The 72089-nt window shown below is 32.8% G+C and overlaps 2 protein-coding genes and 2 long non-coding RNA genes across 4 annotated transcripts in view; all 4 read right to left on the bottom strand.

Annotated features, from left to right (window-relative positions):
* Positions 1-28301: 28301 nt before the first annotated feature.
* Positions 28302-30482, bottom strand: LOC145029188 (transcription factor bHLH18-like). The gene is made up of 4 exons (XM_078977792.1): positions 30393-30482; positions 29659-30147; positions 28943-29332; positions 28302-28486 (listed from the first exon to the last, which is right to left on the bottom strand). Exons 1-4 carry the CDS (start codon positions 30393-30395, stop codon positions 28412-28414), a joined length of 957 nt encoding a protein of 318 aa, XP_078833918.1. The 5' UTR covers positions 30396-30482; the 3' UTR covers positions 28302-28411.
* A 9533-nt stretch (positions 30483-40015) lies between these two features.
* On the bottom strand, positions 40016-47048 carry LOC145031960 (uncharacterized). Its single transcript, XR_013677058.1, has 3 exons — positions 46475-47048; positions 42794-45449; positions 40016-42705 (listed from the first exon to the last, which is right to left on the bottom strand). It is a non-coding gene; the product is annotated as an uncharacterized LOC145031960 (long non-coding RNA).
* A 12269-nt stretch (positions 47049-59317) lies between these two features.
* Positions 59318-61498, bottom strand: LOC145029187 (transcription factor bHLH18-like). Its single transcript, XM_078977790.1, has 4 exons — positions 61409-61498; positions 60675-61163; positions 59959-60348; positions 59318-59502 (listed from the first exon to the last, which is right to left on the bottom strand). Exons 1-4 carry the CDS (start codon positions 61409-61411, stop codon positions 59428-59430), a joined length of 957 nt encoding a protein of 318 aa, XP_078833916.1. The 5' UTR covers positions 61412-61498; the 3' UTR covers positions 59318-59427.
* Positions 61499-70988: 9490 nt separating this feature from the next.
* Positions 70989-72089, bottom strand: part of LOC145031959 (uncharacterized) — a 7076-nt gene continuing 5975 nt past the window's right edge. The window contains exon 3 of the long non-coding RNA XR_013677057.1: positions 70989-72089. This exon is cut by the window's right edge and continues 1616 nt beyond it. This is a non-coding gene — a long non-coding RNA (uncharacterized LOC145031959).

The following is a 72089-nucleotide window of genomic DNA, read 5'->3' as shown; positions in this document are numbered from 1 at the left end:
TATATAAAGTGCAGCAAGGTACTAAGCCATCTTCATTAGCAGCTCCGGGGATGTACCTGTCTAATTGTTGACCTGAGATTACAAGTTATTTGAAAAGCGAGTATCAACATTTTTACAAATGCTAGTGAGTTCATAAGTATTAAGTGTCATTTTGTCAAATAACTTTATAAGGTAGTAGGTTAAGTGTTTTCAGTGCATCAGTGTTCTTTCCAGAAAATCCTATATTTCCTTTAATAAAAGCAGCCTTCTACCAAGGTTGGTCAGTGAAATGTGGTAAAATGTAGTCTTCCCTTAATTGTTATTATTATCAAATGCTGAATTCGATTTAAAGAAAGCAAGAGACATCAGGGAAGTAACATATGCCTCAGCAGTGAGGACTGGTGTCTAAAGCTAAAGAATCATAGACTCCAGGAGAGTATCGAGCTAACGACACGCCTGGTTCAGTCTAACAAACGGAGACACAGACTCCATGAGGTACCAATTGGAAGGTACAGCTGGTAAGGTCCAAAACAATGAATATAAACCGAAGATGATGCCAAATGAAAGGTACATCTCGCAAGGTCAAAACAAAGACTACAGACCACAGACAGTATCAATTGAAGGATACGTCTACCACGGTCAAAACCGTGTGACTCTGAAAAGGGACATCAGCATACAGTGTAAATTGCTGACGAAATACCGTTACCTTAAAGCCATGAATTATAAGGCAACCCAGGATACTCGTAACCATACTGACTAGAGTTCTAGATGCCCTACAAGCATCTATATAATGTGACATTTGTCACCCGTTGGCTTGGTAGGCCGGGACTGTAGCTAGCAGTCAGGGTGCGGGGTTGTCAATCCCGTATAGGCCTATACACACAATGTCCTCTCTCCCTACAGGAGACTCTGGTTACCAACTAGACGACGGAGAAGGTCGCGTCCCGAAGATGCATCCCAAATAGAGGATAGTGTGTTTCTAGAGGGGAGTGGATTTCTGATGCAAGTGACGTACTAGAGACTTCCAAACAGTTGGTAGTGTGTTTCTAAAGTAAGTGTAGAATAGAGGTAGAGACTCTTAACTGACTTGACTAGAGAATTTCCTGTATGTCCATACTAATATACATAGTATATAATTAATGAATCAAACGACCTTCGGACGGCCACCCGATCCCACCAGACCACATCTAAACGAAGAAAAGGAAATAGGGCGGATGAGCTTTCCTAAGTCTTTCAATCGTTACTTATATGTATCTATATAAGCACAAATATAAATCTAACTACAGCTGGGTGTGTAAATCAAGTAGAAGTGATCCTTGTGAAGTAGTAGCGTCTATACAAGTGAAGTAAAAGCGGTCGCAAGTGAAGCAGAAGTGTCGAATAAGTATAAGCGTATCACGAAGCAGAGACGACAAGAATTGAAACGAGGACGTTTCAAGTATAAGTGAAGTGGAGTCAATATCAAGTACAAGTGAAGTAGATTTGTATTTCTAAGTAAGAGTGTGGAGAAGCATAAGCGTCCATCAAGTATAAGCGTCTATCAGTATGGGTGGAAGCATTACAGAGTAGGAGTATGAAATAAGTATAAGCGAATCAACATAAATTTCAAGTAAAAATATACGTCAAAAGGGAATCTTTAAGTGAAAGCCTTTATGAATAGGAAATTTCACAAGTTGTATTCTTTTGTAAAATATGTTTGAAAATCTCGGAAAATCCTTCACGAACCAGTTTAGAATGAATTTAGTTAAAGAGGTATAAGTAAGAGTTTTAAAAACAATTGAAAAACGTTATAGCGTCCTACTCGGTAAAAACAGTGTACAGTGGCAAAATCTTGTGCATGCGTGATATCAATCACATGTGATTGATATGATAACTGGCATGTATAACTTGTAATCCCCCCTATAAAAACATTTAAAAGCATTTAAAAAGGTTCATTCAGGGGTATGAACTCACCTGGTGTAAGTAGGTCCGACGAGAGTGTTGTTTGGGCGTTCGGTGCCACCTAAGGACTTGAACACACTCAATGACCTATTTAACATATGATATCATATGTTCACATACAATTAGTATATTTAATACTAATTAAACAAATATACACGCTCAAAGGAGCGGAAAACACTTTGGCTAAGTGTTTGGGTGTCCCGGGTAGCGTTTAAGGGTGCTAAAGGTCTCCTATCAGTTGTGGAACTTTGCTAAACTCAAATATCAAGTGTGTGAATGGGTTTAAAGCATTAACATGGACCAATTTGGAGTTTACGGCCCAACTCAAGGGAGTTTACGGCCGTAAACTCCCAAGGGTATATTCTTGGGTGTTTTATGCTTCTAACTTGTTCATGGGATTTTTCTAAGTACTTTTCATAAAAGGCATGAGTGGATTTGAGGATTCTAAGGGCATTATATTGGAGTTTACGGCCTAGGGACACTCCCATGGGATTTTACGGCCGTAAACTCTCATACCTTGGATTTTGTGAAGTCTTAATCCCTAAATACCTTCCTAGCAATTTATAATGAAGTGTGATGCCATTTTGGGGGATTAAAACTACCATTTGAGTGGGTTTTGGGGAGTTTACGGCCTAGACAATTTCTTGGGCCGTAAACTCCTTTTTATCCCTCCATTTGTTGTGTTTAAGTCCTTAAATCCTTCCTAGCATTTTATAGAAATAGTCTAAGGCCATTTGGGGGACAAAAACCAACATTTTGGGCATGTTTAAGGGTGTTTACGGCCTTGACCCTTGTCTGGCCGTAAACTCCCTTTAATAATTCATTTTGGAGTGTTTCAAGGGTTTAAACTCAAGAGGATAAGTTCCTAAATTATGTATGAAACCCTAGGATGAGTTTGGAGTGCATTTGGGACCATGACTTGGGGAGTTTACGGCCTAAGCATGTTCTTGGGCCGTAAACTCTTCATTGAGTCCTAAATCCATGTATTTTAGTGTTTAAACACTCCTAGGCTAATTCCCCTATTTATTTCCAAGCTATTAGGGACAAGTTTGGGTCATTTTGACCTTGTTTTGGGTGTTTACGGCCTAAGGAGGTGCTTAGGCCGTAAACTCCTTTTCCATTGTTTCTAAGTCCGATTTTTGGGCTATAAAATCAATTCAATATGTTTAGAATAAGCTAGGGTAAGCAGACTTACAATTTGGAAGCGTTTTGTTGCGGATTCGGGGCGAAAACGGGTCTAGAGAGAGAGAGTATAGAGAGAGAGTGTAAAAAGTCTCCAATAGACTCCACTCACCCTTATATAGGGTTTTGAGTCGGGGCTTAGTGGGATTTTACCCGATACTGCCGTTAAATGGGGCTTTTGGTCGCACCCGATTTAGTGGTCGTAATAATAAAACTTGACATTTTCCAAATAAATGGAAATGTGTGTCCTCTGTTTTTATTTCCTTTGATCACGACTTAACGGCATGCTTATTGCAACCAAATGGAATGTTTACTAAATTGACTCCCTCTAAGTAACGGAACTTTTATACAGTGGAATATTCCGTTAATGGTAACGGAGAAATGTGATGGGGCAACCTGGGGTTGTCACATCATCCCCCCGTTAGAGGGAATTTCATCCCGAAATTCAGGTCTAGGCAAGGTAGTAGGTATGAATGGCCAGGTAGGGGTAAGAGAGTACTTCCTATGTGGTTGTCCTCGCATTCCCAAGTGATCTCTGGTCTGTGTTTGTCATTCCAACAAACCTTCACGTACAGGGATGCGGATTCCGTCTAGGGTAACTAGTAGGTTCCAACAGGTGTATTTACAAGGTTAGGGTTCTCGATGAATTCTATCAAGATGAGTGAGGCACGAAGAGTGTTGTCGGGAAATCACATATCGAGTCTAAGAAGTGGATCAATCGAATGTGAACCTTGTGGTATATCCGAAAGTAGTAGTGATCTGAAAAGGGGTTGGACCATATCTCCATGAGGATTCTCGGATGGTCCTAAACTCTTGGAAAGGGGTAGATCTTTTCAGTACTAAGAACATAGTGTACTTCCATGGCAAGATCATCATTGGCGTGATCGCCATTCCAAAGTTCCTAACGTTCTCTCTCGTACTGGTAGTGTAGTGCTTGAGGTTGGTTCTTAGAAATCTCGAGGGGTCTTTGGTTTCATGAAACAACTGCAATCAAAACAGAAAATGCGTAAAAAGAACAAAAAAAATGTAATAAAATTAAAGCTGATTTAGTGTCGTACTCGCCGAGTCTGGGCGAATGCACTTGGCGAGTCCAAGGTAAAATCAGGTTATATATATATATATATATATATATATATATATATATATATATATATATATATATATATATATATATATATATATATATTTTATACTACCTAATAACTTAACAGAAATTAACTTTGTGTAAGATAAATCTCACACAAAGGATCGATTGAATTAGATTTTTAATGCTAATTTTAGAACCGCTCCCCGGCAACGGCGCCAAAAACTTGATGTTCGTAAACTCACTTAGTTTTAATCCTACTTTTAGTTGTAAAATAAACACACAAAGGCAATGTACCTATCAATTGTGGAATAGTTTAGGCAAGTAGGGTATCGAACACAGGGAACGGCAAATTAAAATTAAAAACTAATTCTATCTAAATTAATTAATAAGTAGATGGTTTTCTCTAGTTTTACAAGACTAGAAACTTACTAACTATTACTTAATCTAAAAACTAGAAAAACAAAGAATTAACTAGATTCAATAATGTGAAGGAACTTCTATTTAGTTCAACTCAATTGATCCTATGGTTGATTTCAAGGTAATAGTGCAATGGATTAATTCTTTTGTTGGTTACCGATTCAAGTGATTAGGTTCGTGTTCACTACACTAATCCTTAGCAAATAAACTAACTTAAACAGTGATCAGTTGTCTAATTCAATTTAGTTCACTAGATTAATTATTCGGACTACTTTAGACTTACAATAGTTAATCAATTTGGTTTTAATTAACTTCTTGTTGATGGTCATCACACAAGCTTGGACATAAATTTACTTAATTTTCTTATTAATCCTAGTTTCATGTTCATTAATCCTAGACATATAGCAAAGTAGTCACAAGATATATGAGGTTGATAATCAAACGATGTTCATGCTATTTAATTATCTTCCTATTAACAGAAAATTAATTATCATTCACACACAAGGTTCTTTAGCAAGCTAAAATAACAAATAAATCACCAACATTGAATTAATCCTACAAATAATCAAACCATAGTCTCAATTTTGTATCCCCAAACAGAAGTTTAAGAGTTTTAGCTCATGATTGAAGTAAATAACAGCACAAAAACGAATTCTAATTGTCTCACCATAATGGAAAACAAAAGATTAAGTATAATGATGGAATTTGCCTCAAATCTCCTTCGGGATTGAATTGTAGCTTCTATCTTCGTCTTCTAGGGTTTCTCTAGCCTCTGAATCGCAGCTGATTACTCCAGAATTATCCCAGAAGTTTTTTTCCTCGATCTAACAAGTTATCTATATATTTGCGTATCGACTCATCGAGTCAGGTGGCGACTCGTCGAGTCCGTCTCACAGTATCCGTATGCGATAAGCATCTGGGTTCCCGAGTCATTATCCTCACTTGGACTCGCCGAGTAGTCGATTCTACTCGCCGAGTAGGTGCTCTTTTTGGTGTTTTTCTTCTTTATCTAATTCCCGAGCTCCTAACCGCTTCTCCTACTTCCTTTTGCTTCCGAGCTTCATTTTTGGACTGAAAATACAATTTAAACACTTTTAAGTACCTTTTGTCCATGAAATGCAATAATTTAGCTAATAAATGAATAAGAATCTATACTTAATACAAACTAAATATGCACCTATCAGTACTCTAATCAATAACATCTATGAAGTTTAAAGAATGAATATCACTAGGATAACACATAGCTTCAAAGATATTAAAGTTGATCACCTCACCATCGAACTCCATAGACAAAGTACCATTTGCTACATCTAATTTTGTTTTCACGGTACTCATAAAAGGTCTCCTCAAAAGGATAGAGCTCGATTGTGGGGTGTTTTCATCACACATATCCAAAACATAAAAATCAGCGGGGAATACAAGTTCATTGACTTGCACTAACACGTCCTCCAATACACCTTTTGGGTGTACCAAATACTGGTCGGCAAGTTGAATGATGACTCAAGTATTTGATAAAGGTCCAATTCCCATTGTTTTATAGCTTGAATAGGGTAAGACATTAATTGATGCCCAAGGTCTAGCATGGTACGTGGTACAAAAAGGTTACCTATTTTACAAGGAACCGTGAATACACCCGGATCCTTGCATTTTTTTGTAGCCATTTCTGTAACACGACTGAAACATTTTCCCCAACTTTCACAGTTTGATTTCCTTTAAGATTTTTCTTAGATGTGCAAAGTTCCTTAAGAACCTTAGCATATCAAGGAATATGTGTAATGGCATCTGAAAGAGGGATATTGATTTCAACCTTTCGGAACATTGCCATGATTTCGTCATCTTCCCGTTCTCTCTTTGTGCTTGTTAGCCTTGAAGGAAATGGAGCTGGTGTGACTTTCACTTCAGTCTCTATTGGTTTCTTTGACTTTAAAGTATTTTTCCTTTCCTCTTCCTTGACAGCTTCTTCTACCTCAATCTCTTTCTCTTTCTCTTCTTCATATGACATCGTTAGATCTTCATAGTTTTCCCACCTCTTAAGGTAATGAAACATGCATTGTGTTTTGGGTTCTTCTCGGTTTGAGATGGTAGCTTGCCTTGTGATTCCATTTTACTCATGGACTGAGCAAGTTGTGACACCTGTTGCTTTAAGCTTTTAATGCTAGCCTTGGTTTCTTGTTGGAAGCTTTGAGTGCTAGTGGCAAGGCTTTTGACAATATATTCTAAAGACATGCTTGATGAACCCATTTGTGGAGGTGGTTGTTGTGGTGGTCTAGGCTGGAAATTTTGAGGCTGAAAGGATGGTCTTTGTTGATGTTGAGGAAATGGTGGTCTTTGTTGATAACCTCCATGTTGATTTCCTCCCCAACCTTGATTATTATTTCACCTCTGATCACCCTGTGGCTGCTTATATCCTCTCTTATTTGACCCAGAATACCCTCCCAAAGCATTTGCTTCTTCATAATACTCATCTTGAAGTTGAGGGCACATGTCAGTTGGGTGCCCCACTTGATTACAAATACCGCAAGGGCGGGGTGTGGGCTGCACACCCTTGTCTTTTGCCAACATCATTACCACTTTTGTAAGGCTGGACAATTGAGCTTCAATTTGAGGAATTTGTACTTCTTTTACACCTCGGGGTGCATCCATCATCATGGCTTGAGTGCTTAGAATCTTCAACCATGTTCTTGATTAAGTTGTGGATTTCGGTTGGAGTCTTGTCGAGTAAAGACCCGCCACTTGAAGTGTAGAGAAGCTGTCTTTCCATTGGAGTCATTCCTTCAATGAAATATTGGAGAAGTTGGTATTTAGTGATTCTGTGCTTCATACAACGGGTGCAAAGTTTATTGAATCTCCCCCAATATGTGTGAAAAGCCTCTCTCTTATGTTGCTTGATTCCAACGATTTCCCTCCGTAGAGCTGAAACTTTCATCTTGGGAAAGTATTTATCCAAAAATAATCGTGCAAGATCTACCTAAGTACTAACCGTCCCCAGTGGGAGGTCATAAAGCCAATCTTTTGCTGCATCTTTCACCGTATAGGGGAATACCCTAAGTTTGATTTGATCCTCCATGACATTGTGTGGTTTCATGCCCACACACACAATATGGAACTCAGTGAGGAACTTGTGAGGATCTTCATTTTCTAGGACTTTAAAGGTTAGAAGTAAGTGGATGAACATGGATTTCAGTTCTAGGTGGTGGGTTTGGATATAGATTCCCTCCATGGTTATCTCCCATTGTGTGAGTAGTTGTTGAAGTTTGTGTGGGTGTAGTGTTTGGGATATTATAAGTAGGTGAAGATGCTGGAGTGGTATTTTTGGGTGAGGATGGTTGAGATCAGAGTGATAGGCTTTCTGTTTCGGATGCGGACACACTTGAGAGAGGTATGTCCTCCAAAATGTTGATTAATGGAGGGTTAGAAGATGAAGAAGTCTCAGAGCCTGGTTGTTTCTTACGAAGCTTGGCTTGCTTCCTTAGCTTATTTGCAGTTTTCTTTATCTCCGAATCAATTGGTAGTGGTGTACCTGTACGAAAAGATCTAGGAATAAACAATTAGTAACACCATGTCCCCGACAATGGCACCAATTTGTTAGGCTTGTCAAACCCAACAAATAAAGGGGTATGATATACTCCAAAAGAATCCCACTATATTACACTAAAAGGTAGTACAAGACAAGTAGGGTCAATCCACAGAGATACGGGACAATCGGTTTAATACCACTTTGTGCAAGGTACTTGTTCACAAAAGATTAAAGGGGGGGGGGGGGGGGGTTGAATGCGATGATTAAACAAACAAATTAAAAACACAAGTAATCAGCTAAATAAGTGAATTAAATTCAGATTTTTTAAGGACTCTAACTTCATGTATCACAACTTAGCTATGTGATTCAAAGATAACACAATATTTGTTCATTTCTATCTAAGTTGGTACTTGAAAGTGTTAATAATCTCTAACACTTCCCATTCACCACATTAATTAACCAAAACAACCTCTTTGATTAACCCTAACCTTACTAATTACCTAATCTAAACAAGCTCTTAGAATTAGATTAAAAGATTGCATGAAGCTTTATGTGAATGTTCCCAACAACACCCAATACTCCTCACAAGCTTGGGAGTGTAAGAGTGTATGAATAAAATTTACACTAAATTCATTCAATAAAGATCAATTTAATGCTTGTTACTTGTCCAATATCACAAAACAGTTACAGATTTTGTAAAAGAGATAACTTGAATGGCCTAACCTTAATTCAAATGGAAAATAAGAATCACAACTAGAATAAAAAATTCTATTAAAGCAAAATCAAATTCACTAGATAGAAATTACGAAGAAAGATCAAATCATATGATTGAAGTCACTACCAAGAAGTCACAACATGAAATTGGAGAAACTAGGGTTCTAGCCACACATGATTAGAACAAGATCACAAGTTTAAAAGATGGAAACAATGTGCAATTACAACTTACAAATACTAGAAATAATGTTTCCAAATGATTACTGATGAAACCCTTGCAAAAACCATCGAAATCCCCTCACAAAATGTGCTCTGATATGATGTGTGTTCCCCCAATGACCCAAATCCCGAGATATGAAAAATAGGAAAAAAAAACTGCCAAAAGGCAGTTTTTGGGACGAACACGGCCCGTGTCAAAATAGAGCAAATCAACACGGGTCATGTTGAATGGAAAATGGTCTTCAATCCTCAATTCCAACTCCAAAGTTTGATGCTCAAAACTGCTCAGCAAGGCTAACACGGCCCGTGTCAAATTAGGCTAAGCTGACATGAGTCGTGTTACGTGAAGTCAACAGCTCCCATTCTGGTCAACACGGCCCGTGCCCATCCTGCACTGTAAATCCAAAACGAGTCGTGTATTCCTCTATCATCGGGTCCAAACTCGATTTTTTCAACTTTTCCGTTCTTCTCACCAATGCTTCCCGACACCTCTTAAAGCATGTTCCAACCTCCGGTTTACCTGAAAAAGACATTAAAGTTTGGAAATCAGGTTGTTCTAGACACTAACATGGATATGATGAAATGCAAGACAAATGAAGAACAATTATGCTAAACAGATGCATAAAAAGGGACTAAAAGATGTGAAAAAAGGTGCACAAAATGCACCTAACAGCCGCAAAGAAAACTCATGCATTCCTGAGCACATAAATCTGATGAAAACTTGCTATGTATCCTCGTGTTGGCCAAGTCCTGAACCTAAGCCTCACATACTCGATCCGTAAATCCCTATGAACTATTCTTCCAACACCATAAACTCGAATATATCGATGATCCTGCAAGCAAAATGCTTAGTTCTCCCCACTTAGGATTCGAACTATCACTACTGGCATTGCAAATAAACCATATCTTAAACTGTGTCAACCAGGTACATACCATCCCTGACTCTTGGAATGTATAACACAACGCAAGAGGATATTCTAGATAAAGACCAAGAAACTCAAGGAGATTTCGATTCTTAGATAGATACTTCAGAAACATCCAATCATAACCACCTCTAACATCAAGAATCCCATGTAGATATAGAAGAAATAATTCTGACAGTTCATTCATAACACTGATTCTCTATATAGCAACAATTGGATTACCACTTACCTTGTCCACAAATCCCCAACCATCAATTCACTTGAGGATCATTCATATATACAAGGGGCATCACTCTCTTAATCGGGATACATCGAGACAACAAAATTTGTCGCTCCCGATTCACTTCCCCGATCACCTGAAACCATCTTCTAGCACCTGACCTGCCTGAATGAAAAGAAATTAGACCCTTGATCTCATCTCAAGGCAACCATACCATAAGAATACTCTTGTGTATTCCGACACTGCCATATTGCCGCCCAAAAACCGCAACTATCTAGCCCCATGCTGGGTCTACATCCCAACTCTGTAAATCACATGTTTGCTCTCACTTTCCTCTAAACATGGAAATATCGAAGAAAAAATCCACTGTAGTCGATTGTGACATTTGAATCCATCTACCAATCACTCAACCTCCTGATGTGATCATCGAGTCGTTCATAACGATCGCTTCATTCTTAAGTCTCACGACTCAACTGGCACTACCTTGAGTAAGGCCCTTGAGACCTCAAAATCAACTTTTTTACCTACGTCTGCACCATTTAAGCCGAACCTGACATGACCACTAAGGTCCAAACAATCATCAAACCCATCCTCAGCCTGAACAATCATAACAAAAAGATCAAAAGATACAGAAACACAACTATTAATCATGGTATCAACCATACTATCTACCATCAACCATCTCCTTAGAATCGTCGTGACTTCCATCAATTCGATTACAGATCTTACGCTTCCAGTAGTACGGGCCTAATACTACCTTCCACACCTATCCATACTTTCCTCAAGAATCACCATGAATCCTCTACGTAATAAATCATGTTGATACTCCCAAAACCAGCTAAACAGCATACTACCTACTCCAAAGTACTCCTTAGGCTCTCTTAGGGTCCCCATGCCACTCATGAAACTTCCACCAACCCTGTAGATGCTCATGCATGCTAATCATACATAATGCTAGATTCCATAGACAATTGAATACATGATTCTACGCTAAGCCCACAACCATACAAGGAACATGAAATAAGGCTAGATAAAACATTCCCAGACTATAAATCTTAGTTATGTACAACTATTATGTACACACTAAGCAACTACAATAATGATGTCAATTCCATATAACATACAAGAAATTCTCCTAGGTTGTTAGGCATCAAACATCAGGCAATTCTATCATGCAATCCCCGAAGATCCCTAAACTACTACTAGCATGTTGTTCTATCATAATCATCATAACAATATGGACATCTTGAGGTATACTTTCTTGCTCCGGATGATCATACACATCTCATCCTTCCTTGGTTACTTTTGAAAATAATTTGAAAACCTTTACAAATCCTTAGTTTGAGTTTGGATTTACATGAATGCTTATCAAATTCTCTTAAACCAGGACTCTAATACAAACTTGTAACATCCGAAAAATCAAGGAAAAACTTTCATTCTTAAAACCATTTTAATGAATTCATAAATATTTCAAAACTTTGTTCCAAAAGCCATAATCGTTAATTATAGTATCCCAAAATCATTTATCAATAAAATATCCAAGGATGATGTGCACAATCGCGTCTTCTCCTTGCCCGATCATCTGATGTACCTGAAACCATGAAATCAAATTGTAAGGCAAAGCTTAGTGAGTTCCCTCGAAGTACCACACATAACCATACATATAACATCATGCATACATGAGCCTTAGCTTGACTGGACCACCTCACAGGCCTACAACCCATCTGGACCGCTCTTCGAGCCTTTAGCCTCATTGGACTGCCTCATTAGGCCTACAACCTATCCGGATTGCTCTCGGGCCTTTGGCTTGACTGGACCGCCTCACAGGGATTACAGTCTATCCGGACCGCCCCAGGTATCTTGGCCTTCAACACAAAGCAGGACCGCCTCAACCGAAAAATAACAATAACGTGTCAACATATACAATAACACTCATTAGAAAGCAAATACATGTAATCATATAGATCTACCAATCTATCACAAATCGTGTAACATACGGGTAATGATACACATCTACCAATCTATCATAGATCGTGTAACATACGACTAATGATACACATCTACCAATCTATCACATATCCAGTAAACACATGAAAATATATACAAATCTACCAGTTTATCATCTAACCAACATAATATCATCCAATATACCAGGATACATAATCTAGTGGGCCGGTATTGATACCTTCGATCCATAAATACAACGAGGAAAACTCACTTGTATCACAAAGCAGACTAAAACCTTGCTCAATGTCGCGTCGACCACAACTAACAGATGTCACTGCTAAGGATGGGTGTTAAACACCTCCTATCAATCCACACAAGGAAAACCATAAGTCTACCTTCTAAAAATAGAAATTTGACCAAAAGTCAACAAAAAATGTTGACTTTAGGCAACCACCATGTCGTGGCCCTCATTGGCTACGCCGTGGCCCTCATACAACTAGACATACGACAAATTCCTCATTGTCACATAGTGGTGATCTATGGCCATGTTGTGGGCACTGGGTTTCTAGCAGCTTAAAGGATTAAGCCACTTTCCTCAATTCCAAGAGCTCCAAAGCTTAGATCTGGTCTATTCTATGGTCTAAATGGATAAAGTTTCCAACTTTATCCATTAAGACTCCCAAGCAGATCAAGATCTTCAACCCTAAGTCCAAATAAATCCAAATACCACAATGTCTTTACCGTTAATCCCTTAATATGAAAAGTCCTTAATCCAATTACTGTAGAAGGGTTTTCTAATACCAGATCCATCATAAAGATGGAAGATTTATAGACATGTATGTCCAATACATGTCTATAATCGATTTTAGGTCAAAATGAGCTCTAAAGATCAAAACTCAAGAAAATGATGAGAACTTCCACCAAGGATTAGATATACAACATATGATGCTCTTGGGACTCATGAAAGTCATAAAGTTGCCAAGCCAACTTTATGAGTTCCTTCCTTTCAAACTTGATCAGACATGAAGGACATAGGACAATATTCAAGATCTAGCCACTTTAAGCCATAAAGCAAGGAACTTGGACACTTATATTGGTCTAGAGATGTCGAAAATAGATCTTCATTTCAACCAAGAAGCACCACAGTCCTTTCCAATGCCTCTTCGTTCTTCACAAGCGACCAAGCTCACCAAAATGGAATCACAACTCTCAAGGAGGAATTAGGGTTAGGGATTTTGAAACTTGAGGGTGATGGAGGTTGATAAGGAACCCTAAAAATGACTTATAGGGGTTTAAATATGAAGAAAACCCTAAAAGAATCATGGGCTTGGGCTAGGACAACTGCCATACCGTGGCAACCTTTGGTCACGCCGTGGCGATCCAATAACATACGCGATCCATTAAACAATTTCCATGTCATGGCCCTTCTTAGCGACGTCGTGCTACATGATTTCATCCAAAGCTTCATCTTTGGTCCCTGATAAAAGTAATCTTAACTAGTCTGGAACATGGGTGTTATAGTAGCTATTGTTTATTTGTCACCATGTAATGCTTTATCAATTAAATATACAAACTATCAATGGTTATTCAGTAATAGGTGAACGAGTTCACCAAATGGGTACTATTCCCTTGAATGACAATCTTACCCTGGTGATTGTACTTGAATTTACAGTTATGCTAAATGCAAAAAACAACTACAATGAATGTAGGATGGTATAATGAACAATAAATAAGTTTGTATGTGTTTGTATAATTGGAACAAATGAATGATATATGTACAAAAATAAATGAATTTCATAGTGCAATGCTATAACTGGATTGAATTTGGTTATCTAAAAAAAGAGTATTATGTATTCCATAGAAGTACCTCCCATCGTTAATTGAAACATATAGATAGCCAACAAAATTCTATATTTTACGGTTAATAGTTATTGGGAAATAATTCTTATTTTATGTGAACAAATTACAAAATGATGATATAGAAGAAAGTAAAAATAAAAAAATTCTATTACACCGGTTCATCGTCCACCGGACGTGTATAACAATAGTTGGAACTATTATGATAATTTATGACATCGTGGATTCGATCCTTATTTGTCTTAACTATCTAGTATCTTTGTAACACCTATCTTGTATACATTAGAATGTTATGGTTTATAAAACATTTTTTGTTAATGGGGTCCATTTATAAAATATGGTCCCGAAATATGCTCCTTTCATTTACAAATACATTTGTAAAAATATTCCTTCGGGTATTACAACCGATACAATAAACCATAGTAAAGCTACAAGGATACTTACTTCATGGAAGTTATGCCAAATTTTTATCCACTGGCTCTTTGCTATCTGTCTCCACTCAACTCTCTAGGTTGTATCCTGATACCTGTAATACATGGTATTTCAAACAAAATACGTAAGAAAAAATTGTCTCGTACGCTACATGGATTTAGACACAAAATCATTATCAAAATCATTTGATAAAACCAAACATGCATTTATAAACATCAGGCAAAACATGTCCTCACTCAATATAATTCTTCTGGGCCTTCCTGATTCTCAACTATCTGTTGAATCTAATGTCAATAAGGACCACCTCAAATTGGGTTAGTCACATAAGTGACAACACTTGTCTCATAAAGTGACAATAATATACACCCCTAATTGGGTTGGTCACATGAAGTGACAAGAAAATACTAATATTGTAAGTACAATTCCTTAATATTTTTGAATAACCCATATAACAATTTGTAGCTATCTAACGATTACTCATAAAAGAGTTCATTTATCCAAAATCATTTATCTTTCAAAACCATTTACTTACTCTTTTAGAAAAATAGTTCCTTTATTTTCTAGATAAAACGTATTTCTTTTGAAACTAGAAACTTTCACAAATTATTTTCAAACATTTCATAGAAAACATTGCTAATATGCCATGTATCCCAAATGGGAAAATCCACATGTACCCACCTGGTCAGTTAGTGAAGACTAACTTCTAGCCTCACATTATCTCTTAGCTTAAACACTGGTCCAACCTATCTAGACAAATACCAAGTTCCACGAAACTTGTATCAAGACACTTCGGAACTTATTTATTTATATATATTATAGTGATCTTTTCCTGATCACTAAGACAACTGGGTAACCATTTGTTACCAAATTACTAAGCTCATCAAAACCATTACCAAATGGCTTAACTCTGTAAGTCAATAGTCCAATCTTACGGTAAAAAATCTTGTAAATTAGGGTTTACCACCATCGTTACCCAATCGAGAGTTCCACCACATAAACTCTTTATTAGTTTTACCAATCAGTTCATAATAAAACCATATTACGAACTTTAAATACTATATCGGGTTATCAGCCCTTTATGACTTAATACTTACATAAATAAAATTACATATTAACAAATTGAGAGAATACATTAGCCCAAACGACAATCGTGCCCTTGCTAAAAGGCCTCACGACCTCTTTCTTAAAGTTGTAATCATTGCTCCTCGAATTAAAAGCTTGTCTTTGACGTCGGTATCCAGATAATCAAAGCTCGTACCAATTTTCTAACATTTTGAGAGCACAATCTCTTCAAAACCTTCGAATTTCACCCCTTTCATGCATATTGTTCTTGGGGAAGCTTTAGTATCAGATGGGGTCAAATAATACAACTTAAGCATTTTTTTTTGCAAAGTTGGTTAGGATGCATTGCATCCTTCTAAAAGGTGCACCGTGTTTTCGCAAGAAATTGTTTCATTTTCGAATGGGGTAACTTCTTTATACGAACTAGGATTTTGACAAACTTTACATCCATGGAACCCGTCTCGGAGTGTACTACAACTTTATTTTAACAAAAATTTTCTATAAACTTATTAATTGTCTCTTATAATACAATAGGTACAAGGATATACATATTACATTTTCAAAAACTTTGACATTTCACTACTTGAGTTTACCATTGAATGTATTTAGACCAAATATATTCTATAACAAATAGTTTGAGATATTTGGATCGTTACAACTTTAAGATCATTTTTATTCACACAAAAAACTATGATCGTAGCTATTTTATATATATATATATATATATATATATATATATATATATATATATATATATATATATATATATATATATATATATAAAAGGTGTGATACTATTATAGGTAAAAAGTAAAATACATGCTATTATAGATAAAAACTAAAGTATTTTGCTATTATGGATAAAAATGTAAGTATACTCTTTTATCGGAAAGAATAATACAATATGTTGCTATTATGGATAACAATGAGGTATGTTGCTTTTATATATACAAAATAAAGTATATTGCGATTATTAGATAAAGTTAAAGACGAAGTATGTTGCATTATAGATAGAAAATATAAATATATTGTATGCAGTGGTAAAATGAATATAATACGTTTGTTTATTTTATGTATAAAACTAAAGTGTTTCTATTATTGGATGAAAAATAAAGTGTTTTTCTATTATGGAATAATAAAAATATAGTGCATTTGTGTGATGACATAAAAATATAAAGTATGTTGCTATTATGGATATAAAATGATATTATGTTTTTGTCGCGGATAAAAAAATGTAAGTACATTCCTTATATTGGTAAAATAAAGTAAAGAATAATGTTATTAGAGATTAAAAATATTGTATGTTGCTATAATGGATAACGAATGTTAATATATAGTTTGTTTTACTAATTGTATAATGTTTGTTTACTAATTATATATGTTTGTCTTAACATTCTTTTCGGTACCGGAGCTATAAACCTAAATGGAAATGGAACCGAAATAACAGAAGATATGCAAGACCAAATTGCAAAGGAAAATGAAATGGAATGAAAGGGTGAGAAGAGATGCAAGTGCAAACAACTTATGAGACGAATGGGTAACCCTTCGGACAATCCACCAAATTCATGCTAGTTTTTTTATGATTGTTGTTTTAAATATTTGTTAAACTTATTTTAATTATATATGTGGTTTAGACATTTGTTAAAACTTATATTGTATTAGACGATTTTTAAATTGCAATTGACCGATGTATTACCGGCGGAAAATATTGCCCTAAAAATTGTCACTAAATGATTGCAAAAGTAACATCCGTTAGTAAAATATCCGTCAAAAACAACCAAAAGTAGCGTTCTTCTTCGGTCAGTAAAAGTATTTGTTGTTATCTTTTTGGAAATAGTCAAAACATTAAGGCATTAGAAAAAGCATATGATGGTATGCCATCGAAAATACGTCGACGACTACTAACGGAATTTTATGTCGGTAAATTGTCAAACAATCCATCGGAAATCTGTTAGAAATATTTACTTAAGCTATATTTTTCGGTGGAATTTTTTCTATCGGGATTATATTGGTAACAAACTTCTACGACGGAATTGATGGTTGAAAATCCATCTTTTTTTTTAGTAGTGTTAGGTGTAGTTTCTTTTTGACTTAATGCACTTAATATATAAAATACTTAATAAATTCAGATATATATAGTTTATTTTTTACGTAATATTAACAACATATCTTTATAGGTTAAATTGAGAAAGAGGTGTCCTTAACATTAAGTGATATATATATATATATATATATATATATATATATATATATATATATATATATATATATATATATATATATATACCCTAAACTACCCCTTTCACAAATCACATGCATGTCCTTAATTAAAAGTAGTTAATCCTTTTTACAATTATGTTATTTTGTTAATCTACCCTTCGTTATCTGTATTTTCTTGTAATCTTGTTCTATAATTTATTTAACTAAATTCTTATACATTTTGTTTTGAATAAATGCTATTTTGTTAATGTTTTGTCTGATTCTAAAAATTGAAGCTTTTCAAAAGAAATTAAAAATATATATTTTTAAATATATATTAACGTTGGTCAATATGAATGTTTTGTTTGATAAAAAACGGATATGTTTTATTTCGATATAAACCCAAAATTCGAAGTACAAAATCAAATTAAAACCAAAAAGATTTATTTTCTGAATTTATTTTTAATATTTTCTGTCAATTTAAATAGTCTATCCTGCTATTTATTTATTTATTATAATTTATAACAATTAATTAATAAATGATATAGTCATTTAATCATGTTCAGGGAGTGCATTCAGTTCAGAAGAAAACATTATTTATACTAACAACATTATATTAATTCAGTTATCATTACAATTCAGCATGTATAAATTTAGAACTTAACCAGAAAAAAAAAAAAAAAAAAACAGAACCGTAACCAGTTAGACTTATATTTAATTAAAAAACGACATCATTTTTAGAAAAACGCATCATTTAAGCATCAGTTAATGTTATAAGTTGTAGAATGATGACAAGTGTAATTTCACGGTATTTAGATTCAAATTCAGCGACCAACACCAATAGGGATAAGTTTTGTTTTAGTTTATCTTTAGAAGATCGTGGTACAAGAAGTACGTACTTTAGCTAAATTTAAGAAAACAGGAAATGAAAAGGTCTAAGGAGAGAGTGAAGAACCTTTCTTTTCAGCCTCAACAACTTACCCCATTGCCATGCAGGGATTCATATATATGCATACATGAACATCATGACCTGATCCCTACAAATTGGACATGGGTGGCAAGTCATCCTTGGCTGACATGAAAGACCCTTTACTTCGCCTTACACCAGCCTTCCATTACTTCTTTCAATACATAATACATTCTACATGTTCTTTGTTTACACACACAATAGCTATATATATAGTATAGTAGACTAGACCTTTGACAGCGAGCCGAATATATTTTCCATGGTTGAATTGGATGGATTCGCATGAGTCGATCTATATCATGGATTGCAACATGTCGAGAATCTCAATTGTGGATAATTGGTTCTCTATTGTATCTCAGCTTCACAAGTTGTTCATAGAATCAGATTCTCCAAGCATTTGACTTGTGTAGATGCCAAGATTATTTTAGAATCCTGAGTAAATTGTTATCGAGAAATAAGAATAAATATGTTCTCTATACTACAATTTGGATATCGATTAAACCACATGAACCAAGAACAATGGAAATGGCAAGTATCTATCAATGATCAAAGAATAAGAATGTTACGACTTTGATCAAATTATTCAATATCTAGCATGCTATATATAATTAAGAATCCCGACGAACTGATTGTTCGGGTTGAATCAATCAATCACTAGTGAATATATTCACTAATCTCCTGATAAGACGCGAATATAATTTTTGCGCAAGAAAACAAATATAAGCATGATCATCATGCATGGATTGTCTGCGGTCTATAAATAGTGATGATCTGAACACCAATTAAGAATATAGAATTGCATGAAAATAGGTAGGAATGCGGAGGGAAGGTTTACGATGAAGAAAAGAGTCTGTTTTAGTAGCCAGGGTGTCTTGCCGCTGGCTTTATATACAACATATTAGCATATCAAGCAAGCAGCAAGCGTCCTTGTCTAATATGGCTAGTCTTATTTCCCATCGTAGGACTTCATCAATCCTTGGTGTTTTAACGAAATGGTTGGAACACCAATAACTTTTTATAATATATGGTGATTATAAAATTACAAAATGCTTTATAGGTGGAGATACCAGGAGTAGCCGAGATATACTAGGTGTCCGAGTGATCTATCTCCTACACTTCAGCCAACCGACTACAAGTGATCAATCTCCTTACTGTAAGTTCACTTTTAATCCTTTATGTGTTGTTCTCAGTATATTAGCTTAGTGCCACTCGGATATATATATATATATATATATATATATATATATATATATATATATATATATATATATATTCAGGTTAATTTGAGAGCATTCTAATTTTGTAATACAAAATAAATGAAAAAATAAAAAAAAAAATTTAAATATTATTTTCGGAACTAGAATTAACTAAAAAAATATAAAAAAAACCCGTTTATTTTTTTTAAAAAATACGTGAAATATTCTAATACAATATTACACTAACATATTTTAAAAAATAAATTTAAAATGCAAAATAAATGGAAAAATCTAAAAATTCTTTTTTTTTTTTAAATATTATTTTTGGATTTGAATTAACTAAAAAAATAAAAAAAATCTTTTTTTTTTTTTTTGAAAAATACGTGAAATACTCTAATAGAATATTACACTGTACATATATTCTAAAAAATAATTTTAAAATGCAAAATAAATGGAAAAATTCAAAAATTCTTTTTTTAAATATTATTTTCGAAACTTGAATTAACTGAAAAAAATTAAAAAAAAAAATAATAAATAAAAAAAATATGTCTCACGGTCTAACAAAATTAGGTAGTCTCACATGAACCTAACCATATATATATATATATATATATATATATATATATATATATATATATATATATATATATATATATATATATATATAGGATCAGGATTAAATGTGAACTCCAAATATTGTGTTAATGTGTGACCAAATAATAATAATTGTATTAAAAAAAAATTAATGGTTATGATTTTTGGGAGCATTGTATATATATATATATATATATATATATATATATATATATATATATATATATATAGTTGAGATCGGATGAGAAGTCATAGTTTCCTGAGAACCTAAGAACTAAAGGTGGAAAGTTGAATCAAAATCAAATCGTTAAGGGCATGATCGTCATCATACCAATCCCACTTAATTTTTTGTATTATTGGAAATATTAATAAAAAGCTCTCAAATTAACATTATAAAACAAAATTTTGGAATTTATTAAAAAAAATAATTTTTGTTTTTTTAAACTGCAGATTTTTTTAACTTTTTTGAAAAGCATAAAGTTTTAAAAAGTTTGAATTTTTTTTTTCAAAAAACTGCAATTTTTCCAAAAAAAACTGCAATTTATTTGAAAAAAAAAATGCACTTTTTTTGAAAAAAAAAAACTGCATTTAAAAAAAAATGAATTATTTTTTTATAAAATGATAATTTAAAAAAATGTAATTTTTTCTAAAAAAACTGCAATTTTTTTTAATAAAGCTGCATTTTTAAAAAAATATATAAATTTTTAAAAATCAGTAAATTTATATTAAAAAAACTAGAATATTTAAAAAATTACCCTATTGTTTTAACAAAAAAATCAACATTTTATGTGCATTTATTTCATATATATATATATATATATTTTTGAAATGAATATATGCATATTTCTTATATTATAATATTAAGTAAATCATAAAAAATCTCATTTTTATTAATCAATCTGTAAACATAATAGTACAAGTATTTTATTCGATATAAAATAAAATATAAAAAATAAAAAATGCTACGAAGATTCACAATGTTATCTTTTCATCATATCAAGATTTTCATATATATATATATATATATATATTTTCAATTTATCACTTTTCAGCTGTTCAATATCTACCACAAATTCTTCAAAATCCACAATAAAATTAAAAAAATCTGATTAATGCAAGAACATTCACAAAAATACACATGCATGTATCATATAAGATTTACATGTGATTCATATGTGAATTACATGTGATTTATATGTGAATGACATTTAATGCATATGCGAGTTACATGTTATTTACATGTGAATCACATGTAATTCTTATGCGATTTACTTTTAATCTACATGTGAATCACATGTAATTCATATGCAAATCACTTGTGATTCATATGTAACTCATATGCGATTCACTTGTGATTTAGATGTCAATTACATGTGAATTACATGTGATTCATATGTGAATCACTTGTGATTTACATGTGAATCACTTGTGATTTATATGTGATTAACTTTTGATTTATATGTGAATCACTTGTGACTCACATATGAATCACTTGTGATTCACATGTGAATCACTTGTGATTTACATGTTATTTACATGTGAGTCACATGAAATTCATATGTGATTCACTTATGATTTATATGTGATCCATATGTGAATTACATGTGATTTTTTTTATAACGATATGAGATTTGCTGAATTCCAAAACACAAATTCAAAAATAGAATACTAAAGAAGTAGATGGTGATTATTAGTGCACTTCATAATTAGTTTATGTCCAAAAAATAATATAAATATTAGAATGTTTGTAAAGATTCTTCATTTTTTTAAATAAAAAGATTATAATAATAATATTCACGTACCTTGGTTGTTGTGCTTCTATTTACATTATCATTTATCAAACTCATCATCTACTCTAGGGTTTAATTGCAACAATCAATTTTACAAGTTCTGTATAATCATTTGCATTATCATTTTCAGGTGAATCGGTTATTAAGTTAGCACTTGAGATATTTTCAAGTTCTGTACGATCAATTGCATCAATTATAGGGCGCACTGGACTTGAGATGATCATTGAATCAACACCAAACTTGTTTGATGGTGTTTTACCAGTGATGGATACTGTTATTTCTGAAGTAGCATCCTAAAAAAATTAAATGACATCAAGATCACATACTAAGATAACAGACAAGTGATGATATCGTCACATCAACAAGATGAAATTTAAATACTTGCTTCTCCTATACATATCACACTACCGAAACAAGAAAAAAAGGAATCTATAGATTTCCAGTTACAATTGGTCAATTAGATCTAGCAAAAAGAGAAACTAAACAAGTCTGAGATATGAAAAAGAAAATAGGCTTAAAAAGTTACTCAATTTCCATTCAATGCTAGGTAACATTCAGAACAAGTTCACCAATTTAACCAATCGCATAGAACATATACGACATAACAACCAATTAACTAGAAATTCAAGAAATGTCAACCAATTCTGAGATCTGAATCAAAACTATAAGTTAATCAGTAAAAGAAGTACAGTACGAGCTAGGGTTTGAAAAGAAGGTCGTTCAGATCTAGAAATGCACATGAAAAGCAATCAAGTTGAAACCCGAGGTTGCCACTCCTGCAAAGCAACTAAACAGTTGTTATCACTTATGAACCAACGATTCATCAATGTGATTGAGGAGTTGAGGGATATAAACGTGAATGAGGAAATGAGGTCTATAAACGTTACCTTGCAATGAATTTGCATCAAAAAATCTTCAACACCTAAACATGAGATGAAATTGAGATCTCAATCCGAGATGCTTTCGAAATTTCGATGGAGTCATGTCGGAGAATCCAGTGACGCCATGGATAAGTCGACATATCAAGCTTTTGATGACGATTTATGTGGCGGAGGTTAGTTTTGAAGAGAGTGAACCTGTAATCGTCTTCTTCCTACGACACATATGATTAACCAAAGTGATGCTCCTCCATGTTCAACGATTGGTGTCACACCCCCAAACCGGAACGGCGGAAACGTTCGGGGGCGGATGACTTCATGTGGTAACGTAACAAATGAATACATAGTAAAGAAAGCATTACAACCATCATATATATAATTGAAAGTTTACATTGTAAAAAGGGTACATGTTCAAAAACAATTACAATATGATGCCAAAAATATGAATTTTAACTAGCGTCGTAGCGTCCCTTCTTCAAGAAGTTGTTTGGTATCTGCAATTACTGAGTCCCTAGGACATACAAGTAGTTTTGAAAGAGTATATCAGCATTTAAGCTGGCGAGTTTCATAAGTATTAAATGATAATGTTTGTATGAACTAAAATGAAATGGTTTGTTTTTGTTTATTGGTTCCTAGAAAATCCCATATTTTCTACTGGTATAAACGTAGCCTTAAATCAAGACCAATGTTTGTTTTTAGAAAAATTGATATATTCCCGTATGTGGGTAGTGGTTTAGAAGTTCCAAAATTGTATCACAATTAGGTTTTTCCTGCCTAAAGTAGTTAATTTATGTACGTATAAAATTTCCAATACGTCTGAAAAACCCCGTAAATCAATGTGTTTTTAATACTCCATGTGAGTTTTTTTAACCATGCTATTGACTAGAAATGCCTATACACAACGTTCTTCAGGCGTTGGAATGTTCTGACGTTTGTCACCCCAAATGGTGTACTATAGCTAACAGTCAAGGCGCGGGGTTGTCAATCCCGTATAGATCTATACACAAACACCATGCTCCCCCTCCAAGGGATTCTGGTATATAATACAGGACTTGAAATGTGTACTCGAGCGTACGTGAAGTTTAATGTCTCACAAAACTTAGTATAAAACAGATTTACGTATGAAAATGTTTGTTTGTTCTTGTATATGAAAGTAACTTCTTGAAATAGTATTTCTAGTATGTAAGAGTTCGTAATGTTCTCGTAAAACTATACCTATTATAGTTTTATAAAATTGTGTTTCGTTTGTATAGTAATCCCTAGTGAAATGCTCACTTGTTATGATAAGTATAATTTTTTGTAGTGCCAAAGATAGACATATATACATATAGTATAAGCAGAGTGTTTGATTTACATAAACACATAAATCATTTCTTATTTTAAATGATAAGATGTTATCGTGGTATATTTTGCATACGCAAGTTTCCCTATAATAGTTATAAATCACATATGATTCCATTGATAACAAGTGTATAATGAAACTTTATATAACACACGGTAATAATCGTGTGTTTACTTGTATTCCCCCCCTTAAAGCATATAAAAGTATTTATAAAACATTTAAAAGTGTGGATTATAGGGGTATGAACTCACTTGAAAGATCGAAGAAGGTGAGATGAAAACCGAGTAGAATTTCGACCCGAGAAAACGGATTTTCTCGGGATTCTCAGGAATCTCGGGAGCACAAACGACTTTCGGGACTTGAGCAAGGAAACCGGGGCTTCGGGATAGTAAGTGCACTGAAAACGAGGCAAAAACGCAAGAAAGATGAGAGGAATTAGGCTTTTTCTTCGGAACCCTCGCATCCTTTTTATAGGGGGTGGGAACCGCCTCGGTACGTTGGGCGTACTCGTGCGTTATGTGTGACCGCTTCCTTGACTACCTCGGACGTTCGGATAGGACGGGGCATAGTCTCGCATAGGGGCGATGTGGACGATCCGAGGCCTAGGCCTCGAGTACGCTGGGCATAACTCGGATCGTCCTGTGACTCACTCTTCGGATAATACCGAAATTAATTATAAAAATTATATTTTTATTATTTAATAAACTTAAAAAATTCATATCTTCTTCATACGAACTCCGTTTTCGACGTTATTTATATCCACGCATAGGTGGGACTATACTCTACAACTTTCGTTTAGATTCCGTCAGCAAATTTTGAAATTATTTTTATTATTTATTTTTAAAAGATCGCGGTAAGAAAATTTCGTTTAGAAATTCATAACTTCACTATCTGACGTCTGTTTTTGCCAGACTTTTTACCGTTGAAAAACCATTGTCGAGACCTTCGATTCTCATTTAGGTCATTCCGGCCAAAAATCGCTCGATCTCCGTTTCGAGTTTTTAGCTGTCTATTGCTAAGCCGAACTTGAAAAATTCATAACTTCCTTATACGAAGTCAAATATGGGTGTTCTTTTTACGTACGATCACGGTTTAATGACATCTAACATAGTAGGTAATTTAATTAGAGATTTTTAGATATTTTATTTTCGAAGTTAATTTCATTATAACAAAAGTGGTTACAATACTTGACTTTTTAGGTCGTTGCATAGAGTTGAAATATCGGGTTGTCACAATTGGAGTCATGACGGATGAAGACATCGTCTCCGACAACTAAAGACCACGACGATGAAGAAGAATATGAGTGAAGGGGCCGTCTTTGGAGGTGATGTGACGATAAGAGGTTGGATATGAGAGAGAGAGAGAGAGGTAAAAGTAATTCATCTCTAAAATGCCTCTGAATCATTTAGTTATCATGCTCCCGTGTTGTTTTTTACCATGTATTTACAAAAATACCACAAATAATCATAACCATTTATTACTTTGATCTAACGACCCTGGTTTGGTTCTCGGGTTCTCGGGAAACTTTGAGTTCTCAAGTGATCTTCGTCTTTCTCTCTCTCTCTCTTTCTTTCTCTCTCTCTGTGTGTGTGTGTGTGTGTGTGTGTGTGTGTGTGTGTGTATATATATATATATATATATATATATATATATATATATATATATATATATATATATATATGTTTAGGTCGAGATTCCGCACCATCCGTTTGATTCATACAAGATTCATATTATTATTCTTCTTATTTTCTTCTATTTTGATCTGACATCATCCGTTTGATTGAGATTCTGTACCATCAGACGGATCTGATTGATATACAAGCGGATTTGGAACTTACGGAGCCCAACTTGACTGTACAACATCCCCTGATGGCTTTTCCGCACCGATTGTTATTGCATTACTCTGATGTTAAAAAAACACATTTTTCTCTGATTGGTTTTAAGCAAATGGCTTTACGGATTTGATATTTTAAAAATGAAAATTTTACTACTATTTTTGGGACGTTACACACGAATACACAAAATGTTCTAACCATAACAACCAAACCAATCTCCATTATAGAAATTCATGATTAAGTGACCTCAAAAGTAAATCTATCTTCCTCACTAACTTACCTCTCCCATGAGTACAACAATGGAAAAAGAAAAATCTCTCGTTACGTCCAGACTTCATCATGGCTTATGTGCATAAGCACTTGATAGAGCATCAAAGGGACCCACTACGAACTCTATCATTGATAAGTTAACTTATACGAAACGATTCTCATAAAATAGACATGGATCCACTATGAAGAAACTCAATAACGAACTACTGATATACAACCATGACTTTTCAAACAACTCAACATCCTAGTAATTTCCAAACCAAACTTATCGCCTACTTGGTCTACTTACATAAGTTATATCCATGATGGCTCACGATACATCGAGACACTATCCATTCACTAGAATGGAAAGGTGACGGTTGTATACTGCTCTTGCCATCATCAAACTACATGCAAGAACACTCACGACCAGCACCTTAGTGGACTTATAAATACGCAATAACGTGCACGAACCTAGTCAACATCCTTCCCAACACTTGTCAAACACAAGACGAGCCATATAACTCTATAACACACAAACCCTCCTAGGCGCGTCGTGGCTAAGCTAATCTCCATTTCGACACAATTAATTCTTCATGTCTTGCTTATCGCTTCAACGTGCTATTGGATTACTAAAACCACCAAACAAGGAATGGAAAAAGGCAATCGAAACTCGGATGTTATAGAATACCCCTGTATATTCAATATCTCTTTGAGAAAAAGAAGGTTCGAATATATATATATATATATATATATATATATATATATATATATATATATATATATATATATATATATAATTGATTGTACTTTGGTTATATATAATGGTTAAACTAGATGGAATAATTATGATTCGATAAATTAAAGTGATCATTCTTGGATATAGAATTGATTTAGACATATTGGCAAGTCTGCCATTTAATTATTAGATTTAAACAGTTCACCAACCGACAAACAATTTCACACACAAATTAATAATGCAAACAAAAACAAGAGCACATAATATAGTTCACACAATCAGGAGATGTAAAATATGTCGATAAAGCAATGCACAAAAACTCTAATAAATCTGGCTTAGTCTGACTTTGTTTGGTATACCTATCAGGTCAAACGGCGAATCAGATTCCCTAATTCAACATGAATTGGATTCAAATATGTGTTAATACTCATTCTTTCCGTTGCCCAGTTTGTGGGAGACAAAGATTAAGACATGAGTATGTATTTTTGTTTGTGTTCGGTTATGAAGGAACTATGGTCAAAGGTAAAGTTATGCTAAATATTGTAGCCGGTCAAACCGGTGTATCAACCCTCATACATATTGCCACAATTACTTCTGACTCTAGCCTCTTGCTAGCTATGTTGTAATTATAGTGAAATATCTTTTTGCTTCTTGCTGTTGATATAAAAACATCAAATTTATGGTATGGGAATTCGATCAAATCCCTATAGAAATATCATTTTTGTTAGATTTGGTGGATTCTTTAAACACTAGTTAATAAATGATGGTTAGATGCTCTCATGGTCACTATTGCATGGATGGTTTGGATGTATTTGGGGTAATGTTATATTCAATGTAGATCGGACATAGAAAGGCGTCATTATATATTCAATGAGATTGCCATTATATTCTATTCTTGGATTTCAAGTAGATCTAAATTGTTGTTCAATATACGTTTTATTATTAAAAAGAAAACAAGTTCGGAAAGCCAATGTCCCAAAATCTTGCTGAATGTAAACTAATCTATCAAACCCATTTAAAAATTATACAACATTATATGTAACAAATAATTAATACAAGATAAAAGGAGGGTACATCAAAGGAGGGTCAGATGTAGCGTAAATTTTTAGCTTAATTAAGTACATGTCAATGAAAATTACAAAGAGCTGATTGTAGGCATTTCACAAAATACCTCCTGGTTATGACCATCTGATCACTCATCTGCAAAAGACACCAAGAAAATCATAACCCAAAATTTTAACCATAGGTTATATAAATTAAGAAACTAACCGAGAATATGTTCATCTAAACTATTATTTCCAATATATAGGTGTTCCATAAGATAGCAAATTAAAGAAAGCAATAAAACGACACAAAGAATTAACATTGTTCAGTGGATGTGACCTAAGTCCACCAATAAGAACTAAATAACTATTCTTATACCAGATTGTTTCAAAACGATTACAACTGAATCCTTAATTACCGATAATTATAACCATAAATCTAACAACCATATATAGGCCGAATCCATAGGGTTACTCCAAACACTTATCCCTTTGAGAATCGCCATTAATTAAGGTTTTCTTCACTTTGTTATTGTTTTGTTTACTAAAATTCGAGTCACATAATTAACAATATATACGTTTCATAGTAATTAACCATATACTAATCACATACCTGAGCAGTGATTGTAACTAGATTGGTAGTGTTGGAGAAGGGAAGAATGCCGCAACAAATGTTGGTAATATGAAGTCTCTCCATCTCCGTTAAAGTTTTTAAAACTATCGACGAACTTTTCCCACAGTAGATTCTTAAAAGTATGTTTCGTCCAGAAATTCTTGCTTTGATCTCAGGGTCATTATTAGTGCCGCTGCTAGGGAAGTCTTCCATTTCATGGGAAGAAGCTCCATGGTCTCCATGATTAACATAAAGCTTGGATCTCGTTATGGAAACATTTGATTCATGGATGTTATCTTTTCCACTAATTGTTCCTTCTAGTTCCTTCACACGGGTTTGAAGTTGTATTATGTACTTACTTGCATCTTCCAACACAGTAGCCTTCTCCATCTAAGATAATGGGTAATTAGCAACAATACATACAAAATGAGATGGTCATCCTGGATAATATTAGCTGAAATATAAACCTACTTTTAATTTTACATTGTGTCAAGATTAGTGAATCTGTATACATGATATATGATCCCTAAGTTGCATTCATAAATAACAAATTGGTTTGGAGTTTGCTGATAATAAGGTAATAAGTCATTTATCTTTCCGAGGTAGCTAGCTGAGTTTATTGTGGCTATAAATTAGGGTATATATATGTAACTTTGTTCAATCTAAATTTCTTTCCATATTGAAACTAAAGCGTGCAATAGTATGTAACTTTGTACCTTTTTAACTCCAGGAAGGAGAGCAGACAAGGACATGAAGCGTTGAGCCAACTTCTCTCTTCTCTTTCTCTCTGACAAGACATGTTCTTGAGCTTGTCTATGGTTTCTTCTTGTCGTCTGAACCCTTCTGGTTAGCTCAATAGATCCAAGAAATTCATTGAGACTTGTTTCCTCTTTAGGCGTCATTACGTCAGGGTAATTGAATTTGGATCCTCCATATGGTTTAATATCTTCTGGTGATGTAGGGTTTCCAAAAGATATAGTGAAAGTGCTGGATAAGGAAGCGTAGTTTGGGGGAAAAGGGTTACTTTCAGCTGCCTTATGATCTTCTTTTTGGTCTAGATCTCCATTAATGGAGGCTAGTGGAATAGACTGGTTTACTGAGATCAAATTGGGATGATCTTTGAAGCTTTCTGATGAAAATGAATCAGTATAATAAGAACATGTTTGTTGATGCTGTTTCATGATGTGACAAGGCTCTTCCATTTCCTATCATGCAACGTAGAAACATTTCAGAAAAAATAAAAATAAAAATAGTTTTGATATAACGGGTTATCGCGAGTTGAAGGGTAGATTAATGAATTTGTCATATTAACAAAGACAATCATATCTATCTAGGTAATTCTTCCACAAGTTGTATTGTAAAGATCAGACATGTTTGAACATATTCGCATAAGAAAATTGAAGTGAATCGAAGAATTGCGGAAGAAAAAAGGATGGATCTAAGCTGATACCATGTTATCGTTAGGTCAGAATTGAAAGAGAATTGGCTGAATCTTTGTTTTCATTGACTAAGAATAAGAAAGGGGAAAGCGTCAGTGCTAAGCTAGGCTGTTGAGTTACAAAATGACAATAATGCCCTTCTATGATAAATTACGAAAGTAGCCTTTGGCATTGGTAAAGGTAATCAAGAAATCACATCTACATCAATTAAGAACTCACTGTTGAAGTTAATTGATAGTTTAAGCTCAAATACTCTCGATGTTATTGCTAGCTTCCCGCTAGCGTTTTCCTAATGTTATTGTTGCTGTTAAAATAATAATAATAATAATAATAATAATAATAATAATAATAATAATAATAAATTAAAAAGAAAAAAAAAGCTCTTGAACCAACAAAAAAAAATATTGAATTTAATATATATTTATGGGATTGTTTTTAGTGTTTGGAAAATATCACATTGTGGGTACCCAGGATATTTATTGATTACGAGGAAAGTACTTTTATTTCGACTAACGACATGCATGGTTATAGTACGTAGTTTCTGCCTTCGCGATCCAATCAATTCTTGTTGATGATCTCTCCGAAACTTTTGCATATGATCACGTGGTACGTGAAAAACTTTATCTTTTCTTTTTATTCCTTTTGTAGATATATTATTATTTATTTCATTTTATTGGTTACTCAACAAAATCTTTATCGTTATTAATGAAGTTTACCAATTAGCTTGATTGTTTTTAGTTGTTGTAACATTGATTTTAAGGATCTTTATAGATTTTTGTAGATTTTAAGGGGATATGAATGTCATTTTGTCTTTTTTAGAACAGATTCTAAAGCTTCTTTTTTACGTCAAGTACTACCAAAATAATAGAACAGGAATAATTAATAACTGAAATGTTTATCATTAATGATGAAAAAAGAATAATAATGATGAAATCAAATTGTAGATTGACTGGATGCAGTTAATTGTGTATGTATATATATATATATATATATATATATATATATATATATATATATATATATATATATATATATATATATATATATATATATATATATATATATATATATATATATATATATATGGGAAAAGTGAATATACCCTTAAGGATATATAAGCTTAGGTACTCAAACTTACTATACTATATCGTTTTGTATCATATATATACATTGTAATTGTCCAATATTCTTATAATTCAACTTCTAACTTGATTTACCTCCAAAATTTTTATCAATTTCACATTTATATTCCTCTTACATAATTTTCATTTTTAACTATAATATATAGCCTATTAGGTGTTCGGCAAAAAGACGTGATAAAATTTTGAAACTAATTCAAGTCAATAGTTGAAGTTTAAGAACATTATAATGAATATATTAAACAAAATGGCGTATTATAATGAGTTTGGGTACCTAAGCTTATATACCCTTAAGGGTATATTCACTTTTCCATATATATATATATATATATATATATATATATATATATATTGTGTAATGGAAACATTAACCACGATATTATATCACATTTATAAAATCACAGTTTCATGTTTTTATTTAGTTGCTATAAAAAAAAACCACATTAGAAGTTTATTATCTCAATAAGTTGTTCTCATATCCATATGTGGCTTGTTCACTAGAAGCATATATATTTTGTCTCGCAACAAATAATTCCATCGATTTTTGCTCCTCCATAGGTGTGTATATATTATTAATTCACAGGCGATAGACTTAGCTGTCTAGAATTGGTTCTATGGTACGTATTTAAACCCTGAGGTGTGTTGGACTCATTAGTAAATAAAAAACAAATTGGTATCTAATACATCTACATTATAATGCAAGAGAAATATATTAACATAGCTAGAAAGGGTTTTTGAAGGCTATATATTGTACCAGTTATTTCTAAATCAAGAACTAGCAACTCTTACCAGGTCAGGCTGCCATACGGTGGATGGAATATCCATTATAACTGTCTTTGTCTTATCTTGATAGCTTTATATTACACACGGCAATGATATGAAGTTTCTGCAACAAATAGACACTAGCTCGTTAGATAGATCGATGTACAAAGTTCTAAGCAAATAAGCATTTTTATGATTATTTGTGCCTTTTACAATAATGATTTCTGTGTTCATCCAACTTAACAAAGTTAATTATTATCCATTGAGAAATCTGTTTGGTTTACTTAGATCCAAGGTTGTAGAACTCGTTACTCGGTACTTATTCGGCCGACTACTGAGTAACGAGTACTCATGAGTACTTGGGGAGTACTCGGATTCGGTAGTTCACATAGAAATATTTTTAGGGAACTTATATATGTTAAAATAATAAATTAAAATCTTAAACTGATTGAAATATATAATAAAATTAAGTACATGTGAATACATAAAAATTGAAACACACATAATGATCTAACTTCGTGAATAATTACTAAAAATTCAAGATATATATAATAATAATGACATTTATATATTAAACAATAAATCGTTAAATATATTATACATATTAATCACCGAGTTGATCAGGTTTTACAACTCTGCTCAGTTCAGTAAGATACCGATCGGGATGTACTCGGAATTCTGTAACTCGCATCGGTAAGGGACCGAGTAGCGAGTACTCTGAGAAGTAATCGGCAAACTCGGCGAGTTTTATAACACTATTTAGACCAGTAATTAACATGCACGCTTCCTTAAAAGAATGTGCTATATATATGAGATAAAAATGTTCATGACTTGTGAGTAAATGTGAGTAAATGCTTTAGCAACTTAATAATAAAAACATTGTGATCAGGCACAACTCAATGAAAATATGAAAACAATATCTATGCTATTTACTAAAGTAAAGTTTCACAATTCAAAAGTCAGGATTATAACATGCCAACACATTTTTTGGAAAATATATATTTCAATATATAAGCATGTTCCAAAATTAATCATATATATATGCAAAAATCTTTTATATCTTATGTCAACAGTGGTCTCACTGAATGCATGACAAGCTGCTGAAGGATATTGGTGGGCTTATGAAGGTATTAACAATCTTAGTGACCATACTATCAACAATAAAATGTCCAAATATTTCCTGTTTATGCTGCGCTGCAGAATATTTTTTGGAAACATCATTAATTAATTATGCTTTCTCTATTGGATCAGAAGTATGAATCGTATTTTGATTTCAGATAAACAAACCTAGATTTCACAGATCAGTCTTCAACTGGTTAAAAATTAGAAGAATTGGTGTCTTTAATTTTCAAAAATGTAGCCACCAGAAAAGGGAATGTATCAATTACATGTATCTCGAGCTAGCTACATGGTAGCCTTTTATCTAAAACGTTCTTCTTGCTGTTCAAAAAAAAAAAAAAAAAAACCTAGATTTCAAATACTTCACTTCCAACTTGAATTGTAAACTAACTTCAAATGTTCTAATACTTTTTTTACAGTTTAGATAAATAAGAAAAAACTCAGATCCAGTTTAGGACACCATATATTGGTTTGATGTCCGATGTTATATTTTGGATTATACAAACACACACACACATAGGTAGATATTCAAAAGTACACTAATTTACTAGAAATGAAGTTATTCGCTTACAGGTTCAAAGCAAACTTAGTTATACTTATGAAAACGAAATTGCATGCTCAATCAGTGTTCTTGTTAAAATGGAAAATAAATCAAAATGTCTCAATAACTTCTGATATCGGCAAATATGCAAAATAACTAAAATTCTATAATTAGATCATCTTTTCTAATCCAAAAAAATTCCTAGATTTAGATCCAAATAACTCAAACTAATTAGTCGCAAAAGAGTTCCAGACTTTATGTTTTGACAAACGATATTGAAGAGACAAGTTTTACAAAACTGAAAATATTATTCTCTCACAATTTAAACACTTTGCAAGATTAAAAATGATGTCTTTCTGCAAACACAAAAACCAAAATAAGGAATGATTATATAAGAAACTATATATGTAGAAGCCTCATCGATTTCTGAACTCGATCAGTGACGTGGGATCTAATCCCAATTTGATATAAGTTCCATGAAACTAGCTAGTGAGGAACTTGTTCAAAATACATACCTGTACGTTTACTTTGACCTATTCAAAGAACCAATTATGCTCCTCGCATAGATCGTTAGCAGAAGTCTCGAAGTTTCATAAATGTATTGTGTTCATTATTGAAACAACCAAGTGATTTGATAGGTTTTTACAAATAAGCAAGAATTCCAGAAAGAAATTTGAGGGAAAAGGAGATTCGACTACGTACCTTAGCAAAAGCTTTAATTATCGATATTTTCTTTTGCTCCCGAATAGCAAATATTTGCGATTTTAGTCTCATGTATTTATTTATAGCTAACACAAGGGTCTTCAGTCAATTAGTCTTCAGTCTTCACGAAGAACCAAGAGCGCTGCAGGGTTTTCATGATATTATATGGTAATTAATGATTTAAAATACTATATATTCAGGTCGGATGTATGAGAAATATCATGTTAGCTTAACTTAAATTACACTATTAGGAAAGGTGGACGGTTAGAGCATTTTAGGTTTTTTTTTATAACTTATTATTTTATTACTATTTTTTATTTTTATTATTATTTTTTTAATAAGCACTTACTTTCACAACTTATACATATAATCTTTTCTATTTTAACAATATTTTAATCTAGCCTTTTCGTTATAACTTATAATTATAAATTAGTTTTAAATGTTTTTTATTTCTTTACTATTTAATTATTTTTATTAAATATTAATAACATCCTATTCATAAAATATAATTTTTATGACGATAATATAATATTTTTAATATTTTTATTTTATATTTTAACTATAACATAATTACTGTTTGTGTTTTACTTACATAAATAATGAACCGATATTTATATATTCTTATTCAATAATTATTTTTGTTAAAAAATAAACTAATTAAATAAAAAAATTATAAAACATTTTAGAAAGATAAGAATAAACTAGTTAAATTCATCAAAAAAGCTATTTAACAAGCTTAACCATTGGAGTAATATTTTCTATAGAGGTCAAAATTAATGGAATTGTGATGAGACACTTATTTATAATGTAATCACTAGAGATGCTCTTACTTTAGAAATTATAATGGTGATTTTAGTATCATCACGTGATATTTTATATAATTGGAAATGACATATAAGCTAAGGACTTATTGTATGTAGTTAACTAATATTGTTCAAAATACTAAAAAAAAAAATACATCAACCATCATTGTCATAATCATCTTCTCCTTCTTCTTCTTCTTCTTCTCCTCCTCCTTCTTCTTCCATCATTTCGACAAATTGTTGAGAGGTATTTGTTTGTGTGTTATAGTTGAATAGAAATGTAAGAAGTGGTGGTGGTTGAAAATTCTAAATACATGCCGCCAATGATCCATTATATTGTTGTAAATGTTCTTGCATTTGTTGTGCATCAAATTGGGATTGAGATTGGGGTTGAAATTGAGATGATTTGGAAGTGGAAGGCCGTTCATTTGGAATTAAACTGAAATTGGAGGTTGGTCTCCTACTCACCCCGCGAGCATGTCCACATCTCGTCCTAAGGGCACGTTCTAAACATTCTTCCTTGTTTACTTCTCTGTCTTCCCCAACCTCGTTTTGCATTTTCTCATATTCCTTTTGAATTTTCTCATAAAATAAAGTAAACAATTAACATACATTAATTAAACAAACAACTAAACTTAAACATTAAAATAATAATATTTCTTAAATAAGAAACTGTAATTAATAATAATATATTTAAACAACACATTCATTTCGTTTATCATTTACCCAGTCTTTTTCTGCTCGACTTGTACACCAACCTGAACCTTCTTTGTAGCGCATTTGTCTCCAACCCTCAATATGATGCGAGTTGATTCCCATTTTTTCCTATAATAAGTGAAAAAACAATAAATATATTCATACAAATGTTAATAAAAATTTTAAATAATACTAGTGTATTTTATTACCTTTAAATGACATCGTTGAGCATAAGGTCTACATCCGTGAGCACTTGTGTGCGGAAGTTTTGACCTAGTAACTTTATTTTGGATTGACGTGCGTTTGTATTCCTCGGTAAAAAACAATAAATCAATCATATCATTCCAAGCTTCGGCGGTCCAATCAGGTGGTGAATATCTTCTTGCCCTTTCCAAATTATGATACCCACCAACTCTATCAAAATGTTTTTTTATCTGATACTTGGACTCTCGATAAGCTCTTTGCATATCTGCTTGGATACCCACTTGAAGGGGTTCCCATAAGTTTGTTCCCTGATATCTATTAATATCAAAAAAAAAAAAGTCTGCAAAAAGAAAAATATATTTGATTAGTAAAAAATATTTAATAAGCGTACAATTCCATACATATAAAATATATTGTATATTTACCTCTAGTTCGGGATATAAATCATCTTTGTAATTAGTAGGAACACGACGCCAAGTATGATAATGCAACGATACCTGTAATCTCACTAGTTTTGAGATCAGTCTAACAAACATTTGCCTTTTGTCCCCTATAAATCGATACGTCCACTCGGAGATATCAATTGTCAAATCCAAAGGCCTATACTTGTTTTTTTTCATACTCATCGTACAAATTTAAGTTTCTCCATTTGCCACGCACATTCACATTCACAGTCTTCGCTTGTGCTATATTTATATATGTAATTGGAAATTTAGAAATTTAAAACCTTAATATTTCTAATACTTAAAAATTTCATATAACTTACAAGATTGGCAACCCGATGGTACACCACGTGCAACCCTGTGTGGAGGTCTATTCCCACCGTCTCCTCTGTGTCCCCTCGTGACTTCTGCCATCTATTTAACAAATATTATAAACATTCAAAATATATAATAAAGCTACAAATAAGCAACATTTCAAAATTTAACAAACATTCAGGATATATAATAACAATACCATACCGTCAATCAGATTCATCACTAGAATAATATACATGTACAACATCATCATCACTATCCTAGTTTTCATTATTTATTTCTTCATCTGAAGAGTATGTATCATCAGCGTCACCGTCATTGAAATTGTTTACTACAAACCAATGCAATGGTTTTTTTGGCCTATTTACAAAGTTCAGCGATTTTCTTAGCCAACATTGTTCGATATTGTGATGAGAACATAGAAAATTGCCTTTTTGGAAGGTCGGGATCATCATTTCTATCAGCACTGTTGAATTTAGTTTGCATACCCTCATGATATATAGACTAGAATATCAAAGCTTCGTTTGCAACATAACCCTCTGCTATTGAACCTTCTGGTTTGACTTTGTTTCTGACATAATTTTTATGTTTTTTCATATATCTTTCAAAAGGATACATACATCTCATGTATACAGGCCCTCCAAGAATGGCTTCATTAGGTAAATGAAGAATAAGATGAATCATTATGTCGAAAAATGTTGGAGGATATATCAACTCAAGATTGCATAAGATCTTCACCAATTTTGTTCTGGCATTTCTCATGTCGTTAACATCTAATGACCGCTCACAATTTTTTTTACAGAACGTACACAGGTCAATGATTGTTCTTGAAACATTTGCTGGGAGACATGCTCGAACCCCTATATGTAGCAATCATTGCATGAGGATGTAATGATCGTGAGACTTCAACCCAACCAAATTTGATTCAGTATCATTAACCTTCTTCTTAAAGTTCGATCCAAAACCATCAGGTAGTCTCACTCCTTTAATGAATTAACAGAAACGTTGTCGATCAATTGGTTTGAAAGAGTAAGAAGCATTTAGGAGTATTCCTTTCTTCTAGTTTTCTTCCTTGTTGTGTTTCTTCATCTTCTTAACTTTTTCTTTTGACCATTGATCTCGTCTAATGCTGTAACACCTGTAGATCCGGGCTAGTCAATTTAGAGACGATAAGCATCAAAAATGACTTTTTGATAGAAGATTATTTAGAATCATTACTCTTACCTAAGTTTTAGTATATGTTACAAGGATTCCGTACATATAAAGAACGCCGAAATCTGAGTTATAACGAAGAAGTTATGACATGTCGAAGTTTCGCGACAGAACCGACACGACACAGCGCGATGTAAATAGTGAATTTAGTTAGAGAGATATTTAGCCTGAGTGATCTAAACGAATGTTGTAGAGTTCGTTAAACCGAGAAAGTGCATAAAAAGAACACCCAAATCTGACATTGTATGAGGAAGTTATGATTTTTCGAAGTTTCGGCTTAATAGTGTACAACTCGAAGTTTGAATATCAGATCGAGCGATATTTAGCCGAAACAATCTAAACGAGAATTGAAGATCTCGTTGATAGTAGTCCAACGGTGAAAAGACAGACAAAAACGGATGACAAATGAAGAAGTTATGAGTTTATAACGGAGTTTTCCTGTTCCGGCCTACTAAAAATAATATAGTAAAAATAATGTCAAAATTAGCCAACGGAATCTAAATGAGAGTTGTAGAGCATAGTCTCACCTACGCGTGGATATAAAGAACGTCGAAAACGGAGCTCACATGTGAAAGTTATGAATTTATGAAGTTTGGGGCTTGAACCCCAAGGTTGTGTTAGAGCTCACGAGGTAAGCATATGTAGCTCACGAGGCGAGCATTAGTTGCTCACGAGGTGACCAAATGATGGACGTCTTGCGGGGCAAGTGGCCATGATGAACGCAATGACGTATCGAGCTCACGAGGTGAGCATATGTAGCTCACGAGGTGAACATATGTGGCTCACGAGGTGAACCCAAAAAATTCACCCTATAAATAAAATTCAAGGGGCAGTCGAGTTTAGTTGCTCATCTCTTACTCTCCTACTCCCGATACACTCTCTAAGCCCTATTTTAACTCCTGAAGCCCCGATATCATCCCGAGACCTGAAGCGAGTCCCGAAGCCTGAAGATCCCGAGAATTGAAATTCCCGAGCCGAAGCTCTGCCTGCGAGAATCCGGTTTTTGTGAAGATCTTCCAGATCTACCGAAGAATACTACTTTTACAAGTCGTAGTGCTGTCCGAGAATCGTCTAATCAAGTGAGTGTATAGTCACTTTCATCTTACACATAGATATGAAGTATTTTATAAAATACGTGTTATGTGTATATATTGTTGTTTATATGTGTGAGTGTATAGTTACTTTCTTCTAACACATAAATATGTAGTATTTGCTATTAAATACGTGCTATGTGTTATGTATTGTTTGTTTATTTGAGATGGGTGTGGAATAGATGTTTTATACATGTTTTAATGATTTAAACCGTATATGTATTTTATATCTACAAATATGTTGGATAGAACATGGGTAGATGAAATACCTGGTGACTATGAGACGTAGTGCCTATTGTGTAAACCCTGGTGACTATGTGACGTAGTGCCTGTTGTATAAACCCTGGTAACTATGAGACGTAGTGCCTATTGTGTAAACCCTGGTGATGATGCGATTTCGTGCCTATTCAGTAAGCCTTGGTGATGATGCGACTTCGTGCCTATTCAAATCATATGATTGAAGTCACTACCAAGAAGTCACAACATGAAATTGGAGAAACTAGGGTTCTAGCCACAACTGGCTAGAACAAGATCACAAGTTTAAAAGATGGAAACAATGTGCAATTACAACTTACAAATACTAGAAATAATGTTTCCAAATGATTACTGATGAAACCCTTGCAAAAACCATCGAAATCCCCTCACAAAATGCGCTTTGATATGATGTGTGTTCCCCCAATGACCCAAATCCTGAGATATGAAAAATAGGAAAAAAAACTGCCAAAAGGCAGTTTTTGGGACGAACACGGCCCGTGTCAAAATAGAGCAAATCAACACGGGTCATGTTGAATGGAAAATGGTCTTCAATCCTCAATTCCAACTCCAAAGTTTGATGCTCATAACTGCTCAGCAAGGCCAACACGGCCCGTGTCAAATTAGGCTAAGCTGACATGAGTCGTGTTCCGTGAAGTCAACAGCTCCCATTCTGGTCAACACGGCCCGTGCCCATCCTGCACTGTAAATCCAAAACGGGTCGTGTATTCCTCTATCATCGGGTCCAAACTCGATTTTTTCAACTTTTCCGTTCTTCTCACCAATGCTTCCCGACACCTCTTAAAGCATGTTCCAACCTCCGGTTTACCTGAAAAAGACATTAAAGTGTGCAAATCATGTTGTTCTAGACACTAACATGGATATGATGAAATGCAAGACAAATGAAGAACAATTATGCTAAACAGATGCATAAAAAAGGGACTAAAAGATGTGAAAAAAGGTGCATAAAATGCACCTAACAGCCGCAAAGAAAACTCATGCATTCCTGAGCACATAAATCTGATGAAAACTTGCTATGTATCCTCGTGTCGGCCAAGTCCTGAACCTAAGCCTCGCATACTCGATCCGTAAATCCCTATGAACTATTCTTCCAACACCATAAACTCGAATATATCGATGATCCTGCAAGCAAAATGCCTAGTTCTCCCCACTTAGGATTCGAACTATCACTACTGGCATTGCAAATAAACCATATCTTAAACTGTGTCAACCAGGTACATACCATCCCTGACTCTTGGAATGTATAACACAACGCAAGAGGATATTCTAGATAAAGACCAAGAAACTCAAGGAGATTTCGATTCTTAGATAGATACTTCAGAAACTTCCAATCATAACCACCTCTAACATCAAGAATCCCATGTAGATATAGAAGAAATAATTCTGACAGTTCATTCATAACACTGATTCTCTACATAGCGACAATTGGATTACCACTTACTTTGTCCACAAATCCCCAACCATCAATTCACCGCGAGGATCATTCATATATACAAGGGGCATCACTCTCTTAGTCGGGATACATCGAGACAACAAAATTTGTCGCTCCCGATTCACTTCCCCGATCACTTGAAACCATCTTCTAGCACCTGACCTGCCTGAATCCAAAGAAATTATACCCTTGATCTCATCTCAAGGCAACCATACCATAAGAATACTCTTGTGTATTCCGACACTGCCATACTGCCGCCCAAAAACCGCAACTATCTAGCCCCATGATGGGTCTACATCCCAACTCTGTAAATCACATGTTTGCTCTCACTTTCCTCCAAATGTGGAAAGATTGAAGAACAAATCCACTGTAGTCGATTGTGACATTTGAATCCATCTACCAATCACTCAACCTCCTGATGCGATCATCGAGTCGTTCATAACGATCGCTTCATTCTTAAGTCTCACGACTCAACTGGCACTACCTTGAGTAAGGCCCTTGAGACCTCAAAATCAACTTTTTTACCTACGTCTGCACCATTCAAGCCGAACCTGACATGACCACTAAGGTCCAAACAATCACCAAACCCATCCTCAGCCTGAACAATCATAACAAAAAGATCAACAGATACGGAAACACAACTATTAATCATGGTATCAACCATACTATCTACCATCAACCATCTCCTTAGAATCGTCGTGACTTCCATCAATTCGATTACAGATCTTACGCTTCCAGTAGTACGGGCCTAATACTACCTTCCACACCTATCCATACTTTCCTCAAGAATCACCATGAATCCTCTACGTAACAAATCATGTTGATACTCCCAAAACCAGCTAAACAGCATACTACCTACTCCAAAGTACTCTTTAGGCTCTCTTAGGGTCCCCACGCCACTCATGAAACTTCCACCAACCCTGTAGATGCTCATGCATGCTAATCATACATAATGCTAGATTCCATAGACAATTGAATACATGATTCTACGCTAAGCCCACAACCAGACAAGGAACATGAAATAAGGCTAGATAAAACATTCCCAGACTATAAATCTTAGTTATGTACAACTATTATGTACACACTAAGCAACTACAATAATGATGTCAATTCCATATAACATACAAGAAATTCTCTTAGGTTGTTAGGCATCAAACATCAGGCAATTCTATCATGCAATCCCCGAAGATCCCTAAACTAATACTAGCATGTTGTTCTATCATAATCATCATAACACTATGGACATCTTGAGGTATACTTTCTTGCTCCGGATGATCATACACATCTCATCCTTCCTTGGTTACTTTTGAAAATAATTTGAAAACCTTTACAAATCCTTAGTTTGAGTTTGGATTTACATGAATGCTTATCAAATTCTCTCAAACCAGGGCTCTAATACAAACTTGTAACATCCGAAAAATCAAGGAAAAACTTTCATTCTTAAAACCATTTTAATGAATTCATAAATATTTCAAAACTTTGTTCCAAAAGCCATAATCGTTAATTATAGTATCCCAAAATCATTTATCAATAAAATATCCAAGGATGATGTGCACAATCGCGTCTTCTCCTTGCCCGATCATCTGATGTACCTGAAACCATGAAATCAAATTGTAAGGCAAAGCTTAGTGAGTTCCCTCGAAGTACCACACATAACCATACATATAACATCATGCATACATGAGCCTTTAGCTTGACTGGACCACCTCATAGACAGGCCTACAACCCATCTGGACCGCTCTTCGAGCCTTTAGCCTCATTGGACTGCCTCATTAGGCCTACAACCTATCCGGATTGCTCTCGGGCCTTTGGCTTGACTGGACCGCCTCACAGGGATTACAGTCTATCCGGACCGCCCCAGTTATCTTGGCCTTCAACACAAAGCAGGACCGCCTCAACCGAAAAATAACAATAACGTGTCAACATATACAATAACACTCATTAGAAAGCAAATACATGTAATCATATAGATCTACCAATCTATCACAAATCGTGTAACATACGGGTAATGATACACATCTATCAATCTATCATAGATCGTGTAACATACGGCTAATGATACACATCTACCAATCTATCACATATCCAGTAAACACATGAAAATATATACAAATCTACCAGTCTATCATCTAACCAACATAACATCATCCAATATACCAGGATACATAATCTAGTGGGCCGGTATTGGTACCTTCGATCCATAAATACAACGAGGAAAACTCACTTGTATCACAAAGCAGACTAAAACCTTGCTCAATGTCGCGTCGACCACAACTAACAGATGTCACTGCTAAGGATGGGTGTTAAACACCTCCTATCAATGCACACAAGGAAAACCATAAGTCTACCTTCTAAAAATAGAAATTTGACCAAAAGTCAACAAAAAATGTTGACTTTAGGCAACCACCATGTCGTGGCCCTCATTGGCTACGTCGTGGCCCTCATACAACTAGACATACGAGAAATTCCTCATTGTCACACAGTGGTGATCTATGGCCATGTCGTGGGCACTAGGTTTCTAGCAGCTTAAAGGATTAAGCCGCTTTCCTCAATTCCAAGAGCTCCAAAGCTTAGATATGGTCTATTCTATGGTCTAAATGGATAAAGTTTCCAACTTTATCCATTAAGACTCCCAAGCAGATCAAGATCTTTAACCCTAAGTCCAAATAAATCCAAATACCACAATGTCTTTACCGTTAATCCCTTAATATGAAAAGTCCTTAATCCAATTACTTTAGAAGGGTTTTGTAATACCAGATCCATCATAAAGATGGAAGATTTATAGACATGTATGTCCAATACATGTCTATAATCGATTTTAGGTCAAAATGAGCTCTAAAGATCAAAACTCAAGAAAATGATGAGAACTTTCACCAAGGAGTAGATATACAACATATGATGCTCTTGGGACTCATGAAAGTCATAAAGTTGCCAAGCCAACTTTATGAGTTCCTTCCTTTCAAACTTGATCAGACATGAAGGACATAGCACAATATTCAAGATCTAGCCACTTTAAGCCATAAAGCAAGGAACTTGGACACTTATATTGGTCTAGAGATGTCGAAAATAGATCTTCATTTCAACCAAGAAGCACCACAGTCCTTTCCAATGCCTCTTCGTTCTTCACAAGCAACCAAGCTCACCAAAATGGAATCACAACTCTCAAGGAGGAATTAGGGTTAGGGATTTTGAAACTTGAGGGTGATGGAGGTTGATAAGGAACCCTAAAAATGACTTATAGGGGTTTAAATATGAAGAAAACCCTAAAAGAATCATGGGCTTGGGCTAGGACAACTGCCATACCGTGGAAACCTTTGGTCACGCCGTGGCGATCCAATAACATACGCGATCCATTAAACAATTTCCATGTCATGGCCCTTCTTAGCCACGTCGTGCTACATGATTTCATCCAAAGCTTCATCTTTGGTCCCTGATAAAAGTAATCTTAACTAGTCTGGAACATGGGTGTTATAGTAGCTATTGTTTATTTGTCACCATGTAATGCTTTATCAATTAAATATACAAACTATTAATGGTTATTTAGTAATAGGTGAACGAGTTCACCAAATGGGTACTATTCCCTTGAATGACAATCTTACCCTGGTGATTGTACTTGAATTTACAGTTATGCTAAATGCAAAAAACAACTACAATGAATGTAGGATGGTATAATGAACAATAAATAAGTTTGTATGTGTTTGTATAATTGGAACAAATGAATGATATATGTACAAAAATAAATGAATTTCATAGTGCAATGCTATAACTGGATTGAATTTGGTTATCTAAAAAAAGAGTATTACGTATTCCATAGAAGTAGCTCCCATCGTTAATTGAAACATATAGATAGCCAACAAAATTCTATATTTTACGGTTAATAGTTATTGGGAAATAATTCTTATTTTATGTGAACAAATTACAAAATGATGATATAGAAGAAAGTAAAAATAAAAAAATTCTATTACACCGGTTCATCGTCCACCGGACGTGTATAACAATAGTTGGAACTATTATGATAATTTATGACATCGTGGATTCGATCCTTATTTGTCTTAACTATCTAGTATCTTTGTAACACCTATCTTGTATACATTAGAATGCTATGGTTTATAAAACATTTTTTGTTAATGGGGTCCATTTATAAAATATGGTCCCGAAATATTCTCCTTGCATTTACAAATACATTTGTAAAAATATTCCTTCGGGTATTACAACCGATACAATAAACCACAGTAAAGCTACAAGGATACTTACTTCATGGAAGTTATGCCAAATTTTTATCCACTGGCTCTTTGCTATCTGTCTCCACTCAACTCTCTAGGTTGTATCCTGATACCTGTAATACATGGTATTTCAAACAAAATACGTAAGACAAAATTGTCTCGTACGCTACATGGATTTAGACACAAAATCATTTGATAAAACCAAACATGCATTTATAAACATCAGGCAAAACATGTCCTCACTCAATACAATTCTTTCGGGCCTTCCTGATTCTCAACTATATGTTGAATCTAATGTCAATAAGGACCACCTCAAATTGGGTTAGTCACATAAGTGACAACACTTGTCTCATAAAGTGACAATAATATACACCCCTAATTGGGTTGGTCACATGAAGTAACAAGAAAATACTAATATTGTAAGTACAATTCCTTAATATTTTTGAATAACCCATATAACAATTTGTAGCTATCTAACGATTACTCATAAAAGAGTTCATTTATCCAAAATCATTTATCTTTCAAAACCATTTACTTACTCTTTTAGAAAAATAGTTCCTTTATTTTCTAGATAAAACTTATTTCTTTTGAAACTAGAAACTTTCACAAATTATTTTCAAACATTTCATAGAAAACATTGCTAATATGCCATGTATCCCAAATGGGAAAATCCACATGTACCCACCTGGTCAGTTAGTGAAGACTAACTTCTAGCCTCACATTATCTCTTAGCTTAAACACTGGTCCAACCTATCTAGACAAATACCAAGTTCCACGAAACTTGTATCAAGACACTTAGGAACTTATTTATTTATATATATTATAGTGATCTTTTCCTGATCACTAAGACAACTGGGTAACCATTTGTTACCAAATTACTAAGCTCATCAAAACCATTACCAAATGGCTTAACTCTGTAAGTCAATAGTCCAATCTTACGGTAAAAAATCTTGTAAATTAGGGTTTACAACCATTGTTACCCAATCGAGAGTTCCACCACATAAACTCTTTATTAGTTTTACCAATTAGTTCATAATAAAACCATATTACGAACTTTAAATACTATATCGGGTTATCAGCCCTTTATGACTTAATACTTACATAAATAAAATTACATATTAACAAATTGAGAGAATACCTTAGCCCAAACGACAATCGTGCCCTTGCTAAAAGGCCTCACGACCTCTTTCTCAAAGTTGTAATCATTGCTCCTCGAATTAAAAGCTTGTCTTTGACGTCGGTATCCAGATAATCAAAGCTCGTACCAATTTTCTAACCTTTTGAGAGCACAATCTCTTCAAAACCTTCGACTTTCACCCCTTTCATGCATATTGTTCTTGGGGAAGCTTTAGTATCAGATGGGGTTAAATAATACGACTTAAGCATTTTTTTTTGCAAAGTTGGTTAGGATGCATTGCATCCTTCTAAAAGGTGCACCGTGTTTTCGCAATAAATTATTTCATTTTCGAATGGGGTAACTTCTTTATACGAACTAGGATTTTGACAAACTTTACATCCATGGAACACGTCTCGGAGTGTACTACAACTTTATTTTAACAAAAATTTTCTATAAGCTTATTAATTGTCTCTTATAATACAATAGGTACAAGGATATACATATTACATTTTCAAAAACTTTGACATTTCACTACTTGAGTTTACCATTGAATGTATTTAGACCAAATATATTCTATAACAAATAGTTTGAGATATTTGGATCGTTACAACTTTAAGATTATTTTTATACACACAAAAAACTATGATCGTAGCTATTATATATATATATATATATATATATATATATATATATATATATATATATATATATATATAAGGTGTGATACTATTATAGGTAAAAAGTAAAATACATGCTATTATAGATAAAAACTAAAGTATTTTGCTATTAAGGATAAAAATGTAAGTATACTTTTTTATTGGAAAGAATAATACAATATGTTGCTATTATGGATAACAATGAGGTATGTTGCTTTTATATATACAAAATAAAGTATATTGCGATTATTAGATAAAGTTAAAGACGAAGTATGTTGCATTATAGATAGAAAATATAAATATATTGTATGTAGTGGTAAAATGAATATAATACGTTTGTTTATTTTATGTATAAAACTAAAGTGTTTCTATTATTGGATGAAAAATAAAGTGTTTTTCTATTATGGAATAATAAAAATATAGTGCATTTGTGTGACAACATATGTTGCTATTATGGATATAAAATGATATTATGTTTTTGTCGCGGATAAAAAATGTAAGTACATTCCTTATATTGGTAAAATAAAGTAAAGAATAATGTTATTAGAGATTAAAAATATTGTATGTTGCTATAATGGATAACGAATGTTAATATATAGTTTGTTTTACTAATTGTATAATGTTTGTTTACTAATTATATATGTTTGTCTTAACATTCTTTTCGGTACCGGAGCTGTAAACCTAAATGGAAATGGAACCGAAATAACAGAAGATATGCAAGACCAAATTGCAAAGGAAAATGAAATGGAATGAAAGGGTGAGAAGAGATGCAAGTGTAAACAACTTATGAGACGAATGGGTAACCCTTCGGACAATCCACCAAATTCATGCTAGTTTTTTTATGATTGTTGTTTTAAATATTTGTTAAACTTATTTTAATTATATATGTGGTTTAGACATTTGTTAAAACTTATATTGTATTAGACGATTTTTAAATTGCAATTGACCGATGTATTACCGGCGGAAAATATTGCCCTAAAAATTGTCACTAAATGATTGCAAAAGTAACATCCGTTAGTAAAATATCCGTCAAAAACAACCAAAAGTAGCGTTCTTCTTCGGTCAGTAAAAGTATTTGTTGTTATCTTTTTGGAAATAGTCAAAACATTAAGGCATTAGAAAAAGCATATGATGGTATGCCATCGAAAATACGTCGATGACTACTAACGGAATTTTATGTCGGTAAATTGTCAAACAATCCATCGGAAATCTGTTAGAAATGTTTACTTAAGCTATATTTTTCGGTGGAATTTTTTCTATCGGGATTATATTGGTAACAAACTTCTACTACGGAATTGATGGTTGAAAATCCATCTTTTTTTTTTTAGTAGTGTTAGGTGTAGTTTCTTTTTGACTTAATGCACTTAATATATAAAATACTTAATAAATTCAGATATATATAGTTTATTTTTTACGTAATATTAACAACATATCTTTATAGGTTAAATTGAGAAAGAGGTGTCCTTAACATTAAGTGATATATATATATATATATATATATATATATATATATATATATATATATATATATATATATATATATATATATATATATATATATATATATATATATATCCTAAACTACCCCTTTCACAAATCACATGCATGTCCTTAATTAAAAGTAGTTAATCCTTTTTACAATTATGTTATTTTGTTAATCTACCCTTCGTTATCTGTATTTTCTTGTAATCTTGTTCTATAATTTATTTAACTAAATTCTTATACATTTTGTTTTGAATAAATGCTATTTTGTTAATGTTTTGTCTGATTCTAAAAATTGAAGCTTTTCAAAAGAAATTAAAAATATATATTTTTAAATATATATTAACGTTGGTCAATATGAATGTTTTGTTTGATAAAAAACGGATATGTTTTATTTCGATATAAACCCAAAATTCGAAGTACAAAATCAAATTAAAACCAAAAAGATTTATTTTCTGAATTTATTTTTAATATGTTCTGTCAATTTAAATAGTCTATCCTGCTATTTATTTATTTATTATAATTTATAACAATTAATTAATAAATGATATAGTCATTTAATCATATTCAGGGAGTGCATTCAGTTCAGAAGAAAACATTATTTATACTAACAACATTTTATTAATTCAGTTATCATTACAATTCAGCATGTATAAATTTAGAACTTAACCAGAAAAAAAAAAAAAAAAAGAACCGTAACCAGTTAGACTTATATTTAATTAAAAAACGACATCATTTTTAGAAAAACGCATCATTTAAGCATCAGTTAATGTTATAAGTTGTAGAATGATGACAAGTGTAATTTCACGGTATTTAGATTCAAATTCAGCGACCAACACCAATAGGGATAAGTTTTGTTTTAGTTTATCTTTAGAAGATCGTGGTACAAGAAGTACGTACTTTAGCTAAATTTAAGAAAACAGGAAATGAAAAGGTCTAAGGAGAGAGTGAAGAACCTTTCTTTTCAGCCTCAACAACTTACCCCATTGCCATGCAGGGATTCATATATATGCATACATGAACATCATGACCTGATCCCTACAAATTGGACATGGGTGGCAAGTCATCCTTGGCTGAGATGAAAGACCCTTTACTTCGCCTTACACCAGACTTCCATTACTTCTTTCAATACATAATACATTCTACATGTTCTTTGTTTACACACACAATAGCTATATATATAGTATAGTATACTAGACCTTTGACAGCGAGCCGAATATATTTTCCATGGTTGAATTGCATGGATTCGCATGAGTCGATCTATATCATGGATTGCAACATGTCGAGAATCTCAATTGTGGATAATTGGTTCTCTATTGTATCTCAGCTTCACAAGTTGTTCATAGAATCAGATTCTCCAAGCATTTGACTTGTGTAGATGCCAAGATTATTTTAGAATCCTGAGTAAATTGTTATCGAGAAATAAGAATAAATATGTTCTCTATACTACAATCTGGATATCGATTAAACCACATGAACCAAGAACAATGGAAATGGCAAGTATCTATCAATGATCAAAGAATAAGAATGTTACGACTTTGATCAAATTATTCAATATCTAGCATGCTATATATAATTAAGAATCCCGACGAACTGATTGTTAAGGTTGAATCAATCAATCACTAGTGAATATATTCACTAATCTCCTGATAAGACGCGAATATAATTTTTGCGCAAGAAAACAATTGTAAAGAATTTTTGCGCAAGAAAACAAATATAAGCATGATCATCATGCATGGATTGTCTGCGGTCTATAAATAGTGATGATCTGAACACCAATTAAGAATATAGAATTGCATGAAAATAGGTAGGAATGCGGAGGGAAGGTTTACGATGAAGAAAAGAGTCTGTTTTAGTAGCCAGGGTGTCTTGCCGCTGGCTTTATATACAACATATTAGCATATCAAGCAAGCAGCAAGCGTCCTTGTCTAATATGGCTAGTCTTATTTCCCATCGTAGGACTTCATCAATCCTTGGTGTTTTAACGAAATGGTTGGAACACCAATAACTTTTTATAATATATGGTGATTATAAAATTACAAAATGCTTTATAGGTGGAGATACCAGGAGTAGCCGAGATATACTAGGTGTCCGAGTGATCTATCTCCTACACTTCAGCCAACCGACTACAAGTGATCAATCTCCTTACTGTAAGTTCACTTTTAATCCTTTATGTGTTGTTCTCAGTATATTAGCTTAGTGCCACTCGGATATATATATATATATATATATATATATATATATATATATATATATATATATATATATATATATATATATATATATATGTTCAGGTTAATTTGAGAGCATTCTAATTTTGTGAGACCGTGATACTGAATTTAAAAATAATTTTAAAATACAAAATAAATGAAAAAATCAAAAAAAAAAAATTTTAAATATTATTTTCGGAACTAGAATTAACTAAAAAAAATATAAAAAAACCCGTTTTTTTTTAAAAAATACGTGAAATATTCTAATAGAATATTACACTAACATATTTTAAAAAATAAATTTAAAATGCAAAATAAATGGAAAAATCTAAAAATTCTTTTTTTTTTTTTTTAATATTATTTTTGGATTTGAATTAACTAAAAAAAATAACAAAAAATCTTTTTTTTTTTTGAAAAATACGTGAAATACTCTAATAGAATATTACACTGTACATATATTCTAAAAAATAATTTTAAAATGCAAAATAAATGGAAAAATTCAAAAATTCTTTTTTTAAATATTATTTTCGAAACTTGAATTAACTAAAAAAAATAAAAAAATAAATAAAAAATAAATAAAAAAAATATGTCTCACGGTCTAACAAAATTAGGTAGTCTCACATGAACCTAACCATATATATATATATATATATATATATATATATATATATATATATATATATATATATATATATATATATAGGATCAGGATTAAATGTGAACTCCAAATATTGTGTTAATGTGTGACCAAATAATAATAATTGTATTAAAAAAAATTAATGGTTATGATTTTTGGGTGCATTGTATATATATATATATATATATATATATATATATATATATATATATATATATATATATATATATATATATATATATATATATATATATATAGTTGAGATCGGATGAGAAGTCATAGTTTTCTGAAAACTTAAGAACTGAAGGTGGAACGTTGAATCAAAATCAAATCGTTAAGGGCATGATCGTCATCATACCAATCCCACTTAATTTTTTGTATTATTGGAAATATTAATAAAAAGCTCTCAAATTAACATTATAAAACAAAAATTTGGAATTTATTAAAAAAAATAATTTTTGTTTTTTTAAACTGCAGATTTTTTTAACTTTTTTGAAAAGCATAAAGTTTTAAAAAGTTTGAATTTTTTTTTTCAAAAAACTGCAATTTTTCCAAAAAAACTGTAATTTATTTGAAAAAAAAATGCACTTTTTTTGAAAAAAAAACTGTATTTAAAAAAAATGAATTATTTTTTTATAAAATGATAATTTAAAAAAATGTAATTTTTTCTAAAAAAACTGCAATTTTTTTTAATAAGGCTGCATTTTTAAAAAAATATATAAATTTTTAAAAATCAATAAATTTATATTAAAAAAACTAGAATATTTAAAAAATTACCCTATTGTTTTAACAAAAAAATCAACATTTTATGTGCATTTATTTCATTTTTTTTTTTGAAATGAATATATGCATATTTCTTATATTATAATATTAAGTAAATCATAAAAAATCTCATTTTTATTAATCAATCTGTAAACATAATAGTACAAGTATTTTATTCGATACAAAACAAAATATAAAAAATAAAAAATGTTACGAAGATTCACAATGTTATCATTTCATCATATCAAGATTTTCATATATATATATATATATATATATATATATATATATATATATATATATATATATATATATATATATATATATTCAATTTATCACTTTTCAGATGTTCAATATCTACCACAAATTCTTCAAAATCCACAACAAAATTAAAAAAATCTGATTAATGCAAGAACATTCACAAAAATACACATGCATGTATCATATAAGATTTACATATGATTCATATGTGAATTACATGTGATTTACATGTGAATGACATTTAATGCATATGCGAGTTACATGTTATTTACATGTGAATCACATGTAATTCTTATGTGATTTACTTTTAATCTACATGTGAATCACATGTAATTCATATGCAAATCACTTGTGATTCATATATAACTCATATGCGATTCACTTGTGATTTAGATGTCAATTACATGTGAATTACATGTGATTCATATGTGAATCACTTGTGATTTACATGTGAATCACTTGTGATTTATATGGGATTAACTTTTGATTTATATGTGAATCACTTGTGACTCACATATGAATCACTTGTGATTCACATGTGAATCACTTGTGATTTACATGTTATTTACATGTGAGTCACATGAAATTCATATGTGATTCACTTATGATTTATATGTGATCCATATGTGAATTACAAGTGATTTTTTTTATAACGATATGAGATTTGCTGAATTCCAAAACACAAATTCAAAAATAGAATACTAAAGAAGTAGATGGTGATTATTAGTGCACTTCATAATTAGTTTATGTCCAAAAAATAATATAAATATTAGAATGTTTGTAAAGATTCTTCATTTTTTTAAATAAAAAGATTATAATAATAATATTCACGTACCTTGGTTGTTGTGCTTCTATTTACATTATCATTTATCAAACTCATCATCTACTCTAGGGTTTAATTGCAACAATCAATTATACAAGTTCTGTATAATCATTTGCATTATCATTTTCAGGTGAATCGGTTATTAAGTTAGCACTTGAGATATTTTCAAGTTCTGTACGATCAATTGCATCAATTATAGGGCGCACTGGACTTGAGATGATCATTGAATCAACACCAAACTTGTTTGATGGTGTTTTACTAGTGATGGATACTGTTATTTCTGAAGTAGCATCCTAAAAAAAATTAAATGACATCAAGATCACATACTAAGATAACAGACAAGTGATGATATCGTCACATCAACAAGATGAAATTTAAATACTTGCTTCTCCTATACATATCACACTACCGAAACAAGAAAAAAAGGAATCTATAGATTTCCAGTTACAATTGGTCAATTAGATCTAGCAAAAAGAGAAACTAAACAAGTCTGAGATATGAAAAAGAAAATAGGCTTAAAAAGTTACTCAATTTCCATTCAATGCTAGGTAACATTCAGAACAAGTTCACCAATTTAACCAATCGCATAGAACATATACGACATAACAACCAATTAACTAGAAATTCAAGAAATGTCAACCAATTCTGAGATCTGAATCAAAACTATAAGTTAATCAGTAAAAGAAGTACAGTACGAGCTAGGGTTTGAAAAGAAGGTCGTTCAGATCTAGAAATGCACATGAAAAGCACTCAAGTTGAAACCCGAGGTTGCCACTCCTGCAAAGCAACTAAACAGTTGTTATCACTTATGAACCAACGATTCATCAATGTGATTGAGGAGTTGAGGGATATAAACGTGAATGAGGAAATGAGGTCTATAAACGTTACCTTGCAATGAATTTGCATCAAAAAATCTTCAACACCTAAACATGAGATGAAATTGAGATCTCAATCCGAGATGCTTTCGAAATTTCGATGGAGTCATGTCGGAGAATCCAGTGACGCCATGGATAAGTCGACATATCAAGCTTTTGATGACGATTTATGTGGCGGAGGTTAGTTTTGAAGAGAGTGAACCTGTAATCGTCTTCTTCCTACGACACATATGATTAACCAAAGTGATGCTCCTCCATGTTCAACGATTGGTGTCACACCCCCAAACCGGAACGGCGGAAACGTTCGGGGGCGGATGACTTCATGTGGTAACGTAACAAATGAATACATAGTAAAGAAAGCATTACAACCATCATATATATAATTGAAAGTTTACATTGTAAAAAGGGTACATGTTCAAAAACAATTACAATATGATGCCAAAAATATGAATTTTAACTAGCGTCGTAGCGTCCCTTCTTCAAGAAGTTGTTTGGTATCTGCAATTACTGAGTCCCTAGGACATACAAGTAGTTTTGAAAGAGTATATCAGCATTTAAGCTGGCGAGTTTCATAAGTATTAAATGATAATGTTTGTATGAACTAAAATGAAATGGTTTGTTTTTGTTTATTGGTTCCTAGAAAATCCCATATTTTCTACTGGTATAAACGTAGCCTTAAATCAAGACCAATGTTTGTTTTTAGAAAAATTGATATATTCCCGTATGTGGGTAGTGGTTTAGAAGTTCCAAAATTGTATCACAATTAGGTTTTTCCTGCCTAAAGTAGTTAATTTATGTACGTATAAAATTTCCAATACGTCTGAAAAACCCCGTAAATCAATGTGTTTTTAATACTCCATGTGAGTTTTTTTAACCATGCTATTGACTAGAAATGCCTATACACAACGTTCTTCAGGCGTTGGAATGTTCTGACGTTTGTCACCCCAAATGGTGTACTATAGCTAACAGTCAAGGCGCGGGGTTGTCAATCCCGTATAGATCTATACACAAACACCATGCTCCCCCTCCAAGGGATTCTGGTATATAATACAGGACTTGAAATGTGTACTCGAGCGTACGTGAAGTTTAATGTCTCACAAAACTTAGTATAAAACAGATTTACGTATGAAAATGTTTGTTTGTTCTTGTATATGAAAGTAACTTCTTGAAATAGTATTTCTAGTATGTAAGAGTTCGTAATGTTCTCGTAAAACTATACCTATTATAGTTTTATAAAATTGTGTTTCGTTTGTATAGTAATCCTTAGTGAAATGCTCACTTGTTATGATAAGTATAATTTTTTGTAGTGCCAAAGATAGACATATATACATATAGTATAAGCAGAGTGTTTGATTTACATAAACACATAAATCATTTCTTATTTTAAATGATAAGATGTTATCGTGGTATATTTTGCATACGCAAGTTTCCCTATAATAGTTATAAATCACATATGATTCCATTGATAACAAGTGTATAATGAAACTTTATATAACACACGGTAATAATCGTGTGTTTACTTGTATTCCCCCCCTTAAAGCATATAAAAGTATTTATAAAACATTTAAAAGTGTGGATTATAGGGGTATGAACTCACTTGAAAGATCGAAGAAGGCGAGATGAAAACCGAGTAGAATTTCGACTCGAGAAAACGGATTTTCTCGGGATTCTCAGGAATCTCGGGAGCACAAACGACTTTCGGGACTTGAGCAAGGAAACTGGGGCTTCGGGATAGTAAGTGCACGGAAAACGAGGCAAAAACGCAAGAAAGATGAGAGGAATTAGGCTTTTTCTTCGGAACCCTCGCATCCCTTTTATAGGGGGTGGGAACCGCCTCGGTACGTTGGGCGTACTCGTGCGTTATGTGTGACCGCTTCCTTGACTACCTCGGACGTTCGGATAGGACGGGGCATAGTCTCGCATAGGGGCGATGTGGACGATCCGAGGCCTAGGCCTCGAGTACGCTGGGCATAACTCGGATTGTCCTGTGACTCACTCTTCGGATAATACCGAAATTAATTATAAAAATTATATTTTTATTTTAATAAACTTCAAAAATTCATATCTTCTTCATACGAACTCCGTTTTCGACGTTCTTTATATCCACGCATAGGTGGGACTATACTCTACAACTTTCGTTTAGATTCCGTCGGCAAATTTTGAAATTATTTTTATTATTTATTTTTAAAAGATCGCGGTAAGAAAATTTCGTTTAGAAATTCATAACTTCACTATCTGACGTCTGTTTTTGCCAGACTTTTTACCGTTGAAAAACCATTGTCGAGACCTTCGATTCTCATTTAGGTCATTCCGGCCAAAAATCGCTCGATCTCCGTTTCGAGTTTTTAGCTGTCTATTGCTAAGCCGAACTTGAAAAATTCATAACTTCCTTATACGAAGTCAAATATGGGTGTTCTTTTTACGTACGATCACGGTTTAATGACATCTAACATAGTAGGTAATTTAATTAGAGATTTTTAGATATTTTATTTTCGAAGTTAATTTCATTATAACAAAAATGGTTACAATACTTGACTTTTTAGGTCGTTACATAGAGTTGAAATATCGGGTTGTCACAATTGGAGTCATGACGGATGAAGACATCGTCTCCGACAACTAAAGACCACGACGATGAAGAAGAATATGAGTGAAGGGGCCGTCTTTGGAGGTGATGTGACGATAAGAGGTTGGATATGAGAGAGAGAGAGAGGTAAAAGTAATTCATCTCTAAAATGCCTCTGAATCATTTAGTTATCATGCCCCCGTGTTGTTTTTTACCATGTATTTACAAAAATACCACAAATAATCATAACCATTTATTACTTTGATCTAACGACCTTGGTTTGGTTCTCGGGTTCTCGGGAAACTTTGAGTTCTCAAGTGATCTTCGTCTTTCTCTCTCTCTCTCTTTCTTTCTCTCTCTCTCTCTCTGTGTGTGTGTATATATATATATATATACATATATATATACATATATATATATATATATATATATATATGTTTAGGTCGAGATTCCGCACCATCCGTTTGATTCATACAAGATTCATATTATTATTCTTCTTATTTTCTTCTATTTTGATCTGACATCATCCGTTTGATTGAGATTCTGTACCATCAGACGGATCTGATTGATATACAAGCAGATTTAGAACTTACGGAGCCCGACTTGACTGTACAACATCCCCTGATGGCTTTTCTGCACCGATTGTTATTGCATTACTCTGATGTTAAAAAAACACATTTTTCTCTGATTGGTTTTAAGCAAATGGCTTTACGGATTTGATATTTTAAAAATGAAAATTTTACTACTATTTTTGGGACGTTACACACGAATACACAAAATGTTCTAACCATAACAACCAAACCAATCTCCATTATAGAAATTCATGATTAAGTGACCTCAAAAGTAAATCTATCTTCCTCACTAACTTACCTCTCCCATGAGTACAACAATGGAAAAAGAAAAATCTCTCGTTACGTCCAGACATGGCTTATGTGCATAAGCACTTGATAGAGCATCAAAGGGACCCACTACGAACTCTATCATTGATAAGTTAACTTATACGAAACGATTCTCATAAAATAGACATGGATCCACTATGAAGAAACTCAATAACGAACTACTGATATACAACCATGACTTTTCAAACAACTCAACATCCTACTAATTTCCAAACCAAACTTATCGCCTACTTGGTCTACATACATAAGTTATATCCATGATGGTTCACGATACATCGAGACACTATCCATTCACTAGAATGGAAAGGTGACGGTTCTATACTGCTCTTGCCATCATCAAACTACATGCAAGAACACTCACGATCAGCACCTTAGTGGACTTATAAATACGCAATAACCTGCACGAACCTAGTCAACATCCTTCCCAACACTTGTCAAACACAAGACGAGCCATATAACTCTATAACACACAAACCCTCCTAGGCGCGTCGTGGCTAAGCTAATCTCCATTTCGACACAATTAATTCTTCATGTCTCGCTTATCGCTTCAACGTGCTATTGGATTACTAAAACCACCAAACAAGGAATGGAAAAAGGCAATCGAAACTCGGATGTTATAGAATACCCCTGTATATTCAATATCTCTTTGAGAAAAAGAAGGTTCGAATATATATATATATATATATATATATATATATATATATATATATATATATATATATATATATATATATATATATATAATTGATTGTACTTTGGTTATATATAATGGTTAAACTAGATGGAATAATTATGATTCGATAAATTAAAGTGATCATTCTTGGATATAGAATTGATTTAGACATATTGGCAAGTCTGCCATTTAATTATTAGAGTTAAACAGTTCACCAACCGACAAACAATTTCACACACAAATTAATAATGCAAACAAAAACAAGAGCACATAATATAGTTCACACAATCAGGAGATGTAAAATATGTCGATAAAGCAATGCACAAAAACTCTAATAAATCTGGCTTAGTCTGACTTTGTTTGGTATACCTATCAGGTCAAACGGCGAATCAGATTCCCTAACTCAACATGAATTGGATTCAAATATGTGTTAATACTTATTCTTTCCGTTGCCCAGTTTGTGGGACAAAGATTAAGACATGAGTATGTATTTTTGTTTGTGTTCGGTTATGAAGGAACTATGGTCAAAGGTAAAGTTATGCTAAATATTGTAGCCGGTCAAACCGGTGTATCAACCCTCATACATATTGCCACAATTACTTCTGACTCTAGCCTCTTGCTAGCTATGTTGTAATTATAGTGAAATATCTTTTTGCTTCTTGCTGTTGATATAAAAACATCAAATTTATGGTATGGGAATTCGATCAAATACCTATAGAAATATCATTTTTGTTAGATTTGGTGGATTCTTTAAACACTAGTTAATAAATGATGGTTAGATGCTCTCATGGTCACTATTGCATGGATGGTTTGGATGTATTTGGGGTAATGTTATATTCAATGTAGATCGGACATAGAAAGGCGTCATTATATATTCAATGAGATTGCCATTATATTCTATTCTTGGATTTCAAGTAGATCTAAATTGTTGTTCAATATACGTTTTATTATTAAAAAGAAAACAAGTTCGGAAAGCCAATGTCCCAAAATCTTGCTGAATGTAAACTAATCTATCAAACCCATTTAAAAATTATACAACATTATATGTAACAAATAATTAATACAAGATAAAAGGAGGGTACATCAAAGGAGGGTCAGATGTAGCGTAAATTTTTAGCTTAATTAAGTACATGTCAATGAAAATTACAAAGAGCTGATTGTAGGCATTTCACAAAATACCTCCTGGTTATGACCATCTGATCACTCATCTGCAAAAGACACCAAGAAAATCATAACCCAAAATTTTAACCATAGGTTATATAAATTAAGAAACTAACCGAGAATATGTTCATCTAAACTATTATTTCCAATATATAGGTGTTCCATAAGATAGCAAATTAAAGAAAGCAATAAAACGACACAAAGAATTAACATTGTTCAGTGGATGTGACCTAAGTCCACCAATAAGAACTAAATAACTATTCTTATACCAGATTGTTTCAAAACGATTACAACTGAATCCTTAATTACCGATAATTATAACCATAAATCTAACAACCATATATAGGCCGAATCCATAGGGTTACTCCAAACACTTATCCCTTTGAGAATCGCCATTAATTAAGGTTTTCTTCACTTTGTTATTGTTTTGTTTACTAAAATTCGAGTCACATAATTAACAATATATACGTTTCATAGTAATTAACCATATACTAATCACATACCTGAGCAGTGATTGTAACTAGATTGGTAGTGTTGGAGAAGGGAAGAATGCCGCAACAAATGTTGGTAATATGAAGTCTCTCCATCTCCGTTAAAGTTTTTAAAACTATCGACGAACTTTTCCCACAGTAGATTCTTAAAAGTATGTTTCGTCCAGAAATTCTTGCTTTGATCTCAGGGTCATTATTAGTGCCGCTGCTAGGGAAGTCTTCCATTTCATGGGAAGAAGCTCCATGGTCTCCATGATTAACATAAAGCTTGGATCTCGTTATGGAAACATTTGATTCATGGATGTTATCTTTTCCACTAATTGTTCCTTCTAGTTCCTTCACACGGGTTTGAAGTTGTATTATGTACTTACTTGCATCTTCCAACACAGTAGCCTTCTCCATCTAAGATAATGGGTAATTAGCAACAATACATACAAAATGAGATGGTCATCCTGGATAATATTAGCTGAAATATAAACCTACTTTTAATTTTACATTGTGTCAAGATTAGTGAATCTGTATACATGATATATGATCCCTAAGTTGCATTCATAAATAACAAATTGGTTTGGAGTTTGCTGATAATAAGGTAATAAGTCATTTATCTTTCCGAGGTAGCTAGCTGAGTTTATTGTGGCTATAAATTAGGGTATATATATGTAACTTTGTTCAATCTAAATTTCTTTCCATATTGAAACTAAAGCGTGCAATAGTATGTAACTTTGTACCTTTTTAACTCCAGGAAGGAGAGCAGACAAGGACATGAAGCGTTGAGCCAACTTCTCTCTTCTCTTTCTCTCTGACAAGACATGTTCTTGAGCTTGTCTATGGTTTCTTCTTGTCGTCTGAACCCTTCTGGTTAGCTCAATAGATCCAAGAAATTCATTGAGACTTGTTTCCTCTTTAGGCGTCATTACGTCAGGGTAATTGAATTTGGATCCTCCATATGGTTTAATATCTTCTGGTGATGTAGGGTTTCCAAAAGATATAGTGAAAGTGCTGGATAAGGAAGCGTAGTTTGGGGGAAAAGGGTTACTTTCAGCTGCCTTATGATCTTCTTTTTGGTCTAGATCTCCATTAATGGAGGCTAGTGGAATAGACTGGTTTACTGAGATCAAATTGGGATGATCTTTGAAGCTTTCTGATGAAAATGAATCAGTATAATAAGAACATGTTTGTTGATGCTGTTTCATGATGTGACAAGGCTCTTCCATTTCCTATCATGCAACGTAGAAACATTTCAGAAAAAATAAAAATAAAAATAGTTTTGATATAACGGGTTATCGCGAGTTGAAGGGTAGATTAATGAATTTGTCATATTAACAAAGACAATCATATCTATCTAGGTAATTCTTCCACAAGTTGTATTGTAAAGATCAGACATGTTTGAACATATTCGCATAAGAAAATTGAAGTGAATCGAAGAATTGCGGAAGAAAAAAGGATGGATCTAAGCTGATACCATGTTATCGTTAGGTCAGAATTGAAAGAGAATTGGCTGAATCTTTGTTTTCATTGACTAAGAATAAGAAAGGGGAAAGCGTCAGTGCTAAGCTAGGCTGTTGAGTTACAAAATGACAATAATGCCCTTCTATGATAAATTACGAAAGTAGCCTTTGGCATTGGTAAAGGTAATCAAGAAATCACATCTACATCAATTAAGAACTCACTGTTGAAGTTAATTGATAGTTTAAGCTCAAATACTCTCGATGTTATTGCTAGCTTCCCGCTAGCGTTTTCCTAATGTTATTGTTGCTGTTAAAATAATAATAATAATAATAATAATAATAATAATAATAATAATAATAATAAATTAAAAAGAAAAAAAAAGCTCTTGAACCAACAAAAAAAAATATTGAATTTAATATATATTTATGGGATTGTTTTTAGTGTTTGGAAAATATCACATTGTGGGTACCCAGGATATTTATTGATTACGAGGAAAGTACTTTTATTTCGACTAACGACATGCATGGTTATAGTACGTAGTTTCTGCCTTCGCGATCCAATCAATTCTTGTTGATGATCTCTCCGAAACTTTTGCATATGATCACGTGGTACGTGAAAAACTTTATCTTTTCTTTTTATTCCTTTTGTAGATATATTATTATTTATTTCATTTTATTGGTTACTCAACAAAATCTTTATCGTTATTAATGAAGTTTACCAATTAGCTTGATTGTTTTTAGTTGTTGTAACATTGATTTTAAGGATCTTTATAGATTTTTGTAGATTTTAAGGGGATATGAATGTCATTTTGTCTTTTTTAGAACAGATTCTAAAGCTTCTTTTTTACGTCAAGTACTACCAAAATAATAGAACAGGAATAATTAATAACTGAAGTGTTTATCATTAATGATGAAAAAAGAATAATAATGATGAAATCAAATTGTAGATTGACTGGATGCAGTTAATTGTGTATATATATATATATATATATATATATATATATATATATATATATATATATATATATATATATATATATATGGGAAAAGTGAATATACCCTTAAGGATATATAAGCTTAGGTACTCAAACTTACTATACTATATCGTTTTGTATCATATATATACATTGTAATTGTCCAATGTTCTTATAATTCAACTTCTAACTTGATTTACCTCCAAAATTTTTATCAATTTCACATTTATATTCCTCTTACATAATTTTCATTTTTAACTATAATATATAGCCTATTAGGTGTTCGGCAAAAAGACGTGATAAAATTTTGAAACTAATTCAAGTCAATAGTTGAAGTTTAAGAACATTATAATGAATATATTAAACAAAATGGCGTATTATAATGAGTTTGGGTACCTAAGCTTATATACCCTTAAGGGTATATTCACTTTTCCATATATATATATATATATATATATATATATATATATATATATATATATATATATATATATATATATATATATGTGTAATGGAAACATTAACCACGATATTATATCACATTTATAAAATCACAGTTTCATGTTTTTATTTAGTTGCTATAAAAAAAAACCACATTAGAAGTTTATTATCTCAATAAGTTGTTCTCATATCCATATGTGGCTTGTTCACTAGAAGCATATATATTTTGTCTCGCAACAAATAATTCCATCGATTTTTGCTCCTCCATAGGTGTGTATATATTATTAATTCACAGGCGATAGACTTAGCTGTCTAGAATTGGTTCTATGGTACGTATTTAAACCCTGAGGTGTGTTGGACTCATTAGTAAATAAAAAACAAATTGGTATCTAATACATCTACATTATAATGCAAGAGAAATATATTAACATAGCTAGAAAGGGTTTTTGAAGGCTATATATTGTACCAGTTATTTCTAAATCAAGAACTAGCAACTCTTACCAGGTCAGGCTGCCATACGGTGGATGGAATATCCATTATAACTGTCTTTGTCTTATCTTGATAGCTTTATATTACACACGGCAATGATATGAAGTTTCTGCAACAAAGAGACACTAGCTCGTTAGATAGATCGATGTACAAAGTTCTAAGCAAATAAGCATTTTTATGATTATTTGTGCCTTTTACAATAATGATTTCTGTGTTCATCCAACTTAACAAAGTTAATTATTATCCATTGAGAAATCTGTTTGGTTTACTTAGATCCAAGGTTGTAGAACTCGTTACTCGGTACTTATTCGGCCGACTACTGAGTAACGAGTACTCATGAGTACTTGGGGAGTACTCGGATTCGGTAGTTCACATAGAAATATTTTTAGGGAACTTATATATGTTAAAATAATAAATTAAAATCTTAAACTGATTGAAATATATAATAAAATTAAGTACATGTGAATACATAAAAATTGAAACACACATAATGATCTAACTTCGTGAATAATTACTAAAAATTCAAGATATATATAATAATAATGACATTTATATATTAAACAATAAATCGTTAAATATATTATACATATTAATCACCGAGTTGATCAGGTTTTACAACTCTGCTCAGTTCAGTAAGATACCGATCGGGATGTACTCGGAATTCTGTAACTCGCATCGGTAAGGGACCGAGTAGCGAGTACTCTGAGAAGTAATCGGCAAACTCGGCGAGTTTTATAACACTATTTAGACCAGTAATTAACATGCACGCTTCCTTAAAAGAATGTGCTATATATATGAGATAAAAATGTTCATGACTTGTGAGTAAATGTGAGTAAATGCTTTAGCAACTTAATAATAAAAACATTGTGATCAGGCACAACTCAATGAAAATATGAAAACAATATCTATGCTATTTACTAAAGTAAAGTTTCACAATTCAAAAGTCAGGATTATAACATGCCAACACATTTTTTGGAAAATATATATTTCAATATATAAGCATGTTCCAAAATTAATCATATATATGCAAAAATCTTTTATATCTTATGTCAACAGTGGTCTCACTGAATGCATGACAAGCTGCTGAAGGATATTGGTGGGCTTATGAAGGTATTAACAATCTTAGTGACCATACTATCAACAATAAAATGTCCAAATATTTCCTGTTTATGCTGCGCTGCAGAATATTTTTTGGAAACATCATTAATTAATTATGCTTTCTCTATTGGATCAGAAGTATGAATCGTATTTTGATTTCAGATAAACAAACCTAGATTTCACAGATCAGTCTTCAACTGGTTAAAAATTAGAAGAATTGGTGTCTTTAATTTTCAAAAATGTAGCCACCAGAAAAGGGAATGTATCAATTACATGTATCTCGAGCTAGCTACATGGTAGCCTTTTATCTAAAACGTTCTTCTTGCTGTTCAAAAAAAAAAAAAAAAAAAAAACCTAGATTTCAAATACTTCACTTCCAACTTGAATTGTAAACTAACTTCAAATGTTCTAATACTTTTTTTACAGTTTAGATAAATAAGAAAAAACTCAGATCCAGTTTAGGACACCATATATTGGTTTGATGTCCGATGTTATATTTTGGATTATACAAACACACACACACATAGGTAGATATTCAAAAGTACACTAATTTACTAGAAATGAAGTTATTCGCTTACAGGTTCAAAGCAAACTTAGTTATACTTATGAAAACGAAATTGCATGCTCAATCAGTGTTCTTGTTAAAATGGAAAATAAATCAAAATGTCTCAATAACTTCTGATATCGGCAAATATGCAAAATAACTAAAATTCTATAATTAGATCATCTTTTCTAATCCAAAAAAATTCCTAGATTTAGATCCAAATAACTCAAACTAATTAGTCGCAAAAGAGTTCCAGACTTTATGTTTTGACAAACGATATTGAAGAGACAAGTTTTACAAAACTGAAAATATTATTCTCTCACAATTTAAACACTTTGCAAGATTAAAAATGATGTCTTTCTGCAAACACAAAAACCAAAATAAGGAATGATTATATAAGAAACTATATATGTAGAAGCCTCATCGATTTCTGAACTCGATCAGTGACGTGGGATCTAATCCCAATTTGATATAAGTTCCATGAAACTAGCTAGTGAGGAACTTGTTCAAAATACATACCTGTACGTTTACTTTGACCTATTCAAAGAACCAATTATGCTCCTCGCATAGATCGTTAGCAGAAGTCTCGAAGTTTCATAAATGTATTGTGTTCATTATTGAAACAACCAAGTGATTTGATAGGTTTTTACAAATAAGCAAGAATTCCAGAAAGAAATTTGAGGGAAAAGGAGATTCGACTACGTACCTTAGCAAAAGCTTTAATTATCGATATTTTCTTTTGCTCCCGAATAGCAAATATTTGCGATTTTAGTCTCATGTATTTATTTATAGCTAACACAAGGGTCTTCAGTCAATTAGTCTTCAGTCTTCACGAAGAACCAAGAGCGCTGCAGGGTTTTCATGATATTATATGGTAATTAATGATTTAAAATACTATATATTCAGGTCGGATGTATGAGAAATATCATGTTAGCTTAACTTAAATTACACTATTAGGAAAGGTGGACGGTTAGAGCATTTTAGGTTTTTTTTTATAACTTATTATTTTATTACTATTTTTTATTTTTATTATTATTTTTTTAATAAGCACTTACTTTCACAACTTATACATATAATCTTTTCTATTTTAACAATATTTTAATCTAGCCTTTTCGTTATAACTTATAATTATAAATTAGTTTTAAATGTTTTTTATTTCTTTACTATTTAATTATTTTTATTAAATATTAATAACATCCTATTCATAAAATATAATTTTTATGACGATAATATAATATTTTTAATATTTTTATTTTATATTTTAACTATAACATAATTACTGTTTGTGTTTTACTTACATAAATAATGAACCGATATTTATATATTCTTATTCAATAATTATTTTTGTTAAAAAATAAACTAATTAAATAAAAAAATTATAAAACATTTTAGAAAGATAAGAATAAACTAGTTAAATTCATCAAAAAAGCTATTTAACAAGCTTAACCATTGGAGTAATATTTTCTATAGAGGTCAAAATTAATGGAATTGTGATGAGACACTTATTTATAATGTAATCACTAGAGATGCTCTTACTTTAGAAATTATAATGGTGATTTTAGTATCATCACGTGATATTTTATATAATTGGAAATGACATATAAGCTAAGGACTTATTGTATGTAGTTAACTAATATTGTTCAAAATACTAAAAAAAAAAATACATCAACCATCATTGTCATAATCATCTTCTCCTTCTTCTTCTTCTTCTTCTCCTCCTCCTTCTTCTTCCATCATTTCGACAAATTGTTGAGAGGTATTTGTTTGTGTGTTATAGTTGAATAGAAATGTAAGAAGTGGTGGTGGTTGAAAATTCTAAATACATGCCGCCAATGATCCATTATATTGTTGTAAATGTTCTTGCATTTGTTGTGCATCAAATTGGGATTGAGATTGGGGTTGAAATTGAGATGATTTGGAAGTGGAAGGCCGTTCATTTGGAATTAAACTGAAATTGGAGGTTGGTCTCCTACTCACCCCGCGAGCATGTCCACATCTCGTCCTAAGGGCACGTTCTAAACATTCTTCCTTGTTTACTTCTCTGTCTTCCCCAACCTCGTTTTGCATTTTCTCATATTCCTTTTGAATTTTCTCATAAAATAAAGTAAACAATTAACATACATTAATTAAACAAACAACTAAACTTAAACATTAAAATAATAATATTTCTTAAATAAGAAACTGTAATTAATAATAATATATTTAAACAACACATTCATTTCGTTTATCATTTACCCAGTCTTTTTCTGCTCGACTTGTACACCAACCTGAACCTTCTTTGTAGCGCATTTGTCTCCAACCCTCAATATGATGCGAGTTGATTCCCATTTTTTCCTATAATAAGTGAAAAAACAATAAATATATTCATACAAATGTTAATAAAAATTTTAAATAATACTAGTGTATTTTATTACCTTTAAATGACATCGTTGAGCATAAGGTCTACATCCGTGAGCACTTGTGTGCGGAAGTTTTGACCTAGTAACTTTATTTTGGATTGACGTGCGTTTGTATTCCTCGGTAAAAAACAATAAATCAATCATATCATTCCAAGCTTCGGCGGTCCAATCAGGTGGTGAATATCTTCTTGCCCTTTCCAAATTATGATACCCACCAACTCTATCAAAATGTTTTTTTATCTGATACTTGGACTCTCGATAAGCTCTTTGCATATCTGCTTGGATACCCACTTGAAGGGGTTCCCATAAGTTTGTTCCCTGATATCTATTAATATCAAAAAAAAAAGTCTGCAAAAAGAAAAATATATTTGATTAGTAAAAAATATTTAATAAGCGTACAATTCCATACATATAAAATATATTGTATATTTACCTCTAGTTCGGGATATAAATCATCTTTGTAATTAGTAGGAACACGACGCCAAGTATGATAATGCAACGATACCTGTAATCTCACTAGTTTTGAGATCAGTCTAACAAACATTTGCCTTTTGTCCCCTATAAATCGATACGTCCACTCGGAGATATCAATTGTCAAATCCAAAGGCCTATACTTGTTTTTTTTCATACTCATCGTACAAATTTAAGTTTCTCCATTTGCCACGCACATTCACATTCACAGTCTTCGCTTGTGCTATATTTATATATGTAATTGGAAATTTAGAAATTTAAAACCTTAATATTTCTAATACTTAAAAATTTCATATAACTTACAAGATTGGCAACCCGATGGTACACCACGTGCAACCCTGTGTGGAGGTCTATTCCCACCGTCTCCTCTGTGTCCCCTCGTGACTTCTGCCATCTATTTAACAAATATTATAAACATTCAAAATATATAATAAAGCTACAAATAAGCAACATTTCAAAATTTAACAAACATTCAGGATATATAATAACAATACCATACCGTCAATCAGATTCATCACTAGAATAATATACATGTACAACATCATCATCACTATCCTAGTTTTCATTATTTATTTCTTCATCTGAAGAGTATGTATCATCAGCGTCACCGTCATTGAAATTGTTTACTACAAACCAATGCAATGGTTTTTTTGGCCTATTTACAAAGTTCAGCGATTTTCTTAGCCAACATTGTTCGATATTGTGATGAGAACATAGAAAATTGCCTTTTTGGAAGGTCGGGATCATCATTTCTATCAGCACTGTTGAATTTAGTTTGCATACCCTCATGATATATAGACTAGAATATCAAAGCTTCGTTTGCAACATAACCCTCTGCTATTGAACCTTCTGGTTTGACTTTGTTTCTGACATAATTTTTATGTTTTTTCATATATCTTTCAAAAGGATACATACATCTCATGTATACAGGCCCTCCAAGAATGGCTTCATTAGGTAAATGAAGAATAAGATGAATCATTATGTCGAAAAATGTTGGAGGATATATCAACTCAAGATTGCATAAGATCTTCACCAATTTTGTTCTGGCATTTCTCATGTCGTTAACATCTAATGACCGCTCACAATTTTTTTTACAGAACGTACACAGGTCAATGATTGTTCTTGAAACATTTGCTGGGAGACATGCTCGAACCCCTATATGTAGCAATCATTGCATGAGGATGTAATGATCGTGAGACTTCAACCCAACCAAATTTGATTCAGTATCATTAACCTTCTTCTTAAAGTTCGATCCAAAACCATCAGGTAGTCTCACTCCTTTAATGAATTAACAGAAACGTTGTCGATCAATTGGTTTGAAAGAGTAAGAAGCATTTAGGAGTATTCCTTTCTTCTAGTTTTCTTCCTTGTTGTGTTTCTTCATCTTCTTAACTTTTTCTTTTGACCATTGATCTCGTCTAATGCTGTAACACCTGTAGATCCGGGCTAGTCAATTTAGAGACGATAAGCATCAAAAATGACTTTTTGATAGAAGATTATTTAGAATCATTACTCTTACCTAAGTTTTAGTATATGTTACAAGGATTCCGTACATATAAAGAACGCCGAAATCTGAGTTATAACGAAGAAGTTATGACATGTCGAAGTTTCGCGACAGAACCGACACGACACAGCGCGATGTAAATAGTGAATTTAGTTAGAGAGATATTTAGCCTGAGTGATCTAAACGAATGTTGTAGAGTTCGTTAAACCGAGAAAGTGCATAAAAAGAACACCCAAATCTGACATTGTATGAGGAAGTTATGATTTTTCGAAGTTTCGGCTTAATAGTGTACAACTCGAAGTTTGAATATCAGATCGAGCGATATTTAGCCGAAACAATCTAAACGAGAATTGAAGATCTCGTTGATAGTAGTCCAACGGTGAAAAGACAGACAAAAACGGATGACAAATGAAGAAGTTATGAGTTTATAACGGAGTTTTCCTGTTCCGGCCTACTAAAAATAATATAGTAAAAATAATGTCAAAATTAGCCAACGGAATCTAAATGAGAGTTGTAGAGCATAGTCTCACCTACGCGTGGATATAAAGAACGTCGAAAACGGAGCTCACATGTGAAAGTTATGAATTTATGAAGTTTGGGGCTTGAACCCCAAGGTTGTGTTAGAGCTCACGAGGTAAGCATATGTAGCTCACGAGGCGAGCATTAGTTGCTCACGAGGTGACCAAATGATGGACGTCTTGCGGGGCAAGTGGCCATGATGAACGCAATGACGTATCGAGCTCACGAGGTGAGCATATGTAGCTCACGAGGTGAACATATGTGGCTCACGAGGTGAACCCAAAAAATTCACCCTATAAATAAAATTCAAGGGGCAGTCGAGTTTAGTTGCTCATCTCTTACTCTCCTACTCCCGATACACTCTCTAAGCCCTATTTTAACTCCTGAAGCCCCGATATCATCCCGAGACCTGAAGCGAGTCCCGAAGCCTGAAGATCCCGAGAATTGAAATTCCCGAGCCGAAGCTCTGCCTGCGAGAATCCGGTTTTTGTGAAGATCTTCCAGATCTACCGAAGAATACTACTTTTACAAGTCGTAGTGCTGTCCGAGAATCGTCTAATCAAGTGAGTGTATAGTCACTTTCATCTTACACATAGATATGAAGTATTTTATAAAATACGTGTTATGTGTATATATTGTTGTTTATATGTGTGAGTGTATAGTTACTTTCTTCTAACACATAAATATGTAGTATTTGCTATTAAATACGTGCTATGTGTTATGTATTGTTTGTTTATTTGAGATGGGTGTGGAATAGATGTTTTATACATGTTTTAATGATTTAAACCGTATATGTATTTTATATCTACAAATATGTTGGATAGAACATGGGTAGATGAAATACCTGGTGACTATGAGACGTAGTGCCTATTGTGTAAACCCTGGTGACTATGTGACGTAGTGCCTGTTGTATAAACCCTGGTAACTATGAGACGTAGTGCCTATTGTGTAAACCCTGGTGATGATGCGATTTCGTGCCTATTCAGTAAGCCTTGGTGATGATGCGACTTCGTGCCTATTCAAATCATATGATTGAAGTCACTACCAAGAAGTCACAACATGAAATTGGAGAAACTAGGGTTCTAGCCACAACTGGCTAGAACAAGATCACAAGTTTAAAAGATGGAAACAATGTGCAATTACAACTTACAAATACTAGAAATAATGTTTCCAAATGATTACTGATTAAACCCTTGCAAAAACCATCGAAATCCCCTCACAAAATGCGCTTTGATATGATGTGTGTTCCCCCAATGACCCAAATCCTGAGATATGAAAAATAGGAAAAAAAACTGCCAAAAGGCAGTTTTTGGGACGAACACGGCCCGTGTCAAAATAGAGCAAATCAACACAGGTCATGTTGAATGGAAAATGGTCTTCAATCCTCAATTCCAACTCCAAAGTTTGATGCTCATAACTGCTCAGCAAGGCCAACACGGCCCGTGTCAAATTAGGCTAAGCTGACATGAGTCGTGTTCCGTGAAGTCAACAGCTCCCATTCTGGTCAACACGGCCCGTGCCCATCCTGCACTGTAAATCCAAAACGGGTCGTGTATTCCTCTATCATCGGGTCCAAACTCGATTTTTTCAACTTTTCCGTTCTTCTCACCAATGCTTCCCGACACCTCTTAAAGCATGTTCCAACCTCCGGTTTACCTGAAAAAGACATTAAAGTGTGCAAATCATGTTGTTCTAGACACTAACATGGATATGATGAAATGCAAGACAAATGAAGAACAATTATGCTAAACAGATGCATAAAAAAGGGACTAAAAGATGTGAAAAAAGGTGCATAAAATGCACCTAACAGCCGCAAAGAAAACTCATGCATTCCTGAGCACATAAATCTGATGAAAACTTGCTATGTATCCTCGTGTCGGCCAAGTCCTGAACCTAAGCCTCGCATACTCGATCCGTAAATCCCTATGAACTATTCTTCCAACACCATAAACTCGAATATATCGATGATCCTGCAAGCAAAATGCCTAGTTCTCCCCACTTAGGATTCGAACTATCACTACTGGCATTGCAAATAAACCATATCTTAAACTGTGTCAACCAGGTACATACCATCCCTGACTCTTGGAATGTATAACACAACGCAAGAGGATATTCTAGATAAAGACCAAGAAACTCAAGGAGATTTCGATTCTTAGATAGATACTTCAGAAACTTCCAATCATAACCACCTCTAACATCAAGAATCCCATGTAGATATAGAAGAAATAATTCTGACAGTTCATTCATAACACTGAT

The sequence above is a fragment of the Lactuca saligna genome, chromosome 2 (genome assembly GCF_052625555.1).
Source record: "Lactuca saligna cultivar CGN05327 chromosome 2, ASM5262555v1, whole genome shotgun sequence".
In the NCBI taxonomy this organism is placed as follows: Eukaryota; Viridiplantae; Streptophyta; class Magnoliopsida; order Asterales; family Asteraceae; genus Lactuca; species Lactuca saligna.
This window is presented reverse-complemented; position numbering and strand designations above follow the sequence as displayed.

Excerpts from the sequence above, each read along its gene's own strand:
- LOC145029188 (XM_078977792.1), bottom strand. Across the intron at positions 29,333-29,658 it reads TCCTTCCTGGAGTTAAAAAG|ATGGAGAAGGCTACTGTGTT; the intron begins GTACAAAGTTAC and ends CCATTATCTTAG. Across the intron at positions 28,487-28,942 it reads TAGTTACAATCACTGCTCAG|ATGAGTGATCAGATGGTCAT; the intron begins GTATGTGATTAG and ends TGTCTTTTGCAG.
- LOC145029187 (XM_078977790.1), bottom strand. Across the intron at positions 60,349-60,674 it reads TCCTTCCTGGAGTTAAAAAG|ATGGAGAAGGCTACTGTGTT; the intron begins GTACAAAGTTAC and ends CCATTATCTTAG. Across the intron at positions 59,503-59,958 it reads TAGTTACAATCACTGCTCAG|ATGAGTGATCAGATGGTCAT; the intron begins GTATGTGATTAG and ends TGTCTTTTGCAG.